The 69,115-nt window shown below is 56.4% G+C and overlaps 1 protein-coding gene across 4 annotated transcripts; it reads right to left on the bottom strand.

Moving 5' to 3' along the window:
* Window positions 1-8,980: 8,980 nt before the first annotated feature.
* FOXP4 (forkhead box P4) lies at window positions 8,981-58,723 on the bottom strand. Of its 4 annotated transcripts, none has more exons than XM_034990712.1 (17): window positions 58,641-58,723; window positions 40,320-40,545; window positions 29,312-29,407; window positions 23,215-23,337; window positions 22,503-22,589; window positions 20,813-20,960; window positions 20,467-20,680; window positions 20,078-20,182; window positions 19,244-19,331; window positions 18,135-18,218; window positions 17,839-18,043; window positions 17,678-17,754; window positions 16,603-16,704; window positions 13,050-13,171; window positions 12,092-12,158; window positions 11,438-11,607; window positions 8,981-10,984 (listed from the first exon to the last, which is right to left on the bottom strand). In XM_034990712.1, exons 2-17 carry the CDS (start codon window positions 40,527-40,529, stop codon window positions 10,837-10,839), a joined length of 2,046 nt encoding a protein of 681 aa, XP_034846603.1. In that variant the 5' UTR covers window positions 40,530-40,545; window positions 58,641-58,723; the 3' UTR covers window positions 8,981-10,836. The 4 variants fall into 4 exon arrangements, with proteins under 4 accessions (XP_034846603.1, XP_034846606.1, XP_034846605.1 ...); XM_034990715.1 differs by having other exon boundaries at window positions 17,839-18,010; XM_034990714.1 differs by having other exon boundaries at window positions 20,467-20,677.
* Between the last annotated feature and the right edge of the window lie 10,392 nt (window positions 58,724-69,115).

Raw genomic sequence — 69,115 nt, 5'->3', positions numbered from 1 at the left:
CACCTTTTAAAAAAAGAAAAAAAGTCCCTCTACTATAGTTTAGCAGGGCTTTGGGTGGGCTCGAAGAGAAATGCTTGAGCTCCATCTGCAACCTTTAATTACAAGTCGCTCCCACTGGATTTTTGGTTGTTACCTCAAATTCAACCCAACCCCCACCAATCCCTCACCTTCCACCCGGATAAACTCCTCGTTCATCTCTCCTGACTTCCGCCCGTGCTTCTGCGACTCTCTCCTACCCAAGGGGGAAGCCCCAGGGACCCCTTTGCACTTTTGTCTCCTGCCACCTGTCTGCGGAGCATCTCACCTTCTTCCTACTTCCAGCCTGGCGGCCTTCCCCTTTCCTTCCCTCCCTCTTCCCGGCCACCACCCTGATCTGCCTTCTCACACCCAGGCCTGAATAAAACAAGCAAAACCAAACAAAAGAATCTGCCATGGTCTTGCCACTCCCTGCTCAAACTTATTTTGTCTAGAGTAAAGAGTCCAAATTTCTGAGTTGGGCAGGTAAGTTTCCACAATCGGACTCCAATCTGGCCTCTCCGGGCCTAATTCTCCCGCCACTTGCTGGCGTGGTCACTCGGAACACTCTGACCCCCTCCTTGGACTCTCCTCGCTCTGGCCTGTGTGGCTCTCAAGCCGCAGCTGAAATGGCAGCCTCCGTGTGACGCGCAGCTCCCTGCTACCCCAGGGAAGTCGTGTATGCCCTTCCTGGGTTCCCAAACTCCAAAAGAGTGTTGTATCTGCTCTCGGATCTGCCTCTCTTTGGGTTTTTTGCGGGGAGGGACTGTGTCTTGGTCATCTTGTGCTTCCAGGGCCTAGCTTGGTGCCTTGTGTGTAATAAGTTCTCAATAAACGTCCAGTGTCTGTATGATTGACTGTAGAGAGGCTTCATTATCTGTCTATGCTGCTGGCTCGTTAATCACAATTTTATAAGAAGAGCTTTTTATTTTTATTTTTTTTAAGATTTTATTTATTTATTAGAGAGAGAGAGATGGGGAGAGAGAGAGCACAAGCAGGGGGAGCGGCAGAGGGAGAAGCAGGCTTCCCCTGGAGCAGGGAGCCCGACGCGGGGCTCGATCCCAGGACCCCGGGATCATGACCTGAGCCGAAGGCAGACGCTTAACCGACTGAGCCACCCAGGTGCTGCAAGAAGGTCTTTTTAAATAATTGAACCCCTTGGAAGTGTCATAGGAAGGATCTTCCCTATATCAAGGATTGTTGCGGGCAAAAGGAGAAGAATATGCTCTTTTGCATGTTGCCTTATCTTGATTTCTTCTTTTACTTCTTTATGTCTTGGTGTTCTTTCAGCCCCCTGAGGGCAGGGACTGTGCCTGGCTCTTGCTTTCAGTACCGAGCACTGCGCATCGAAGGGCTCAGTAAAGATTTGTCGCTGGACCGTGTGGGCTCTGGTACGGGAGGATAAATGGGCCAGTTTGGGGTGACTCTGGTACGGAGGCAAAATCAGGAAGGCCAGCTGGGCCTGGGTCAGGCTTGGGGGGTGGTGGGGGGTGACAGCGAGGACCAGAGCAGGGGCAGGGAGAGGGCCTCTGGGAACAGCCCGTCACAGCCAAGTGTTCTTTGGGAAGCAGGAAGCAAGCGGAAGATGAGGAAGTAGATGGTGAGAGAAGAGAAAGGGGGTGAGTGGCAGTTGGGGGGGTGGCAAGTGCAATGGGGGGGAGGGCTGAAGTAGGTGGGAAGGCCTCACTCCAGGGGCTGCTCAGCCCCAGCGTGTCCCCCCCCCCCCCCCGCCCACTGCCCTCCTCCGGCTCCCTTGAGGATTTGCAGCTTGCAGGGTGTGTGTGAGAGCCACCCTTGTCCTCAGTGTGCCCAGTCTTCCCTTCTCCCCCTGAGTGGCACCGGGGCCGGGGCCGGGCACAGGCCTGTGCTCTAGGATGGGAAAGGATGGGATCCCCACATGGGAGTTCCACGACTGACTCCCCTCATCCTGATTGTCCTGAGCAGCTGGGCCAGAATCCTGGGGGAGCTAAGGAGTAATGAGGAAGAAGGAGAGTGAGGATCGCCTTGTCTGATGGAGGAGGGAGGGTGCGCTCTCACACCCATACTCACTGGGGTATACAGTTTGAGCTTCTTCTGCCCTCTCCCCTGCTTAAAAAGACTCAACAATAGGGCACCTGGGTAGCTCAGTTGGTTAAGCGACTGCCTTCGGCTCAGGTCATGATCCTGGAGTCCCCGGATCGGATCGAGTCCCGCATCGGGCTCCCTGCTCGGCAGGGAGTCTGCTTCTCCCTCTGACCCTCCTCCCTCTCATGTGCTCTCTCTCATTCTCTCTCTCTCAAATAAATAAATAAAATCTTTAAAAAAAAAAAGACTCAACAATACACAAAATCATTAGAAAATCAATAAGAAAATCTTCTCTTGGGGTGTCTGGGAGGCTCAGCCGGTTAAGTGTCTGCCTTCGGCTCCGGTCATGATCCCAGGGTCCTGGGATCGAGCCCCGCATCGGGCTCCCTGCTCTGCGGAGAGCCTGCTTCTCCCTCTGCCTGCCACTCCCCCTGCTTGTGCTCCCTGTCTGTCTGTCAATAAATAGATAAAATCTTTAAAAAAAGAAAAAAAGAAAATATTTTCTTGGCATTCCACGCTGTGTCCCCCTCCCCTCCGTCTCTGGGGGTCCGCTCTCTCCCCTTGCTACTAAACTCATTGGAAGAGAGACCACACCTCTGCCTCCATCCCCACTCCACACACTGGCTCCTGAGCTCATCCCTGTCCTTGGAAACTGCTGTCTTAGGTACCAGAGGCCTCCCGTTGCCAAGTCCCGTGGTGGTGGTGGTGGGGTGGGAGTTTCCTGGCCCTGAAGTCCACGGACCCCGCAGCCCCGTCACTGCCTCGGGACTGCCCTCCCTCCTGGCTCTTTCTCCTCCTTGCCTGCTGACCACGTCCGCCTCCCTTCACAGCTGTGCGTCTTGCCCTAGCTCCAGATGTGAGCCCCGATGTGCCCCATCAAGGAAGCTCTCTCTTTCTCTCCAGCCCCTCTGCACAGGGGCAGCACGATGTCCTGCCCGCCCCAGCAAGCCCCGTTGAACATTTGACCTCTTCCTTGGCCCCATCTTGAGCCCAGAGGGGTTGCAAGGATGAGTTCTGTGGTACAAGATCCAAACCTTGGGATCATTCTTTTCCGGGTTTGTTTTTAAGTGAAATCTTCCAGCTGAACCAAAGATACAGGGAACACGAGGATGAACTCCTGTGCCCCCACCCCAGCTCAAGAATGAGTTCTTATCAATATACCTGAAGCCCCTTGAGTACGCCTCCCCACTGCATTCCCCACCTGCCCCAGAGAGGGAGTGACCTGGGTTCGTGCTCTCTCAGTCCGACAAATTATTTAAATGTTCGCTACATGTTTGCTATACGTGAAATACGGCATTGTTATGCCTATTTGCAAGCATTATGTAAACGGCAATACTCTGTATCTTTCTTCCACGTACTTTTTCTTCCCTCAAATGTATCCTGCGGATACAAGCGGCTCTTACGTATTCCCTTTCTGTGCAGCATAATGTTCCAATGTGAAAACGTGCCACACTGGGGCGCCTGGGTGGCTCAGTTGGTTAAGCGACTGCCATCGGCTCACGTCGTGATCCTGGAGTCCCAGGATCGAGTCCCGCATCAGGCTCCCTGCTCAGCGGGGAGTCTGCTTCTCCCTCTGACCCTCCTCCCTCTCATGCTCTCTTTCATTCTCTCTCTCTCAAGTAAATAAATAAAATCTTAAAAAAAAAAAATTTAGAAAACGTGCCACAGACCTTTAGAATACGCTCAGTGGAGGCCATTCGGGACCTCTCTTCTCTCACACAGGCACCCTGTCCCATCTTGTACTCTGTGGTTGTTCAATGAGTCTCCTGACATCATTCTCCAAAGCACCCTCCCTATCTGGGACTTGGTCACCTGCCACCCAACAATGCAGGCGGCCACCTGGCCGGCCCCCACCACCCTACCATTTCACCCAGCCTGTTCTCTTCACATCTACTTTCCCTCCAAACCTAACATCCATCTGTCACTGCCTTGCTCTCACCTCTTCCTGGGCTCACTGCCCCATGCCCCTGGCTTGGACCCCACGTACTTGGCCTGTGGGCCCCCCAGCAGCCTGGCTCCCACCTCCCCAGTGTCATCTTCCTGTCCCTCAGCCCCTCATGGTCCCCCCCACCCCTGAACATCCTAACCGGTCCCACCCCTGCCTCCACTCCCTTCCTGCCCCACTTGGCAAGCTCTCCTTCTATCTGATCTTTCCTTCCAGGCTCCTCGTCGGCCTCATCGTCTCCACGAGGCCTGCTCTGAACACTGCCGAGGGCCAAGCATGTGGTGTTGGAAACACTTGGAAGCCAAGCCCGCTATGTTTATCTGAACACAAGACTGTCCCCCTCTGGGCGCCTGGGTGGCTCAGTCGGTTAAGTGTCTGCCTTCGGCTCAGGTCATGATCCCAGGGTTCTGGGATCGAGCCCCGCATTGGGCTCCCTGTTCCGCGGAGAGCGTGCTTCTCCCTCTGCCTGCCCCTCCCCCTGCTTGTGCTCTCGCGCTCTCTCTGACAAATAAATAAAATCTTAAAAAAAAAAAAAGGCTGTCCCCCTCTGATGGGAACTCCTCAGGGACAAGGGCCGTGCCAGGAAGCCTCTCGGGCAGCCTCAGGAGCACGGCGCTTGTGGGGTCCTAGCGGGCGCCAGCCTGGGTTACATGCTTCCCATCTGCTGTTGCTCTGATTCTCCCCTTCATCCCCTGCCTGGTCAGGGCTCCTCATCGCTGCGTTAGAGATAAGGAAACGCACCGCAGTCCCCTCCCTGAGGCCTCCCCAGTACCAGAGGATGTGAATGCGCTTTGGCAATGACGGTGGCAGGCGGGCGGAGCTGCCAGCAGCCCGCGGGACTCCCTGCCCCTGCCGCTCCCGCCCAGATTCAGCCCTCCGTCCCCTGCCGCAGGAACCTTCTCCCAGCTCCGCTGAGGCCCCTCTACAGGCCTGAAATGTCTCTCCTCTCCCCCAGCATTTCCCCTCCCTAGCTCCAGCCCCTCCTCCAGGGAGTCCTCCCGGAGCGCTCTGGGCCCCCACCCCATGTGGTCATTGGTCTTGTACACCCAAGACTACATTTTATTAACAGCTATTATGTGCTGTGGGCCTAACACGCGCCACTTTTTTTATATATCATTATTCCTCTCAGCAAGCCAGAGATGATCATCCCACCCCAGTCTACAGATGAGGAGACGGAAGCCCAGAGAGGTCAAGACGTTTCCCGAAGCCCCAGAGCTAGCACGTAGCAGAGGGAGGACTTGGGCCCTCGTTGGGCTGACTCCCGCAGGGCCCGAGTTTTCTTCCTCGTAGCCCTGGGCACTCGGCCCATCTCCATCAGTTTCTCAGCCAGAAAACCAGCTCTCTGAGAGCAGAGACACGTCCTGTAGTTCTCTGGTGTCCGCCCGCCCCTACGCACCCCTGTGCTTGGCCCGTTCCTAAGCCCAGGCAGTGGCCTGATGTAGACGATCTGAGCTCTGGGTTCGAGAGCAGGAGGGGCACTGACCCCTAGCGGGGGGAGAAGCCTCCTACCTAGTCTGGGCCAGAAGCTCCAGGGTGCCCATCCCCCCTCTGCACCCGCCCCCCACCCCCATTAATTTGGCCCATCACCCCCTGCACCCTGGCCCCGGCCCCTCCTGGCTAGGACAGAGCGCCTTTCAGCCCAGGCTGCCACCATGACCTCCTTCTCGGGAGGGGCTGTTTTTCTAAACTTCAGATCCTGAGGTGGAGGCCGACTGCAGGTGCGGAGAGGTCCTGGGCTTGTGTGATGGGATGGCTCTTTGACCACCGCGTGCTGTGTCCCTGCCCTGGGTGTCCACAGCTAATTGCGGGCTGCCAAGCTGGAAGAGACCTCGGGGTGTAAACAGAGCCCGAGTAGCGAGCAGCACGTGTGCGCGCCCGTGTGCGTGTGAGCACAGGCTCAGGTGTGAGCTGGTGTGTGGTCCCTGTGAATTCCCCACCTCAGACAAGGGCCTCTTTGTCTCCGCCGCTCTGACGCTCTGCTCCGTCAGAAGGCCCCCGCTTGCTTATTTTTATAGGGTGTTCCAGCCTTCTCTCTTCAGTTCCCTCTGTCCCACAGTGACGATTCCAAACCCCGACTTACCTCATCCTGCCGAGAGGAGGATGGCCGCTGGGGAGCTCCGAAGCCAGGGCCTTGCCCCTGGCTCTGAGGCACTTTTACCTCAGTTTCCCCATTGGGAGTCTTCAGGAAGGGATGGGGGGAAAAGCCAAGGTAGATAGTGTCGCTACAACGCTAAGACTAAGCCACTGAGCCTCCCTCTTCCGTTTCCCCACCCTAAGCCACAGGTTCCTCATTTAACGCTTTATCTGTTAATCTCTTCAGTTCCTGTGCCTCATCTTCCTCATCTGTAAAGTGGGGATAATGATGGCATCTGACTCAGAGTTGTGAGGATGACATGAAAGATAAAGTGCCTAGAACTGTGTCCACACAAGAAGAGCTCATTAGCTCATTAAATGTTAGCAATGATTACCATCGAACATGTTTATTGAGCCCATCTGCCCGCTGTACTTGTCTTCAGAGACCACTTCCTTCCAGATCACTCTTCAGCATTTCCCCTGCCTTCTCGAGACCATTTCCGTTCAGGAGGCTTCCTAGGTCACCGTGTTGGAGAGGTCCGGGAAGCCCCCAGGCAGCAGAGGGAACCCGTTTGTGCACTGGGTCCTGGGTTGAAGGGTTGTAGTTCTCACAGGAGGTTGAGTCCCTCCTCCCCTCACCCTCCTCCCCACACCCTACCTCCCCTCCGACCGGCACTTAAGCTCAAAGGAGGAGCCCAAGGTCCGCTTTGTCTGTAGCGCCCTCTGCTGGCCGTTGGCAAAAGACCTTGGGCAGGGGAGACCAGTTAATGGTAGAGGGAGAGAAGAACTTTCCAAATGTGAGGAGAAGGGGGACTTCTGTCCCGGGCAGAGCCCAGAGTGCTACCCTCTCAACCCCAAAATATCCGACTTGGAGGAGCCCTCCTTTTTTGCCAGCCTGAGAACAGGTTCAGCGGAGAGCCTCCCTCTCCCTGTCAGGGCGGAAAGGCTAAGACCAGGAAAAGCTGCAGCCCGCACTAGCCACCTGCCCCCATCCCCGGGGACAGCAGTAAGAGAGAGAGACGAGACAGTAGGCAGAACTTCTGGACAGCAAAACATGACGAGGGGGCTTAGGGGGTTGGTTCTTATTTAGAGGAAGGTCATGGGACAGGGTCCCCCATGGAACCTGTGAGATCAGTGAGAAAAATGAGTTATGGAGTTGTAAGCCTGGTGCACTCGGAAGGTGGTGGCCCACAGCAGTTTCCTGTTGCTTATATTACAAGACTCCTCTCCTCCTCAGTCAAAGCCCGAGATAGATCCTCACTCCATGTCCGAGTGCACTGACCAGACATTTGCTCTGCCTCTGGGGAAGGAATTAAAAACAAAGACCAAAACCAAAACTCTCGTTGAAGCAGGAGAAACTGAAGTTAGACTGCTGAAAGGACTGTCATGAGAGTGAGGCTGGGTGTCGTCTCTGGTGCAGGAGGGACGTGCGTGAGGCTAGGCTGTAGACCAGAGATCTTCTTCTCCCGGGGCAGAGTAAGGGAACTGGAGCTTGGCAGCAACACCTCTGGATTTGGGGCTTTGGAGCAGGCAGGTGGGTCCCCCAGGGGAAGTGGTGGCAGTGAAATCATAGGTAATTGTTTTATTACATTGCAGGGGATGCCACTGTCCACACAGATGATGTGCAGCTAGCTCTGTAAGGGCCAGCAGCCTCCACACAGGGCAGGGACGGCCAGCCTGTGGGTGGACGCGTGGGGGGTACTCAGGCTCCAGGCTGAGCTCCCCAGGCCTGACCTGGCCGGGCCCTCTGAGATGCTCTGAGGAGAAACCGGGAATTCACCCCAGGCCCGTGCAAGTGTCTGGAGGATTAGGGGGGGAGGGGGTGGGGGAGGTGGCGTGGACAGGGGTGAGGCAGAGAAATGGGAGAGACACAGAAGATAACAGATCCTGATGGAAAGCAGTAGGAAAGGACAAGACAGTTCTGAGACGGAAGTCAGCAAAGACTCCCACTTTCAGGTCCTGCCCCGTTTCCTACCTCACTTACCCCCTCCCCAAGTTTGGTTTTTGGAAAGTTCCAGCAGTTTGGTGATTTGGGGGAAGGGTGACTGATTCCAACTGGGTTGCCTTCTCCACACCCACCCCTCTACCTCCTTGCTTCCCCCCAAGGACACACGTTCTTTCTGGGGGCCCCTGCCCCAAGATAGAGGTCTGGGGGCCGTGCCCTTGAGGAGGAAGTGTTTGGAAGGTGCTCGAGGTGCTGGAAGAAGGGAACTGGCAGGTGACGCTGGTGGCTGATGGCCTCTGGACACTGAGGTGGGCGGGGCTCCCCTGTTGGGGCGGGGCCCGGAATTGCCTGGGGATGCAAGGCTGAGGGAGGTGGCAGGACCCACCTTTGGTTTAACAGCTTAGGCTTCCTCCCTTCCTTCTCGCCCCTAACTGTCCAGGGTGCCCCTACCCGCGCCTTAGGGTAACCACTTTCTGACCCTGAGCCCAGCAGTACAACACCGACCCCACACTGGGCGGCAGGCGCGCACCCACTGACAGCCCCATCCCCACACGCAGGCGCATACACACGCCCCCATCCACGCAGCCCCCGCTGAAGACAGCGCGATGGGCCCAGAAGGGCACCTGGGCCTGCAGGCAGACACACGTCTTCAGGGGTGGTGGCCCCGCAGAAGGAACCCTCTCCAGCCCTGAAGGAAATCTCCCTGCTGAACACACCCTTGCAGGAAGGGGTGGGGACTGGCAAGAAGGAATTGTGACTTCGGGGAGAAGGCAGAATGACCCAGAGACCTGGTTTGAGAGAAAATACCAGAGAACGTGGGTGACACTGGAAGAGGTGGGGGGGGGGGGTCTGCTCCTGGCCCACTCACGCACTCCCAGAAAGCGCCCCCACGGAGCCCCCACTGTCTGCAGGGGCCTGCTGCCTTCAGCTCCCCAGAGCAATCTTGCCACTTTCGTGTCCTTCCCCCCTCACCTTGGTGACACACGCAGGGCCCGGTGAATAGAGGACGTTTAATATTTCTGTGCTGGTCAAACAGAACACAGGTGGGGAGTACATAGGGGAGGGGGCGGAGGGCCCCCTGCCTCTCAGGAGGGGTGGCTTGTGAAGGGGTGTGTGTGTGGGGGGGAATTCTTGGGTAATAGTCCAAGGAGTCTTCTCAGCAAAGGGGCCTGGCCTGGGGTATCATGAGCATCCAACACACCCAGTCCTTGGCCTAAGTTGGGGTCCCCCATAGGGGGTCTGTGGACTTTTTTTTTTTTCCAGCTCCTTTGCTGGAATCCACACTCCCAGCATGATGGGGGACTTGGTCCTAGCGAGGGGTCTGGAGAACCCCCAGGAAGCAGCCCAGGGTTGGGACTAGGGCTCGAGGCCCACTGCCCAAGAGGAGAACCCCTTGGGGTGCTGAGGGCAGTGCGCCTCCTTCCGTCTGCCCTTTTTCCTTCCTCCAGGCTGGCCAAGAGCAGAGTGGGGGTGAACAGGGCCCCCCGCCTCTACTGAGTCCCAGGGTCCTCAGGGTGGGTGGAGGAAGGGTGGAGAGAGGGTCTGGGCCACCAACAGACACTGTAAACTTTGGTTTGAAACAATAACTTAAGTGGAGGGAGGGCTTCCAGCCTGGGGCCAGGGTCAGGGAGCAAGGAGGAGCAGGGGGTGCAGGAGGCGACAAAGGAAAAAGCCAACAAAAAGTTTTGGTTTTTGCTTCCGGCATAAGAAAGGTCTTTGGTCATCGGTTTAACTGGGGTGGGGGGGTGGTGGTGGAGAGGGGTCAGGGAGGGGTGCTGAGGGAGGACTACAATGGGGGACCTGTAGGCTGGGGGTGACCTGTCGGGGTCACGGCAACCACCTGCCCCTCAAACCTGGTTTCAGCCTGGCCTTTCCTGTGACAGAGGCAGGATGCTTCCTGGTGGCCCTGGCCGCGCCTCTGACCCCAGCTCCAGCTTCAAGGGCAGCGTGGCTCCCTCCAGCGGCACCCCCCTCCGTTAGTCCACCTGGCACGGACCTCTGTGAGGAGGCCGGCGCTGGGCCTCTTGCTCTGCTCCCGGTTGTGGGGGGCAGCTGAGGAGCACCCAGTGAAGCGGGTAGAGGCCCGGTTCAGCCTGGGTTCTGTCTCAGGTTGAGGGCAGGGGCTGGAGCCGGGCAGCCTGGCTCCCACCGAACCCCCAACAGGGCCACAACTTGTCCCGCCCCAGCTGTGGCCTTTGAGTGGACGCAGCTGAGGGGGCTGGTTTCTTCTGGGGATGGTCTGAAACTTCAGCTCCGCTGCCCTAGGCCGGGGCAGGGGCGGGAGTTGGGGGCAGCGGGGAGATTTCTTCACAGTACGGAAAAGAAGGTGGAAGGGAGCACAAATTAGGAAAGTGGGGGCCTCTGGCCAGAACACACTGCCAGAGCCAGGTGCGAGGGGCCCTGGGTTTGAGAGGGGTGGCTTAGCCCCGCCTGCGGGTCTCCATGGCGCTGAGGGGCCCTGTAGGGGAGAGCTGGTGGGGGAGGAGGGCCCTGCTGCTGCTGGTGGTTGGGGGGTTGGCGGTATTCAGATGTAGGGGAGGGTCTGAGGAAGGGTCTGGGCCCTCCGTGTCCTCTGCCGGTCCCAGACCAGGGGTTCTGTGTCCCCTCGGGGGCGGGGCCGTCCCCGCCCCCGAGCGTCTGTCAGTCAGGTCACATTGGGAGTTGCTGGCCCAGCCCCCCCATCTGAGTCCTGGAAGTGCCTTGAGGTTTGGGCGGGGCTGAGGAGTGGGGGTAGGTGGGGCCTGGGTTCCGGAGGGAGGGGTCTCACCCCTGCCCAGCCTGCCCCTAGAGGCCCTTAGGACAGTTCCTCTCCCGGCAGCTCCTCCTCCAGGTCCCTGTCTTCTGGAGGCCCCGCGGTGCTGGGGTTGGGGGGGCCCAGGGGAGGGCCCGGCCGCCTGTCTTCCTCCGCCTCGGCCGGCTCCTCTTTCACCTGCACCTGGTGGCTGTGACAGGAGCGATCGTGTGGGCACCCCAGGGGCCTTCCCTGGCCCCCCCAAACATCCAGAATTTGGGGGCGCAGTGGGGGCTATTCCCATCTCGCCTCCCCAGGACCGCATCATCCCTGACCCCCTGGGGCCTGACGTCTTGGGTCTGCTCTCCCCAGGAGCTCTCCTCTGACGAAGGGGGAGGTTGGGAAGGGGAGAGGTTGACTCTGGTAGGGGAGGAGACAACAGTGGGAGAGGAGGAAGGAGAAGAGGAAAAGGAAGGAAAGCTGCGGCAAAGAGGGGAATAAAAAGGGGGAAGAGGGAGGAGAATAAGAAGGGAGAGGGGAGAGAGAGAGGTCACTTGTCCTGGGAAGACAGGTGTGTGTGTCTGTTGGGGGGGTGGTAAGAGGGGGATCCCACCTGCAGGGGCATGGGGGGGGCACTGGGGGGGGTTCCATGCCGCGTGCTCACCTGTACTGGGGCGGGGAGAGGCGAGGGGGGCTGCTGCTGCCATTGCTGGGGAGTGGCTCCACGGGGGCACCCACTTCGTCGTGGCTGAGGGGCAGGAGGCTGCCGGCGGAGCCAGGGTTCAGCACGCCAGGGCTGCTGAGGAGGGGGAAGCTGCTCTCGGCCAGCGCAGCCTGGAGGGTTGGCCCCGTGAGCTGACGTCCAGGGCATCCCTGCCCCGCCCCCAGCCAGCCCTTGGGGGGGGGGGGTCTCTGTGCAGACGGCCTTGCCAACAGCACAGCCCTCCAAGGCCAGATCATGACCCTGACCTGCTGCCACCTCCCAGCCTTCCTGGGAGCCTGGACCTGACCTATCCCTTCCCAGGAGGCAGAGGACCCCCAGACTGACAAGAGGGAACGGGACCCCATTGGTTATGCCAGCCTCCCTCCTTGCTCTCTGCCCCGCCTGAACCCAGCCTTGGAAGTCAGAGGTGGGGGCCGAGCCCGGAGCTGGGCTGGGGCAGAGGGCTGGGGTATGGGCCACCCAGAGTGGTCTTCACCCTCCTGCCCCTCCTCTGACAGATGGGCCCTTGGCAGGGGAAAGTGGGGGAAGGTCAGTGTGTGGGGGCAGGGACGCAAGGGGCCAAGACGAAGAGGGCTCCGGTCAGGGTGCACGCACCTGGTAGCTGGCATTAAGTGCTCCATAACTGAGGCCCGAGATCATGTTCTTCACCAGGGTGGGGCTCCTGGAAGACAGAGAAGGCACTGTCTGGTTCCGTCATTCACTTACTCCTCCTTTGCGCCCTGACCCTTACTAGGCCCTGCTCTGTGCCAGGGACTGCTCCATTCCCGATCCTAGGAGGCCAGGGCAGGGTGAACACTGTCTGCTGAGTCTTACTCAACCCTCACACTGACAGGGCACGGCCCCTTCACAGCTCCCGTGCTGAGGCTCTCCGGGGCTCTGCAGCAGGGGGAACAGGGATCCCTCCCCACACCTGTCTTCACATCATGCCACCCCAGCGGGTTTTCTCTGCTGTTTCCAGGGTTCGGCAGGTCCAAGCTAGAGCCCTGATAGTCCCGCATCTGTAACACCCACACTATCTTGCCATCCTGAATTCTGGGACATCTAACAGCCATGGGCTCAGCTGGTCCCCATGTGCGCTCCACACCAAAGGCTTTTCTGCATGGGAAGGTGTTCAGGAGTTGGGTCGGGTAAAGCAATGGCTCAAGGCTGTCCCTCTTCCGTAAGGATTAATCCCCCATCTTCTATTTACAGAGCATCTATGAGAGGTTAAGGAACTGGCCCAAGGTCACACAGCCAGGGAGCAGCAAAGGTGCACTGGAACCCACGTCTTCTAGCTGCCGTCTGCCCATGTCCCAGCTCCGACCACGGCTACTTTGGGTCTCCGTCTCTCTCTGGTCCCAGGCCCTCAGGCTCCTTCCCTCAGTCAGAAATAGGGACAGAAGAAGACATAAATGTCCTCTGTCTGATCACCTATCACTTCCAGATTCTGGGCTCCCCTGGGTTCCTCCATCCCTCTTCTCCCCACCTCACCCCAAAGTGGGAAGGACTGGGTACACAGGGGTGTCCTGGAGACAAATGGTGGGTGCCTCTGCTCAGGGCGGGGCCCACATACCCTGTCATCTTTGGTGGCCTCCGCTTCTGATACTCGCGTTCGTCCACAGTCCACACGGCGCCCTTGACGTTCTCCACGCGCACGAAGCACTTGTGCAGGCTGAGGTTGTGCCGCACGGCGTTCTGGGGGGTGCAGTGACAGGGCGAATGCTCAGAGGCAGCCTGCTCGGCCCCTTCCCCGCTCTGGCAAGCTCACACAGCAAAGTCCCTGTCCCACAGTCAGTCCCACTGCGTCGCACCTCCCCAGGCCCAAGGCCACGCAGGCTGCCACAGGGAGGAGTCCCCCTGCCTATCTCCTGCCCTGGACCCAGGGACCACCAGGGTCTTCGTTGCCGACAACCCGTTTTATGATCCGCTCCCCTTCTCCCTGCCGTGTTTTGGAAAACTGTCTACCAACTGAACACTATCCAGGTAGGAATCATTTGTTTTCCCGGCAGCACTGATCAGACACAGGTAGCTGTCACTTGGGGCCCCTGGTTGCCATGAGCCCACACTTGGGCCCTGGCCCATCAGCGAGCCTGGGACCTGTTATCTCAGGTGCATTCGCCTTTACAAGTTTTGGAAGTAAATCAGGAACCCTCGCTGCAACATTCTTCAGCCTCTAGGAGTGTGGGAGCCATGGCTTCGAGAAGAGACAGCTTAAGAGCATGAGGTATAGAGCAGGCCTCTCATATATACTTGTTGAAATAAACTGGGAGAAAGAAGAGCACGGGTTTAGTAGCTGTGAGGCAGGAAGAGGAGAGAAAAGAGGGAAAGTCACCTTGTCGCTCCCACCTCCTCCTGGCAGGGTGACTTCAGGAATTGAGGCCATCTGAATTGTAGGACAGTTGGGTAAGGAGGGAGGGCTTGGCTCCATCCCCCCCGGGGGGCCTCGATGAGGGCCCGAGTCCACCCACTCCCTCCATGTCCCTCAGTCCTGTCTCTGTACTCTCCTCTCTCAGCTTCACGCCCCTCCCCATCAGCTGTCCCTGTCCCTGTTACCTGTCCTCCCTCAGCCTCCCCCGCCTCGTCCCCATCCTTGTCTCCTCTTTACATTTCTAAACGGGGAAGAAAGCCGGCAGGGCGGGCAGCCCGTGCCCCTGGAGATCCCCTCCTCCTCTCTCCCTTCCAACTCTTGCCACTTGCAACTGGCCCGATTTCATTACCAATTTTAATTTGCCTCTAATTAAATCCTGTGTATTTTTCCGACTCGCTTGCTAATCCACGAGGGAGGCGGGCGGCTGGAGTGGAATCTCTTGGAGCGATAATTACAAAGGGCCTAATCACGCCGGGGCTCCTGCCTTGGAATAAATTTGCCCGCATTACGGGGCTCCGATCCTCCGCTTTGCAAATGAGAATGACCCCAATTTCCGAGGATGGCCTCACCGGGGCTTTTTTCCCTCATTTCGAAGCCTGATTCGTGATGAGAGACTAATTCGTTACGCTGAAACATTAACGGCAATTTAAGGGGTCTGGCGGGGGCTGCGTAAACAAAAGGACGGGCCCACAACATGGGCCCTGGGAGGGGATGGACACAGAGGGAGGGCTGGTGAGGACCATCAGCTTGGCAGATGGCAGCTCTGTCCCCGGATGAACGGCAGCTGGCCTGGCCCATGCTGGCTCCTGAGCCCTTCTGCCCTGGTCCGAAGTGGACAGCATCTCAGGCTGTGGGCCAGAGAGGGTGAAAGAGGGAGGATGGAAAGAGGAGGAGGAGTTGAGGAGAAGAGGGACCTCAAGGGGTAGATAAATGGGTGGATGGTGGAAGGCGAACAGTTGGGTGTAGATAGGGTATATTTCCCAAGAAACATGAAGGAAGCTTGGCTGCAAAAATCCTGACGGTCGAAGTGGACCTCAAGCTGAGACAGATTCTGCTGTGCCACAGGGAGGAAGTCGCAGAAACAGCAGGAGAATGCTGCTCACTAGGGTGGTCACCTGCTCATTCAGCTAGTGTCGCACCGGGACCCACACGAGGTGAGGGGACGTGGAGGTGAAGACCCGGGGGTGAGAGATACACCACTGGGATGACCCTGGCCGGGCGACCACCGAAGGTGGCATGGAAGGCCAAAGGGGCTCAGCTAAACGGGAGGGGCTTTCAGGACGGTCCTTGAGGGGTTTAAGGAAGTCACCCAAACCAGCTCCTCCTGATCTCGAGAAAGGAGGGAACAGGAAAGGAGGGTAGGTGGGTGAGGGACACTCTGCCCCCGAGGAGGAAGCTGTCTTGGAAACAAGGCTCTCTAATCTCACCCCTACAGGTAGAGAATTAACCTGCGTTATGAACATAAACATTAGATAACAGCTTTAATGATCCTTTATGTTTGTAGAGGACTGTCTCACTTTCTAAAACCTGGTACCCAAACTGGCCCGGAAGGTTGGAGACTGGACCCAGCGCCCCAGCAAGGCCCTGCTGGCTCAGGGAGAGGGCAGGACCAGGCTGGCAGGAAATGACATCACTCACAGCCAATCAGAGTAGCTGCCCCAGCCTCGAAGCCTCTCTCCCCAGGGCGGGGATAGGGAAGGTCGTGGAGCAGTCTCTCCTGCTGCGGTTAGCACGTTTCAGTGCAGAGGAGACTGGGCCCTGTGTAGACCCCACCCAGCCCGGCACTGGTGGGGAGGGGGCCTCAGTGACACTTGTTGAAAGCTGGCCAGGAGGTGGGGGAGCTTGTTTTGCTGCAGTCTCTGAGCTGCCCAGCAGGGGGACTCATGAGCCAGGGATCCAATTAAGGTTCTGAGCTAAGGACTCCTTCCCCCGTGTCTAACCTTCCCCGCAGGGCGCCAACACTCCCTTCTCCTTCCCTCCACCCCCTCCCAATTTAGATATCCCTTTCCACTCTGCTGCACAGACACTAAGATTCTCACCCATCAGACAGACAGACAGACAGACAGACAGACACACACACACATACACACACACACACACCCCTCCCCTTCCATCTTGGCTATGGGAAAACAAATGGCTGAGTGCCCCAGTCCACATCTCTGTGTCCCATTTTTTTAGGGTCCCTCCCTTCCTTGCCTCTGGTCCCCTGAGAAAAGTCTATGGCTGAAGGTGTTGAAACGACTAATTGGATGGAGACAATTATCTTCCTGCCGCCATGGCAGAGCTGGGGAGAGGGTGGCAGGCCTGTGGTTATGTCCCAGTGCTCAGTCCACGTGTCCGCGCCTGCACACTGCCCACCCCACCCCCCGGCTACAGAGCATGCACCTTTACCCAGACCCTTAGGGTCTCTTGAGAATGTAACCCAGGCCTCCCTAACAGGCTCAGGCATTACGGACTTCTGGAGGCCCTACTTCATGGGGCCTATAGGGGAGCACTCCAGGGAAGGGGAGCATTTCTTGCCAGAAAGAAGGCAGCACAAGGCTGGAAAGAAGGGGCTATTAAGGGGCAGTTAGAGAACATTCCATAGCCCATGATGAGAGTGGAGGGGCCCATGGTGCGGCCCAGGCCCTACTGGGGCCATTTCTGCAGAACTGCCCCTCTGAGGGGACTAAATGTGACGCAGCCTTGGTCTCAAGGAGATGTGGAGATGTCTGAGGGTGACTGGGGCCCTTGGCAAGGAGGAAGGAGCATGCCTCACCTTCCAGGTGGCAGTGTTTCTCCGGAAATAGGCGAACATCCTGGTGAACCAGTTATAGATCTCATTCAGGGTCAGCTGCCTGTCAGGGGTTTCCAGAATGGCCTGTGGGCCAGAAAGAATCAGAGGGACCCTCAGTCTGGGCCTTGAAGGGTCACAGGCCTGTGCTCTCTCCCTTCTGCCTGGCCCCCGACTCTCAGCCCTGAGAACAGAGGATGCCCACTACAGAGGCTTGTGGACAGGAGGACTGGTGGGTGTCGTCGATTCCCTGCATGGGGCAGGCTGCTTATGGCCCAGCCAGAGGCTGAAGGAAACACGAGCCTCAAGGGCTATGTATTTGTGCAAGGAGCACATGAACTCCTTCTGGAGGGGAACTGGCGTCAAGGGCCCCCGCCCTGGAAGGAAAATGAAGCAGTATTCTTGGGAGAGAGATATCCATGGGGTGGGGGCTGTTTGCAATTTATCCTGATTTTGGCAAAGGGTGCCCTAAGCATGAGGTGGGGTATGTGTGCATATATAGGGATATGTATGAGGATGTGTGTGCCTACCTGGGAGGTCAGAGCAAGAGGACATCTGTGCAAATGCCTGTTCATATGAATATTAGTGAGCATTAAGGACGTGAGGGAGGGAACAGAGGAGAGTTTGTGTGTGTGTGTGTGTGTGTGTGTGTGTGTGAGAGAGAGAGAGAGAGAGAGAGAGAGAGGGTTGGCGGGGAGGGAGGAAAGGAGGGGCAGGCGGGTAGGTGGCAGCCAACTGAGAGTGACCGTAAGTCTATCAGAAAATAGTCTCCCAGGAGCATTCGTACATGGGAATGAGAGAATGAATGACACAGTGGGTCAGCAAAACCAGCGTGTGTGCCCTCAGAGGGACGCCCGCACAAGCAGCGCACGGACTCAGACGGAGCCTGGGCCAGAGGCCGTCCAGCCGGGAAGGAAAGCCCTTGTGCCCATGGGAGAGGACAGGTGTGGGAGGGGAAGTCTCTCTTCCGGCCCCAGGACCCTCATGGAGGCTGGGACACTGAGGTGGGGGTGCAGCCTGGGTGCCCTTCCCACCCCCTCTGTCTACCTTCCATGCCCACCTGGCGGATGAGGGAGGCGTAGGTGAAGGGGGGCCTGACGTCGGCGTTTTTGTAGAACTCATGATTCTGGGCCAGCTCTGTGGGAGAGAGGCAGAGGATGAGGTGGCCGGACCGGGGGGTCCAGCTTGGGGGGAGGGGATGACCCTCCTGGCAGTCCTTACCTGAGGAGATGGGGGAGCAGAACTTGTCACTGCTCCTCCGGCGGGCGGGGCCCCCGCTGTGCAGGGAGGCAGAGCTGAGGCCAGGGGGCCGTAGGGGGGTGACAGGGGCAGCGGCCGAGGTGGGGGGGTGCACGAGACCATCTGGGAATGAGTCTGCTGCAGAGACGGTCACCTTGGAGAATGAGGAGCCGGGTACCGGGTTCAGCTGTGAGCAACGGGGAGGGTGCTGAGACCAGCGCCAAGGGTGGGAGTCCCAGGGGTTCTGGGAGGGCCGCAGGGAGGGGAGAGTCACTCACTGGCTGGCTGAAGGGCTTGGGCTCGGAGGGCCGCATGTGCAGGTGGGCCATCATGGCCTGCAGCCTCTCACTCTCCTTGGCGAGCTGTGGAGAGGCGGGATGTGGGCAGGGGCTAAGCCCCCGAGGGGTCCAGTCCTCTTCCTCCTCCACATCCCACCTCTCCCCCACCAGACACCCAAGAAAACCCCTCTTCCCACCACCCCTCTCCTCCACACATCAGCATCTGGCTTCCTCTGTCCCCTGCTCCTAGAAGGCCTCAGCTCTGCTCTGCCCCCTCCTACCCTTAAGGCCAGGGCCTGGGGTTGCCGGCTCCGTGAAGCCCTCCCCACTTCTCCTCCAGACCGTGCGTCCCAGGCTCGAGCTCAGCTTGCTGAGCTACAGGTCAGGGGCCCCCTTGCTAACAACACATGCTTTTTCTCCCCATCGAAGGCAGAGGCTGTGGCTGAACAACACCCAAGTTCAGTGGCACTTGTGTGTGAGAGGGTCCTCGTGCAATGAATGGAAACACAGGAATGGATGAATGATTCATTCACCCCCATTCATAAATTCAATAGGTCTTTCACAACTACCCTCTCATGGCAGGGCGCTCTGCTAGGTGCCAGAGGGAAATGCCGGACTATCCTGAGTACTACGTGCTACAGGGTGTAGACTCGGGAGCCAGACAGCCGAGGTTCTGATCCTGGCTCTGCCGCCCACTAGGGTGAGTGAGCAGAAGCAAGTCACTTCGCCTCTCTGGGCCTCAGTTTTCCGTATCTGTAAAGTGGGGATGAGAATAGTACCTGCCATATACCGTTGTTTAGGACTCCTGGAATTCTATAGGTAAAGTATTTAAGTCAGCACCAAGTAAGTGCTCCGTACGTTAGCTGTTGGTATTTTTATGGTTTTTATATGGATGCTGCTCTTCTGGACCTCCCAGCAGATACACCCCAGCCTTGGTTTGCTCCTGAGAATCTAACTGCAATCACCTCACAACCTTGGGACTTAGGAGCAAGAAAGCATAAGATGGCCCATCCTCAAGACCCTCTCAACCCCTCCTGGAAAGTCAGTGCTGAGGGTGGGGCAGGGCCTGGCGTTCCCCACATCCCTCCCGAGCACCCTCAGAGCCGCACCTGGATCTCCAGCTGCTGTACCACCTGCATCTGTACCCGGCACTGGGCTGTGCTCCGGTCATCCAGGGCGTGCTCTGTGTTGAGGTGTCTTCGGGGCAGGAGGGGGCAGAGAAGAGAGTTGGCCCTACTTTGTCTGCAGCCACCACCCTCCCATCCCGCCCACAGCCTGGAAAGCAGACAGACCAAGAGATACAAAGGGAAAGAGGTGGGGGGAAAAAACAAAACAAAACAAAAAAACCGGGGCAATGGGGCAACGAAGGAAGCTGCCTTCTCATCAGCCTCCTTTGATGTCTTTGCTAAAATCCCAGCTACAGAGAGATCTAATTGCAAATGAACTAATTAAGTAAACCTCTGACGAAGCGTGAAAACAATTTGTTTGACCCTGATGCTGCAAGGGTCTGGGAGACAGCGGAGTTAATCAGTCAGTGACAGAGCCTGGCACGGCTGTGGCAGCTGGCCGCCTCCCGCCCTGCCTGTCCACCAGCCTACGGCCTGTCACTCGGCCATCAGTCTCCCGGGCTGAGTCTGGGGGAAGCCGGGGAGGGCAGCGGGGGTGTCCTCTCCTGCTCCTCACACCCCTACCCTGAGGGGCTCTAACAGCCTGGGGACGGAGTTTATGAAGCCTGCAGGTCCCTGCAAATATAGATGGGGGGGGATCGGGGAGCTGGTGGGGCCAGGGAAGGAGCTAGGCTAGGCGCCCCAGGGGTGAGGACAGCAGGACAGCTGGTGGCTGAAGGACCAAACAGAGGCAAGCTAGGTGGCCGGCTGCGGAGGTGAGGGGCCCTGTGGAAAGGCTGCTGGGGAGGGGAAATGGAGAGTGGGGGCAACACTTACTTGATAAACTGGCCCAGGTCTTCACACAGGGTCTCACAGCCTGGCCACTTACACTCTCCGTGTCCGTAGAGGGGGTGGGAGCCTGGCGTCTCCTCGTGGGAGGAGCTAGGAGAGCAAGAGGGAGGCAGTGGTCAGGGACCGTGAAGACCCCAACAGCCCTGGGGCCCGTTCGGCTTGGTTCCCCTGCTGGTGATGTTTCTGTCCCTAATATGGGTTTCCCAGAGGCTGAAAACAATTCTGTGTGCCCTGGGAGAGGGGTAAACTTCCGGGTTCCCGAGCTCCGCCTCCCCCCCCCCCCCCGCCATCCCTCACCACGGGTGCCATCCCTCGGGGTCCCGGGGTGCCCCTGGGCAGGTCTGCAGTGCCCTCTCCCCGCCTAGGCTTCGCACCTGTCTCTCCGAGGTGTGAGCACAGTGGGCTGTCCGTTGGGCAGGGTGTGGTGGGAGAGGGGGGGTGAGACTTTGGGGGGGGCGGCAAACGAGGTAGCGGTGGTGGCTGAGCCGGTGAGGTCCAGCCCCTCCTGCTTGACGCTGTCCTCGGCGGGCTGCCCGGGGGCACCCTCGCCCTTCCACAGCTGGGGCAGGTCCGTCGGGCACACGGCTGCTGCGGGAGAGAGAGGCAGGAGGCTTGCAGGGCCTCAGGAACCCACGGGGCCTCCCAGCTGGCCGCGGGGGGGGGGGGGGGCTGCAGGCCGGGTCTGGGCTGGGGGGGGGGGGGGGTGGGGGGTGCACTCACCTTGCGGGAGGGTCTGGAGGGGCCCTGAGGCTTGGCTGGGCTGCAGGCTGACCAGCCCCTGTCTCTGCAGGTTGAGCAGGTGCTGCTGCTGCAACTGTTGCATTTGCAGGAGCTGCTGCTGGAAGGCCAGCTGCTTGTTCCCCAGTGCCTGGTGGGGGGCCCGAGGGGGCGGGCAGAGAGGGGTGCCATCAGCCTCGGGCACGCCCTCTGGCCCCCACCCTGCAGCCACCCCCTCCCAGGGCCTGTCAGCCCCCGGAGCTGTCGTGGTGGTGTCCCCGGCTGCAGCCTCTCTGCTCCCGGCCCAGCTTCCATAGGGCTGCATGCCTCCTCGCAGTAAACACACGCACGCACGCACGCACGCGTCCGCGCGCACGCACGCCCGCGCCCGCGCGCAAACACACACAGCGGACCCAGACGCTCAGCACGACGCCCTCCTGCTCCCGCCCCCCTCCTTCCGCTGCCTCAGCTCCCCGCACCGCAGCTGTGCTCGCCTGGAAAGGAGGGGGGCTCTCATCACAATGATCGATGAGCCTGTCAGACTCCGGGGGCCACTCCCGCCTGGCGGGCACCCTTCCCACATGCCTGGGTGCCCCCCTTCTGCGCTGAGGAGGGGGCCTACCCCCTCCAGCTCCTCTCCTCTCCTGCTTCTTAGATACAGGGAATCAAAGAGTCTGACGGGACCTTAAAAGATCAGCATCAGCTGGTCAGCGGGACCCAGGCCCGGGGGAGAGTCACAGCTCTCCTGTTCAGGCGCACACTTGCTCACTTGCTCGCTGTAGGTCTGGAGCTCTGCTCTCTCCCTGTCTCCCCCCTTCCCACACCATTCAGTTCTTCACACAGGCACTGACAAGTCAGCCCGTCAGCAAGTCTTTTCTGAGCCCCAGGAGCCAAGCCTGTCCTGGGTGCTCGGGAGGCAGGGACGTTGCTGGCTGCCTGCCTGCCCTGGGGGTGGGGGGTGGGGGGCTGGCTATTCAATAAAGCCAGCCTAGAGATAATGCAGGGAATGCAACAATGACAAGACCTTGAGGGGGAGGCTGAGGGCGTTGGGAAATGACTGGGCGTCAGCAGGGCAGTCTTCTGGGAAGAGGCAACTCAGGACTTGGCTGTGGTTTGGCCAGCAGAAGGGAGGCACGTGTCTGGGACATGGAGGGGGAGCCCAGGGCCCTGGTATGGAAGCTCAGGAGGCACTGTGGCCCAGGTGAGGCCGGGGATGTAGGCTGGGGAGTTCTCTGGAGGGGAAGGGCAGGATATTACAAGAAGTGGCAGAGGTTGGGGCAGGGTTGGGGGGAGCAGTGCAAATGGTTTGCTGAGGGACTAGCAAACAGCGGGGGCGGGGGAAGGGCGCTGAGGTGCTAAGTCAGGCAAGTGGGCAGGAAAGGGCCAGACAAGGCAGCTGGTCATGAGCAAGGGCCACCAGATGCCCGTTCTCATTAATCCGACAACACGAGGCAAGGAGAGAAGGACAGAGTGGGGATGAGGGCACAGAGAACTGTGTGCTGCGCCCCCCCCCCCCCCCCCCGGTCCCATTCCCCCCCTACCCCATGATTCCCTCCCAGCACTTCCTGATCTGTCTTCTATTCCCACAAGGCAATTCTCTCCTGGCCACTGTGGGACGCCCAGCCTCTGGCCAGGAGAGGACTGGGGCAGCGGTCCTTTGAGGGGGCACATCAGGCCTGTCCAAGCCCCTTACCTCTTTGGGTTGCTGCTTCCCAGCCTGCTGTTGGGTGAGGAGCTGTAAGTGGAGCTGCTCTTGCTGCTTCTTATAGTATTCCTGCAGCTGGGTGGGAGGTGGAGAGGGGCGAGGAGGGGGAGTGGGTTACCGTGTGCCGGTGACTGCGGACCCCAGAACAACCCAAGCCCTGTCGTTATGGGGCTCCTGGAGGCAGAAGTAGGGAAGTCTCACTGGGGTGGTGAAAGAGATACCCTGCGGGGAGATGCCTGCTCTCCTCAGTCTGCTCTGAGGGTCCCCAGTAGGGCCTGGATGGGGAAGGAGTGGAGAAGGGAGAGGGGGCTTCACCCCACAGCTCTGAGCCCTCTCCTGCCTCTCTTTGGGTCTCCTGAATACATCACGATGAGGTGCCAGGAGGTTCCAGTGCTTTGCCCTTCCCTGGGGTTCTGGATACAGAGGTGGGGCCGGCAAGAGGGGGAGCATGGGGGTGCTGCTGTGGAAGAGGCCTGACCCCTGACCTTTCCCCAGCTGCCCTGGAGGAATGCAGATCAGTCCAGCCCGAGCCGTCTCTCAGGTTTCTGCCCCTCAGGTATCTGCCCGTCTCTCAGGTTTCTGCCCGGGCTTTGGCCAGCAGGGATGTTGGCAGTAAACAAGGTGGGAGATGGGAGGCCAGGGCCTCCCCTGTCCCACCCTCCCCTCTCCGACCTTCCAGCTGCCCTGGGGCCAGACTCACCTGCTGCAGCATGAGCGCCTGTTGCTGCTGGAGCAAGGCCTGCAGCTGTGGGGGCGACAGGATCTGCTGCATCTGTTGGGGGGTAAGCATCTGCGGCGACATCATGGCCACCGACACGGGCACCTGTGGGATTGGGCCCCATTAGCCTGCTCCCCGCGCTCCCACCCACAGCATGGCAGTGTGGACCGGAGGGAGACGGCATGGGTTCAAATTCTAGCTCTGCCACCTACGAGCTGTGTGTCTTTGGACAAGTGATTTACCGCCCTGTTCTCCATGTCCTTGTCTCTGAAGGGAAGTAGCGCAGCACCCACTTCTTAGGGCTCTCGTGAGGCTTAATGAATGGATACTGAGAACAGAGCCGGGTACACAGCAGGTGCCCATGAGGGTGGGCTGTTACGGCAGGAGGCACTTTCTCCAGAGCACCAAGAACAGACCCCAGTGACACCAGTCGGTAGAACCCATATCCACGCCTCGCAGGCTTTCTCCCCCAGCGATGGGGACGGGCCACACCTAGCCATCCCCAGCTCTTGCTTGGTCCGTTCCGAGAGCCCTATCTCTGAGGCGGGCCTGGCCGGAGGGCAGTCTGCGGCCCACATGGCATGAGGACCTGGGCTTTGGCTCTGATCCCATACACGTCACATACTGCGGCACAGCTGTCTGGAGGGCACACACAGAGGCCAGAGCTGACCCAGCGAGTGCCCGCCTGGGTGTATATAGGTTTAGTCAAGCCAAAGCGGGCTGGAAAAGAACACCAGGCAGGGAGTCAGGCGGCAGGCTGCTACTCCGAGCTCTGGACCGAATTTGCTGTGAGCCCTCCAGGGAAGTCACTTGCTGTCTCTGGGGTGTCGGTTTCCTCAAAGCCTAAACCAGGCACTGAACTACGAGAGAGATGATGCCTTCTGGCAGGAACATGCAGGATTCTCAGAGTGGAGCAGCTCTCTATCCCCTGCCCTGGCTTAGGCCTCTGGAGGAGGCTCAGAGAACCTAGCTACCAGCAAAAGGTTCCTGGAAAAGCAAGAACATCATTCTTTTTTCTGTCCCACCTCCCCGAAATCCCCGGGCTTTGGGCGCTCATAGCCAGGGAGGCCCCAGTTGCAACACGGTCTTGTCCCGCTGTTTTGGCAGGACAGGTGCCCTGATGGGGCTCGGAGCCTGGCTTGTCTCATCTCCCCTCCCACTGCCAAGCCCTAGAAGTGCCCCCCGCCCCCCCTTCCCACACAGCAGGCACTCACTGAGTGTTTGCTCCGCTGAGCTGAAATACCTTCCCCAGCAGATCAGAGGCCCCTCTGTCAGCCCAGGGGTGGGGAGGGAGGGGTTCAGGCAGCCTAGTCAGGGAGGAGTATCCTGCAGGGACTTGTCCTGGGCAGGATGTGACAGGTTATATCCTCAGGGGACTTGTGGCCCCTGTCACCTCTCCCTAGCCTCATGGGTTCTTGGGCAGGGGAGGAGGAGCTGGTGCCCTTCCAGATCCCTGCCAGGGGCAGGACTCAGCCTCAAGCCACCAGTTAGGGAATCCCCTGGCAGAAGAGCAGCTGGGGAAGTGTAGCGGACCCAGGGACATCGGGGGAAGTCCCAGTGCCCCCAATTCTTCTTACGCCCCACCCCGATAACTCGTGGCTGAGCCCCAGCCCTGGGCTTTTCTCCTTTATCCCAGCCAGCTCTGTGCCAACAGCCCTGGGAGGGGCATGCCCTAGCTCTTTAGCAGTGAACGCTCTGTGTGAATGAAGGCTCCCAGGGGCCCCTAATGAGGAACCTTAAGTGGCAGGGTTGGGATTCAAGCCTGGGTCTGTGAACTCCATGGCTCCTGGTGGTTTCCCTGTCTACACTGCCTTCCCTACCTCAGAGCAGATCTTGAGGAAGGTTAGGAAGCGTGGGTGGAAACTGAATTATCCAGGGAGCGGAGGGGTCGAGGAGGCTGGAGATCCAAAGGCCAAGCTCCCTTTTTACAACTGTATCTGGAAGAGACTCAGGAAAGCCAGGCCGTAGGGGTCTTCTGGTCCTCACTCTCGGAGGGGCCTGGGTGAGGGGGCAGACAGTGGCACAGACCCACACCCCTTGCGGAGCCAGCCTGTTTCCCTTGCTGGGTGCCCCTGAGACTGGGAGGCAAGGCTCAGCCGTCCTTTCTGTCCTCCTCCTCCTGTGGGGGTGCCCATCATGGTGGCACAGAGCTCAGAGTCCTGGATTTCTGAGTCAGGTGACCTAGGTTCGACAGGGACTATTCTTTGAAATCAGCCTGCCTCACCTTTTCCACCCAGACCACTAATTGCTAATTACATGCCTTTAGGCACTTGGCTAAATTTCAGAGCAAATGGGGGTGGGTCTAATCGTGGTTATTGTTTTACAGATGAGAAAACTGAGACCTAGAGAACTTAAATAACCTGGTCTGTCCCCAAAGGGACAGTGGGAATAGGGGTAAATGAAAGTGATTTGTAGACCATTAAATTCTATGCAAGTGTAGAGAAAACTTCTTTGTAAAACATTCTGGGTTTTCCTCTTTTCTTTTCTCCTCCTTTCCCTCTCCTGTCTCCATGACTTCTCCAACCCAAGAAGGCACCGCATGGCCAGCCGGGGTCCCTGAGGACCAGCGCCCAGGGCCTGTCCTTCTCATCCTGGGAGGACTGAACTAGAGATGGACACGGCCCAGGCAGGGAGACAGACCAGACACCCGGGGATCTTTCCAGCCATAGGGCTGTGAGTCACAGTGAGTGGCATGCAAAAAAGGATGTGGCATTTCCTTCCTTGGGGCTTTCCTACTTGGATACGGGGGAATGGAAGAGATGACCTTGGAAGGCCTCCCTGGCCCCCGCCATTCCTGCCAATTGGCCGAACAGCTGGCCGGAGAGGCGGCTGCAGAGATACAGACGGATTACCTTGTGTGTACTTGTCCACCAGGGCCCAGGGGGTCAAGAAAGGTCAGGGAGGTGGCTGCCGCATGCTGGGCTCCTGAGCTGGCTGACCCCATCCCCCCATGCCCCTTAGGGTTCTGAGAACTGAGTTGGAGCTCCCCCGGTGTCCCCGCTGACCCCTCTAGGATGTGCCAGGATAGACACTGTCAGCTTGTCAGCTCAGCAAGGCCTGTGAGTCACTGTCTGGAGAGTGGCCAAGGCAGCTAAATGCTTACTAAAGGCAGTGTGAGCCATGGGCTGAATGCCCACAGCTGCCTCCAGGCCCTCCCTCAGGGACCCTGCCCAGGCCCCTGGGTCCTCCACCCACCATGAGTACAGTGTTCTGGGCTGGGTGGCAGCTTACAGAGAGGAAGCTTGTCCGGGGGCTGAGGGTGGGGAGGCTGAGCACCGCACGGATGCAATTTGGTGCCAGAATCAAGGACCCAGACTCAAACTCTGAAGTGGGCTTTAGGGTCCTGGCTCAAGTGGGGAGACAGGCTAGAGCTTGGTTTAGGTTAAACTCCCTTGTAGAAGACCAGAAGGAAGTCCTCAGACTAGTTCTGGGCTGGGGCTGCAGCAAGAAAGAAGTGAGGGGGCACCAAGACGAACTTCCAGAAATTCTGGAAGGGTCAGCCTCAGGGGCGCTGAGAAGATGCTATGGAAGCTGGGCAGAGCTAAGGGCCCTGGCCCTAGCCACCGTCCCTTCCGCCCCCTAAAACTCCCAGCTACCTTTGCTGCCTTCGGTAACTGACCTCTCCCTGCCTGGGGCACAGGCCTGGGCACAAACTAGGCCATCTCCCGGCTGGAGCTGGAGACTAACATGGTTCTAGAAACTTCTGAAGCTGGCTCCAGGAGAGGGGTGGTGAACACAGTTGGGAGGCGAGGCAGTCAATCCTGCCTTGCATTGGGGAGCAGAGCAGTGTCATGTGGGGGCCACCAGAATTAAGTGGCCATCTATCTTTCTTCATTAACCACTTTATTCACAGAGAAGCAATTTGTAGGCCCTGGGCCCCACTCAGGGACAGAAGCTCCACCTCCTTAGAGACTGTGAACCAAAGATGGGGATAAGAGGCAAGGAAGGTATCCATGGTTGGAAGAGGAAGAGGGTCAACAGTTGGAGCACCAGGCTCCTGGGGAAGTTCAGACACGGCCCCATGAACCCCATCTCCCTGAACCCGGAGCATCATCCGGCCGGGGCTCTGCACCTGGGGACTACTGGTGTCACTGCTGTGCACAGTGTAGGCATTCAAGTCTAAATTCTGGAGCTAGTTGTTTGGGGTCAAATCCTGGCTCTGTCCCTTATTAGCTGTGTGTCTCTGGACAAGTGACCTAACCTATCTGGGCCAAGGTCTCCTCATCTGCAAGATGAGGGTAATAATAGCATCGCTAGACCCCACAAGATTGTGAGGATAAAGGGAGACAAATGACACTTGTAAAGCACTTAACGTCTGCCCCATGGTAAGCACTCTGTAAATGCTGTTAGTTTCATTAGTACTGAGCAAGTATTTGATGAATGGATGAATCAGTCAATGATTCGAGGAGGAAGCAAGGAGAGAGGAGGCCTGAGAAAAGGATCATTTGCTCTGTCTCTCTAACCAAAACCTCTGCCTCTTACTCTAAGCCATCCAGGGCTGATCTCATTTTGGGTGAGGGACTCTCCTGAGGAAGATTCCATAGCCTCCCTCCCCTTCTCAATTATTTCAGATTTCCTACCCCTCATAGCCAGCTGTAAAGTCCTTCTTGATGCCTGACCTGAGTCCCTCCTACTACCATCAAGCTCCTGCCCTCCTGCCTTGGGTCAGCAGGCCCTCTCTTGCTGGGGGAACAGGAATGCTGCTCCCTGCTCTTAGAAGGGGGTGTGAGGCCGGGCCCAGGGTGAGGATGACTCAGAGCAGTAGCCTAAGGGCCATTTCAGACCCAGGGGAGATGGGGGCGTGGGGGGATCCCTAATTCCAAGAGGCCCAGTCCTGACACCACATGGGCACGAGAACCTTCTACACCTTTCCAGCATGAGAACTTTCTCTTCTTCCAATTATTAACCTTCTGGACTGGGTTCTCACCTCTCCACCCAGACCACTACCCATTTTGGTCCAACTCCTCCTCCTTGAGGGCTGTCTCAATAGGTTCAAGACTTCTAAAAGAGGTCCACTGCTCGGGCCCCACATCCGTCAGTCACCTTGAACTTCTTCAAACCATTTTCCAAACATTAAGCTTGTTTGACACAAGACTCAGATACTCCTCAGAGTCTGGAATCTGCCACTCCCCCGCCCCACCCCAGGACAAAGCCTAGTCCTGGGTCCTTCTCGGAGCACCCAGCACCTCATCCCTGGTGTCCTCTTCACTTCCCTCCTTCCTTCAGCACCCCACCCCCACAAACTCCAGAGCTTCTCGCTCAGGATCGGGCTCACCCTTCCTCCCCTAGATAAACTTCCTTTCAAAGCCCTGCTTAATCCTCTCCCCAATTCCAAGCCTCCCCTGCTGCTGTGGGGAGGGGTGGGGGAGCGAGGAAGGAGGGCTGCATGGCTCAGGGGGAGGGGAGCTGGCTGCCCGGATCGTGACCCACCCGACTCAGACCGCAATTCTCCCAAGTTCTTTGTGACACAAAAGGTAAACAGAAGGCCCGGCTTCCCCACCCCCCCACCTCCCACAGATCTCCCCTCCCCCCAGCCAGCCAGATGGGCCGGCAAGCTGGGGGAAGGGAAAGGGGGAAAGAAGGGCAGATTGTGCAAAGGAAAACAAAAGAGACAGAGAGACACCAAGAGACAGGAAACTGGGGGAGACAGAGAGAGTTGGTGGGTGAGAGGTGGGGAGGGGGCATGTGGTGACCTCAGCATCTAAGAGCGAGCCCAGGAGAGAGGGACAGACCAAGTGACCCACTGGGATGGAGAAACAGAAACCTGAGAAGGGACGGGGACCCAGAGGGCAGAGCCAGGGAAGGGAAGCAAGCGGGAGGTACCCAGAGAGGGCGAGAGCTGAACGCAGACACAAACTCTGAGCCACACACACAAAGAGACTGAGCACAGGAAGGCTTGGGCGATCAGGTGGAGACGAGAAAGTGAAGTTTCTTCACTGCACCCCTGCACTGACTGCATTTGCTTCTGGAAAGCTGCCTACTTTGTGGCACTGGGGACTGGCCAGAGCCATCCTCCAGCGGGCCCGTCCCCGGGGCCAAGACCACGCTCCCCACCCGGCCTCCCCTGCCCCCTCCTCACCTGCACGGCAGAGGCCGACTGCTTGCTGTCATTGTTGCCTGGGGAGCTCAGGCCAGAGGCCTGCTGCAGCAGGAACTGCCTGGCCACCTGGAGAGCCTGCAAGAGAGGGGCCCGGTCAGCTGTCAGCGCAGGGCCTACCTGCTCCAACAATGGCCTGAACAGCCCGGAGGAGGCAGGGGGCCATTAGGGGACAGTGCAGCATCCAGGTTTTAGGGAGAGTCTGGGGGCAGTAAGGCGGAGGAGGCCAGGCTAAGGTGGAAGGTCTCAGGGGTGAGTGAGAGGGTCACAGGGTCCACTTGGACTTGGCAGTACGCCTAAATGTAGGAGTCCCTGAGAGGAGCTGCCAGGGTGTGGGGATAAGAGCCTACAGGGGCCTCACTCTGGGACCTGAGAGGTTTTGTTGGGACTTAATGGGGGCAGCAAATGGAAGGGGCAGTGGCCACAAAAGGATCCCAGGGGAAAGTACAGCAGATGGGACTCCAGGTACTAATACTAGGTACTACTTGCTGAGCATCTACTATGCGTCAAGCCCTTTACACACAAGATCTCATCGACTCCTTCCTGTGAGGCTGTGAGGTAGGGGTTATCAGTTTCATTCTACAGCTGAGGAAACAGTCTCCAGGAAGTAAAGTAACCTGCCCAGGATCACACAGCCAGGAGGTGTCAGAGAGAGGATCTGAGCCCAGGAAGCCTCAGCGGGGTGGCTGGTCTGGAAGCAAAGGGAGTAGCATTCACTTGGAGTCACTGCTCCCAGCTGAGGGGGATAAGGGGGGAGTGTCAGGGTCTGAGCACTGTGTGACTTTCTGAGTCTAGGGATCTGGGTGCAGGGCCTCATGGTACGGGGGAATTCGGTCAAGTCCTCAAGGATGTGTCTGAACCTCCAGTGAGTAACTCCGACCTCACTGTGGTGGTCTGGGCTCAGAGGCCCCAGTGGCTTGGACTGGACTGGGAGTCAGCAGGGTCGTAGCAGTGGGAGGCGTGTGGAGTTTGTAGGGGGAGCAGCTCCAGCCCATCCGTGAGCCTGTAAGGTGAGCAGTGAGAGGTCTGGTGGGAGAGTGGGGGGTCAGGGAGGGAGGCCCAGGAAGTTCTCTGTAAGGACGGCCAAGCCCTCCATTGCCCCACTCTGGGTCAGTGTGGGGTTCAGAGGCAGGGGATGTGGGGACCTGAACTGAATCCACATTCCAGGAGCACAAAACCTGTGTTCCCCCATGTTCCGCCAAGATCTCCTTTGGCACCCCAGGCAGTTGTGTCCAGGCCTCTGGCAGGGTGCTCTGGCATCAGATGGGCCTGGGTTTGAATCCCAGTTGTGCTGCTGACCAGCAGTATGACCTTGGGCACGTTATGCTCTCCCTGTGCTTCAGTCTCTTCTGCAAACCCGGAACACTATCCATCTCTGAAACACCAGGGGGACGAAAGGACCCAAGCTTGGCACCAAGGTGGCATCGAGAAGTGTCCATTCCCTTCCCTTCTTGGGAATGTGGGTTCTCTCCATGGGCTCAGCCAGCCGGTGGCCAACACGGCCTCCTGCCCAGTGTACCTGTGTAATGAAGCGTGCTCATTGCGGCTCCCTCACCTCTGTCCACACACACACACACACACACACACACACACACACACACACACTCGTGTTTGTCCTCACGTGGACTTCTGTTCTCTGACCTCAGCACAAGCACCAACAAGGCAAAACCGTGTGCAGTGCAACACGGATGCACTCATATGGTCACCACCCTGCAAGTACTCACGAGTGCCCACTGCATGTACACATGCCCTTCGAAGCCCATTCTTCACTGTTATTGAATAGCTGAGCCGCCCCCAGCCTTGCATCTAGCTTCCCTTAGCGTGGTCTCCAAATACTCCCTGGTGTATCTGCGGGCATGTGGCCCCCAGAAGACCTGGAGCTCACATGAGCGTGCCCCTCACCAGCCCCCCAGATCCTAGGCCTTCCCCAGCCCCTCTTTCTTGCCCTGAACAAGTGGCCTGGGGTTTCTTCTCCAAGATTCACTTCAGAAAGTAGAAATCTGACCTCTGTGTCAAAAGGCTCTGAGAAGCTATGGCAAGGGGGAGAGGCAGTGAGGGAAGGAAGGGAGGTGGCCATGTGGTCATCAGGAAGGAGCCCCTGCCTCTAGGTGCTTGAGTGACCCCCTCCGGGTCTAATGAGTTGGACATATGCTCCTTGTCCTCCAAAGCTGGAGGTGTGGGGTAAAGAGGTAGGGGGCCAGAGGTCAGGGGGAGAACTGGGGGGAAGAGAAAGGCTTGGAGAAGCTGGCCAGCCCAGGTGACCCAGGGGTGGGGTTTCCAGGGGAAGTTGGGGGGAGGGGCCCGGGGAGCTGGATTCACTCCCCTCAGACTCTCTTACTTTGTGGTCCCCTGGAGCACGAAATTACAAGATTTACAGGAACAAATGACGGGCCTTATAGTCTTAATCTGTGACGGATCCTTTACTCACCCGCCTGCCCTCCTCCCACTCTGGGCCTTACTTCCCCAGCAGGCCAAGTGACAGAGAGCCCAGCCAAGGCCAGACCCTCCTGGGACGGCCCCCACTCACTTCTTCCTTCCAGTTACTGAGCGCCTGCTGTGTGCCAGGGGCTGTGCTGGCTGCTGAGACACACGCACATGCACACACACACACACCCCCACATCCCCACCCTCCCCGGTCTGCCCCAGGGTCCCTCAGAGCCGGAGCGCAGGCGAGCACCAGGCCGCAGAGCCCAGAGAAGGTGGCGGCGCTGGCTGCCCCTGACCGGAGTCCTGAGGGGCGAGGTCCTCTGGTGGACCAGTGGGCCAGGCGGCTGAAGTGTGTTCCCGGCACAGCGACCCGCACTGCACAGAGGAGTGAAATGGCCCAGCAAGTCCAGAAGTTTCAAGTTTCAAGACCTTGAAACTATTCCCAGGCTGGCAGCAGGAGAAGCTGGAGGAGCCCACAGGGGCCTACAGGCACTTCATTCCTTCATTCCTTCATTTGTTCACTTACTCACATGTACGGCCGCCCACCATGCACAGGCCCTGTGCTTAGAGGCGACGGGGAGGTGACAGTGGACAACTCAAGGTCATTTTGTGTCATTTGCTTAAAGCTCAGCCCTGACCCAATTTAGAGTGGTACCACCAAAAAATCATGCTGTGGGTGCCCAGGAGTAAGGGTGAAGGGCAGACCCTGGACCTGGGGTCCAAGCTCCCCTCCCTGGATGGCCTGGACATGACCCTGTCCCAGCATACTCCAGAGCTGCTCCATTCCCCACTCCACACCATTGTCCACACATCCAGACCCATGGCTGGGGACAGCACTCTGGGAGCGAGGGGGTCCCTCTGGCCCAGGCTGCCCTCCTCCAGGGTGGGTCACCCAAGGGATCCGGTAGGTCGGAGACTTCCTGAAGCCCCACCTGAGTCCTGTCCACCACTCCAACACACCAGGCCTCATCTACGCCAGCTGCTGGCCCTGGGGCCTGATTACATCACCAGCCTGCCCACTGCTGAGAGACATGGGTGATGGTGGCCCCCACCCCGACAGAGCTAGCCCCATTTTCTCTGATGATGCCGACCAGGTCACAGCCCCCTTGAAAACACAGATGTTGTCAAATGCATCTGTGAGCCCCCTCCCCAGCCAGCAGCAGACAGCAGACTCATTTGTGCAATGCACTTTGGTCTACGCTGAATAGGGGAGGCAGGCCAGGTGGACAGAGTTCAAGAGCTGGTGTTTGTATAGGGCTACATCTTGTTGAAGCTTCACCACCTTGAGTGAGGCAGGGCCCGTGTCACGGTCTCCATCTTCTAGACAAGGAAACTGAGACCCCAGGTCCCATGGGCAGGAAATGGAGTGGACACCTCTGACTGCCCAACCCCTCTGACCCCCTGCGGGGCCTTCAGGAGCTTGTGCATGGTCCCTCGAAGCCTGTGACTCTGCTCTCCCCTGAGCCTGAGTGCTTTCGGCTGTCTAGGGGTGAAGGGCAGGTAAGGGTGGTGCAGGCAGGCAGACAAGACCAAGACAGGAATCTTCAGAAAGCTGAGCTCAATGTCCTTTCCCTGAGGGCCAGAGACACCCAAATACAGCCTGGGGTGGGAAAAGGCATTTAGTATCCCACACCAAGGAGAAGCCATCAAGGAAACCCTAGGAGGAGGGAGGGAATGGGGGTGGGGTTGGGGGTGGGGGCTCGGGGCAGAATGGCAAACTGGGAGTCATCAGGCCTCTTAAATCCCCTTTCTCTACCCCTTGGACTCAAAACCTCATCTCCAGCTCTGTGGTTTGGGGGATAAGGTCCAGTTTTCCTTCAAAGGAGGCAGTACGAGGCCATTCAGTTCATGGACCCCGGTCAGAGATCTGGATCCAAGTCCTGGCTCCACCATATACTGTGTGACCTTGGGTAAGGTACCTCTCTGAGCCTCAGTTTCTTCCTCTGCGAAGTAGAGGAAGCCCTTGGTTCCTAGGGCTGTTGTGAAGAGTATAGGAGGCTCGTGGAGTACTTAGCACAGTGCCTGGCACTCAGTAGGTCTGGAATGGACACCAACTTTTGTCTTTACTATTAATCTGCCACCTTCCCTGGCAGCTCCCAGTTTTGTCCAGTGCCACCTGGCAGGACACGCTCATCAAACCCTCCCCTCCCCCTCCCCTCCCCCTCCAGCCCAAGAACTGTTTTGCTAATGAAGGCGAACTCTCCTCTCCCCGTCGTCCATTCAGAAGTCATTAGCAGGATCTCCACAATTAGGAACAAATGGCTTATAACGGATGGCATCCAGGGAGGGCGGGATGGAGGGGAATGAAGCCAGAGCTTGGAGGGCAACAGGGGCTGCTATGAAAAGAAAAACAAGTCTTGGAGCAGGAGGGTCTCTCGTCGTTGGCAGGATGAGACCACACCCTCATTTCTGTCTCTGAGAATTCAGGGGGGAGGGACCGGCATCCTCTTGATGGAGGCCAGGTGCAGGGCTGTTTACTGGTCCTTTCTGCAGGCTGAGGATTGCAAGGGCGGGGATGTGGTGCTCAGAGACTTGAGCTTGAAAGGGCTGAACTCTGAGAAGGAGCGGCAGAATCCCAAAGACCTGGTGAGCTGGAAGTGTTGGAGGGCATCTAGTCTTGTGTTTTCTAAATTGCTGGTCATGATCTAATGGTGGGTAATAATAGCAATTTAGTGGGTCAAAAAAATAGGAACACACACAAAAGAAAGCATCAGAGTTATTAGGTAAGCATAAGCACTGTTTCATGAAACCGTGTGTTAGGGCTCCAAGTAAAATGTGTCTCTTCGGGTGGATCTTAAGCTAAATGGTTTGTGAAATGTAGCTTTAGTTCACTTCATAGATGTGGAAATGATACAGAGAGGGACAGTGACCCGCCCAAAGTCACACAGTAGCAGAGGCAGAAGCTGAATCCCCTGGGCCTGACATGGGCTCTGTGCAGGGAAGAGGAGCCATGAGCGGCCGGGCAAGATGGAAGACCTTCTGGCAAATTCTGGTTTAATGTGGACTGTGGGGAGGGGCAGCCAAAATGAAATCCAAACTTCTTTTGTCTGCATCTAGCTAATTTTGGCAACTGAGATAGAAATTGTCTTGATAATTTCAACTGGGCCTGGCTAGATTTAGGGGAAGGGGCACAGGAGGGCAATTGGGGAGGTGGTGGTTAGCCTATCCCAAAGCTGAAAAGAGCCCCAGGAAAGCCCATCACCTGTCCCCGCCCCCCCCTTACCCACAGCCATAGTGTGACTCTCTATTCATTTATCAATAATGCAGCGAGGATTTGTGAAGCCCCACAGGGCACTTGCACCATCCTAGCCTCTGGGGACGCCGAGTGTTTGCTTTAACAGGGATCAAGCTCTAACGGGATGAACGAGACCCGAAAACAAAGACAAGCAGGCTAAGAAGAGATGGTGGTTAGCGTTACACCAAGCGTTACCCGGAGGACGGCTGGCTGCCTACTTAAGTTGTGGGGCCAGGGAAGGCCTCTCTGAGGAGACATTTAGGGTGAGGAAGGAACTCTTTCAGGGGACAGTATTCACGGTGGACAAAAGAGCTGGTGCAAGGGCCCTGAGGTGGGACTAAGCTTGGAGCATTATGAACCACCAAGGCCAGAGTGGCTAAGCTGAGTAGCCTGGGAGGAAGTCCCAGAGGCGAGCAGGAGCCAGATCACACAGGGACAAGGGTTTTCATTCTAGATTTCATTCTCTGCTTAAGAAAGAATTGCTGGAGGATTTTAAGCAGGCAGTGATATAATTAATCTCTGAGGGTAGATGCCTAACCCACAGCTAGTAAACAGCAGGTGCCTAATAAGGACTTGTTGATTTGAATTAAACAGGAAACACTTCTCCGTCCACTGCTTGAAATGCAACTCCTCTGAGGCCTGAGAGTGGAGGGAAGGGGCCCAGGGAGAAGGATCAGAGGTCAGTGGCCCCAACCACTAAAGGTACTGACCTGGGGAGATCCAAGTTCTCGACTAGCTAGGCTGTCCTCCAGCAGAGACATAAAAAATGAAATGACACAGAAAAGGGGGGCAAGGAGGATGGGGGAGAGGAGACCATAGAACCCCCAAAGTGATTCTACACCTTTTTCCCTTGCAAAAAAAAAAAAAAAAAAAAAAAAGCTTTTTGGAAAGGCTGTAAATTTTTTTTACACCAACCTCGTAAAAATGACATCGCCGCATTCTCAAATTAGAACCATTAAAATGAAAACCAGCAACGCACTGATACAGGCAGGCCCACGTGGGTGGGAGACTCAGAGCCTGGGTGCACAGCTGGGTTTCAGGCCCCCTTCCCCTCCAGGTCCCCAGCACCTCCTGGGGAGGGCCTCACCCTACTGAAAGAAAAGGGAGGAGTCCAGAAGGTGTGAGACCAGAGAGGAAGAGTAGAGTCTGGGGGCATGAGTCCCAAGGAGAAACGAGCCCCTGACCTGAGGACCAAAGACCACTGTTGACAGTGTGTGTGAGGTGGGGGTGTGTGTGCTAATTCACTCCAGAAGCCTCCCCTTCCCACCCCATCCCCCTAAGTAGCTTGGGCAGAGGAGGGCCAGACACGGGAGGAAAACAAAAATGTCTTCCATTCTTCTTTTCCTCCATGCCCTGACATCCCCCCCATCTCTTAGAGGGGGTGAGTTAAAAGCCCATTAATGTGCAGAGCCCCCCAACCCCTTTGAATGTCCTCACAGGATGTGAACAGGATGGGATTTGGCCCCGGTTGTCACAGCAACTGCGGTGGGAGTGCCCAGACGCTAGGCAACCCTCCTGTGACCCTCCCTGACCTGTCACCCCCGAAACCTGAGGACAATGGAAGTGCAGGCTCTGGAGGCCCAGGATGCCTTTCAGTGTGGCCGCCAGCAGCCCTGCTAGCCCCCATCCGGCCTGGCCCAGCCCTCTGGCCCCAAGACTGGCTCTCCTGGGCCAGAGCAGCCAAGTCCTGTCCCCCAGGCCTCTCTAGGCCCGCCACCTCCCACACTCGTCCCGGCCCTCACTGCTCCCCATCAGAGCCCAAAGGGTTTCTGCGCAGTCCCTAGGGAACCCCCCCCCCGGGGGGGGTACATTTCATCCAGGTGAAATCAGATTAGGATAAAATGCGAGGCCAACCTTCAAAGAAAAAACCCATCAGAGGGAAAACAGGGGAGGAAGGAGCAATGAGGAAGGAGACTTTGCTCAGTGAAGGAAGGGGATGGGTGGGTGGGTAGCCGGCATGTCTGCTGGGTCCAGGGTATTCTTTAATAGCAGCTGGGGATCATCAACCCCAGCTGGCCTACGGGGAGCCCGGTGTAAATAAGGTTCAGTGCATGTTTGCTGAATGAATGCGCGCTCCAAGGCCTACTGCACCGTGAGCCTTCTTTTCCTGTAAAGGGGTGAGAGACTGGAGACCCGGCGAAAGCCCGAAGGACAGCGTGGAGGCAGTGGGGCTCAGCAATCAGGGGCTTGAGAGGAGGGAGCCAGAAGCAGGGGGTCTTGGCTGCTGAGGGGGCAGCCAGCTGGGGACCCTCTCTCTAGTCAGACGGGGCCTGGCTGCCAAGCCATGTCACCCCCCACCCCCACCCCCAGCCTCTGTTTGAACAAGCTCCCGGCCTGCTGTTGCATGGAAACGGGTGCTTGCTCTTGTTCCAAAGTGATGCAGCCTCCCTCTTCGGCACTGTTTGTTTCAGCCTCAAGTCCTGTCACTGGTCTGACTTCTGACTTGCCCTGTTTATCTCCCTCCTCTCTGTCAACTCATTACTCCCAAAGGCCAAGCCTGCATTTCCAGGGCTTGTTTACCCAGAGTGGAGGGACAGAGACCAGCAGACGGACGGAAAGAGGGAGAGGGGCTTGGAGGCCCAAGGAGGCCCAAGGAGGAGGAATGGGAGCAGTGCACAGCCTGCACACCTGCCCCCAACCTCCCTCCTCTAGAGTGGCGACGTAGGGCCTGCGGGCAGTGTTGCTTTCCACTGCTTTCGTTTGTCTAAGGGCTTTTAGGGCTGGGAATGGAGTGCTCTCCCACACTCACCAGTGAGCGTTTATTTAGCACCTACTACGTTCCAGGCCTCACTCCCTCCATTTCCCACAGGGAACTGTGTGACAAGGGAGGGTAGTGGCCAAAACAAGGCTGTGCTGAGCTCCAGTCCAGGAACCGGGAGACCTGAGGTCACCAAGCCCAGTCAGTGACCCCTCATCTGCAGAATGGGAATAATAACACCCACTTCCCAGGGCTGGCCAGGTGATTAAGTGACCCGTGTATGAGAAAGACCCAAAGCACCAAACTGAGACAAGGTTATTTGTTTGTTTGTCCTCGAAGGACTTTCTGATTGGGGCTGAGGGGAGGAAGGAGGAACCCACCGGGCCAGGCTTTCTTTTCTACAGTTAACCTACCCCGCAAATAGTAAGGAACATTTGTCGTTGAGGGTACTGGAAAATGTTACCCCTGAAGTTTTCCCCCAAAGCCTGGCTCATAGACTGGGGCTGGAAGGACGGGCCACAGACTTTCCTGTTAATTGAAAAACTTATCATTTTAATTTTGCGGGGTTCTTTCATAGTTTGGAGCCAACAGGACCTTTTTTAAATCTCAAATATTTTCCTTGGCTCCAGGCACCAGGCCTAGAGTGAGACCAAATGGGTAAAACAGCCCTCCGCCTGCCTCCAAATCTCCACCCCAGTTTATTTGTGAAACAGATATAGGATTTTCCAGGCCTTTGGGATATTCCCCAAAACAAACAGGAATAACTAGAATGTGGAATATAGACGGCAAAACATGGCTTGTGTGCAATGCAGAGCGAAGAAACCCGATCAGTACAGAAAGTTCTGTCTCTCCCCACCCCACACATCTCCCAGTTATACAGATATCTATGTTCACTCTGCAGTTGAATTGTTTAAAAGACACTTTCCAGTGTCAGTAGTTCTCCCCACCCCGTCCCATCCCCCACCACATTCACAATCTTTCCTAGCCCGGTGTGCACAGAGGTGGGGGAAGGGAAGAGGTGGTTATAAAAAATGGGTGGCCTTGGAGACTTCTGGTGGGGTGTGTCTTGTTATTATTTTCATAAAGGGTAGAATTTGGCCCTTTGACCTTCTGTCCCCGGTAGATGTCACAAACTCTGTGGGTCTCCTCCCCAGAGATCCTGCCTTTTGGGAAGGCTTGGGAGATGCCAGCAAACTCCCAAGGGCTATCTCCCCAGGGAAAGGTGACAGGTCTCCACAGTCCGTAAGAGGAAGTGATTTCTAAAGTCCTCGATTCTGTCAGCATCCACATGGGCCATTCGGTGTGTGAAGAGACTTCACGCTCAAATTGCACCTGATCCTAAAAAGCCCATACTTTAGGAATCGGGGAGACCAAGGCTCAGGGAGGCTCCAGGACTTGGCCAAGGTTGCACTGCTGGTTAAGGGGCTGGCTGAGACTTAACCTGGGTTGGTTCAGTTTCTGTGTTGGTGGTGGCTGACCAACTCCGGGCAGGGCGCTGGGCTTCGGACGGTGCTGCTCGGAGTCTGACCTCCTGCTCTGCAGGGTGTGGTGGGAAAGGGCCCTATAAGGGGCTATGGATCAGGGGAGGAGCCCCAGGGTGAGCCTGGGAGAGAACATGAGGGCAAGATGGGTATACACATCTGTGCACATTTGAGGCAGGGGTGGGGGCGTGCGTGGGGATGCATGCAGGACCTGACTGTTCCGCATTCTCAATACAGCCCCCAAGGGGTAGTGCCACCAGCGAGCGTGGGGAGCAGTCAAATAAGAGGAGGAGAATCCCAAGGCCAGGGCTGGCTGGGCCGGTTCTCCTGAACTTGTCAAGCATGTGATTCTCCCTTTTTCCAGGGGTGGGGCCGTGGGGCCAGAACCTGGGGCCCCTGCTCTGTCATCACCCAACCAGGCTCCCCACCCCGGGGCCTCTCAAACTTCAGCGGCTGGTCTTGAACTCCTGAACTCTGCAGCTTAGGGTGGAATGATGGAGGGGAGAAAAGAGGAGGAGGAGGCAGACAGGGATTCCCAGTCTGACCCCTAAAAATGGAGGCCTGTCATCACCTCCTGCTCTTGGCCTTTTCCTAGCTGCTTTGGACTCTGGTGCCTAGAAGTTTAATTTCTTCACAGCTTGGATTAGGGGCCCAGGCAGAGATGGCGGCAGGGAATATTTTACAATACAAATAAAGTGAAGATACCCCTGTATACACAGCCCCTTCCTCCAAAGAACATGCACCCTAGAGAGTGGTCTCCCTGTCGCAACCCTGTTAATTTAGCCAGTGTGCAGGAGGAGAGCCCAGGCCACCACCCACCTCAGACACACACTCTCAAGCCTACTGCCCGGGGTGTCTCCTTTTGTGGGCATTTCTGAGGCTGTTCCAAGCTCCCCGACCTCTGGGCCTCCTGGGTCCCACTTGTCTCTCCTGGGAGCACGGCTCCCCGCCCCCCTTAGGTGGCCACTGGAATGGGAGGGCGCAGAGGGCGTCCCTGGAGGCTGGACCTTTTCAAGAGGGTTAAAAGTGAGGCTGCTTGGCAGGAAGCCAGTGACCCGCCTTGCCAGGAAGAGAGTGGGACGAGGCCCGGCCGCCCCTCTCCTCCTCCTCTCCTCCTCCGGGATGCTGGGGAGGGGCGCCTGCTCCTACCTGTTGCTGCTGGAAGTGCAGCAGCTCCGCGGGGCTCATCTCGCCGTTGCTGTCTGCTCCGGCCGCCGAGTCCCTGCCCGTGCCGCCGCCACCAGCGCCCGCTGCCCCGGCCCCGCCGCCGCCGCCATCCGCCTGCCCAGAAATGCTGCCCACGCCGTTCTGACCAGAGGGAGCCGACCTGATTGTCTCCGAGGCGGATTCCACCATCATGTCGCTCTAGCGGGACCTGGAGGGGGGAGGAGAGACATGGGGGAGGGGCTGAGGCTCAAGTCTGGACGCAGCCTCCCCGGGGCAGCCACCGAAGCCCCCGCCCCACCAACAAAAAGCCCCTCAACCCCCAAACAACACACCACCACCGCTTAACACCCCCATGCTCCCCCCAATCCCGTCTTAGGGTATCTCTTCCTCCTCAACTTCCTGGAAGCGGCTCCTGGGACCCCTCTTGGGCTGTGGGCCCCCTCCCAATGTCATCCTCTCCCTAGGCTCGGGGGAAGGGGCAGGTCCTCCCCCACATTTCCTGGACTTCCAGGGGACCTTGGCAGGGAAGGGGAGGAGGTGATAGCTTCACCCCTGCCCCTGGGGAGGGTGGGGCGGGAAACCCGTGTTGGCCTCTCCCTCCAGGCTAGGGCCCTGGGGAAGCTAGGGTCCGGCTAGGCTATCAACCTGCTAGGATATCGAAGCGCAGAGGAGCTATTCACTGGGACCAACCATATTGCTGAGCCCCACCCCCACCAGTAATGACCTGTGTGTGTGTTCCCCATAGATAGAGACTTCCCCCAGGGCAGGGCCTCCTTATAGGGTCTCCTTCCCCAGGACCCAGAAAGGCTCTAATCCACATTTGTTCCACAAATGCGGTTGCCCTTTGCTCAGCACCTACTGGGAGCCCCTCAGCTGGGTCTGGAGCTGCCGGTGAAGGCAGCCAATGGTCCCACTTCTCTGCCCTGCCATTCTAAAGCCCTCAGCCCAGCACCTGGCCAAAAGCAGACACTCCATAATATTTACTGTTTCTATAAGTACCATGATGCCTTCTCATAAGGATGGTGCGAGGTAGTCATTATCATCCTGATTTTACAGATGGAAAAACTGAGGGTCCAGAGAGTTCAGGGCAAAGAGTCAAGGCCTGAATCCTGTGCCCTCCCTCCCTCCCCCAGCTGCTTCTCCAGTGGTGGAAACACTTCCAGAAAGAGAGGGTATGTTTGGAACGGTCAAAGGTAGCCAGGAGAAGGCCTGAGCTTCCTTCTACCACTCAAGGAGGTTCCAACATCTGCTATGCAGGGGTGCAGTTGTGGGGTGTGTGTATACAGGGCTGCTCTCTAAGTCTGGAGTGTCCCCAGTCCCCAGCTATCCCCAAAGCCAGAGCCCCTTGAGAGGAACACGGACTGCAGTCAAAAGGGACCTGGTTGGTACCCACCACTGATCTTTGACATGTGTCTTAAACTCCCTAAACCTCAGGGCGCCTGGCTGGTTCAGTCAGAAGAGCATGTGACCTTTGATCTCTGGGTAGTGAGTATGAGCCTCATGTTGGGTACAGAGATTACTTAAATAAATTAACTTAAAAAAAAAACAACCACCTTCCCTAAACTTTAGTTTCCTTGTCTGTAGAAGCAATTAATCTTAGCCTCTTGGAGTCCTGTGAGGAGTAAATAAAACAGCACACGTAAAACCACCTTGCATCACGTAAGCTCCAATCCACCCCTTCTCCACCTGCCCTATTCGTAAGGGTGAAGACTCTGAGGCTCCGAGAGGCCCAAGACTTGGCCCAGATCACACAGAGATCGAGGGACCTACGGAAGCCAGCCAGTGTTCGTTCGTTCTTCCCTTCTTGATCCCCTTTTGGCCTAGGCAGACCCAGGACTGCAGGGTCTCCCAATAGGCAGTTGATGAGCAGATCAGAGAGGTGCTGGGAGAGACTGGATTATTTCCCTAGTTCCTTCCCCAAGGTGGCCGCTCCCAAGAGCATCTCCCTCTTGCCCGGAAATTCTCTCCCTTCACTCTGGAAGAACTCTCTTCCCTCCCTTGGCTGTGCCACTTGCTGTTTTTGTCCCTGCTGGAAGCAGAGTTGGGAGGAGTGTGAGGGCCTGGGGGCTTGTAAAGGGGACAGAGAGGTGTTAAGGGTCCATGGGCAGCCCACCGGTCACGTGTGCTCCTGTGCCCCTCTCCCTCTGTGACCCCAGGTGTCTTTGTCCTAATGGCTTGATCTGTGTGGCCCCCTGGGCAACCCTATGCTGCTAGGGTGTCCCGTGTTTGTGCGTTTCTGTGTGTTTCCAAGGGCTTGTCCCCCAGCTGCCGCTCCCACTCCTGAGTTCTGAGAGGAGGTGGGCCAGGGCGAGGTTGGGGGCGATGGTTCGGAAGAGATTGAGCACTTGGGCCCAGGCCTTAATGGCCGTGTCAGCCCGAGGGCCAGTGGCTGCCAAATGATGGATGGGGTGGGCGCCATCCTCCACCCGTCAGAGCACAGGGCCCCAACCCCCTCCTCTGAGCCACCCAACCCGATCCCCGCCAGCAGCCTACAGAGCACCTTCCCCCACTCAGGCTGGGGCCCCAGCTACACATAAGGGGGATGGGGAGACAGCAGGGGCCCACTCCGCTCCCTCTCCCCCAACCCTGGCCCTGCTGGGGGTGGAGAGCAGCTGCCTGTCTTGATTCCAAGTCTAGCTTCTCTGAGATCTGAGAACTCCTGGGCCCCAGGGGGACAAAGACCAGAGCCTCAGGGGTATGTGTGTGTGCACCGGAGAAAGGAAAGAGAACCCAGCAGTTACTTCCCTGAGGTAAGGGACGGTGCCCCCCTTCCAACACTCACACACACACCATAAAGTTGTAGATCAGACAGCAAGTTTGGAAAAAGGGAGAAGAAAGGAAGGAGGCTGCAAACAGAGGTGTCCCTTTCTTTTCTGTCTTTTTATGGGGGGGGGTACAGAGAGACACCCAGTGAACAACATAATTGCTGCAATGTGGTGTGTAATAATAGCTATTCAAGGGCCGATCATTCATATTAAACAGGGTGAAGCAAGCCTCTCATTTGCATGCTTGAGATTATATGCATTTGAAAAGTCATTTCCGCAGGGTGTATGAATGGCATTAATTCCCATGTGGCATGCTCTGCCCTCTCCTGGGGCTTTCACCTCCTTCCTCGCTCCCACCCGCCCCCCAACACGCATCCAAACCTGCACGTGGTCCCAGGCATCTCCACACCCTCACCTTCTCTGCCCTGGGACACCTGCCCTCTGAGGATGAGCATACCAGCAGCCTCACGCCTCCTGCCCATCTCTCCCCTGGGTGTTGCGATAGAAACTGGGGTGTTCTCTGCCCTGTGGGTGCTCAGGCTCTGGGGGCCAGGGCAGCTGGGCCCCGGGGTGGAGTGCTGGAGGCAGGCCTTGCTAGCAGTGCCCTGAGAACCTGGACCCTGGCTAGGAGAAGGCAGAAGCCTGAGCTCAGCCACAACCAGCTGTGAATCCTCTGCCTTCCTCCTTGGGGCCTCAGTTTCCCCATTTCTACATGGAGAGGTGGTCCTGGGGGTCTTTTCTGAGTTGGAAAGCTCCAGGAGTAAAACTCCCTAGTCCCAGCATGTGCACATGAAGCCACAGCATTCTAGTGGCCGGTGGGAGCCACCAAGGGCCCATCTGAGTCACGGCTGTGGTCCCTTGCCCAAAGGGCTCCACCTAATGTGGACCTGAGCTGCCTCCTCTGGGACTGGGGTGGGGGGGCACCCTCCAAGAGACCCCTCCTCCCTTCACTCCTGCCCCCCCCCCACTCCTGCAGAAGAGGAGAGCTCGGGGAAGGAGACCATCTGGTTTCAAGCGCCAGCTGTGTGACCTTGGGCAAGTCACTGCCCCTTGCCCAAGTCACCTGGTTGGTCTTCCTTCATACAGCACATCAGGAGGGGGCAATTAGGTCTTTCTAGGATTCGCTAAAATTGAGGCCCTCATCCCACACCCACCCCAGCCTTCCCTGACCCCTCTTCTACCACGTGTTGGGGACAGGGGCAAGTGACTGGGGCCGAATTGTTTTAGGTGGTCTAGGATTTCTCTCCGGGGCTCTAGTCCCGCCTTTAGGCAGGTCCCCAGTCTCCCATCTCTCAGGGAACCCCTGGCCGGGAGCCAGGGCACCTCAGAGCCTTGGGCTAGGCCCCGAAGCTCCCGCAGACGCCTTCAGAAGAAAGGAAGGAAGCTGGGTCAAAGCCGCAGCCTCCTCTTCCGCTCTGGGGGAGGCTGCGGGCCGCTGGGGGCACCCACTTCCCCTGAGGCTCCTGGCCCTTCGAAGAACCCTGGCGGGCATGCCACAGGGGACGCCTCCTTGTAACTTTCCTGGTCTGCTTGGTCCCCTCCCAGGCCGGAAGTGACGGGTTCTACCCACCTTGGGGCTAAAAGGAGAACCCAAGGGCTAGGGTGTTTTGGGTGAGAGGAAGAGGGGCCGGGAGCCTCACACGCGGAGAAACCTGTGTGCCTTTTCCGCGGGCACATATGGTGCAGGGAGTATTAATTACCGTAGCTTTTTAATTAACAATCGCTTAATCTGAGCCGTAACATTTGCCACGACACCCTGCGCCTCGCCGTGAACCCGCGCCGCCCGCCCTGCCAACTCATCAATTAATTTTTATTGACGTTTTCTTCCCCAAACAGGCACAATACCAGGGTTTTCCAATTAACACCTCCGCGATCTCTAATTAGTGCAATTAACAGACTGATGGATGCCCGGAGTTTACCCGCGAGGGAGGGGGGAAGGGGCGGGGGAGCCCCCAGCGCACACGTGCACGTGCCGCAGCTGGACAGTGCTGCACCCCCAGCTCTAACCAGAGCAAGGCCGTGGGGGCGTGGCCACAGGTAACCCGTACCCGCGGCAATGGTGGTGGTTTGGGTTGAAACAAGTAGTCACAGGTTCCAGCCCTCCACAAACCCACAATCTAGTCGGGGAGAGAGCTGAGAGCCTGAGCCTGGAAGTCGGGAAACCTGGCACGTGGCCCCCGGTCTATCACCACCTTGCTGGGGGACTTGGGCCAACCAAGTTCATTACCCCCTTTTCTCCTCTGTATAATGGGGGAAACTAGACTAGATGTAGCCATCTATTTACAGTGTATACCCCTGTCGACTTCCAAGAAAGATCAGGAAGCCGACTACAATAAAAGACAGATGAAGCTTCTTAAAATATATCACGGGGTAGTAGGAAGGAAGAACGGAATGGGCCAAAACCTTAAGCCAGACGATCTCAAACTTGAATGCATCAGAATGCCCTTGGAGGGCTTGTCAGAACACAGACTCCTGGGCCCCAGGCCCAGAGTTTCTAATTCAATAGGTCTGGAGTGCCCCCTGAGAATCCTTATTTCTAAAAAGTTCCCAAGTGATGTTGGTGCTGCTCGTCCAAGACCACAGGGTCTCCCTAGTGATGGCCACTGACTTTACGAACTGCCTGGTGGGCAAAATGAGACAATCCATCTCCAAGGCCATTTATTCATTCAACATGGATTTAGTGCCTGATTAAGACAAACCCTGACAGGGAGGTGGGGGGCGGTGCCTGACTGGCTTGGTTGGTAGAGCATGCAACTTGTGATCTCGGGGTGGTGAGTTCAAGCCCCACGATGGGCATAGAGCTTACTTTAAAAAAAAAAAAAGAGAGAGAGAGGAAAAAAAGAAAAAAGGAAAAAAAAAAAAAAAAAGACAAACTCTGAGAATCTATCTTGCAGGACACTGGAATCTGGTCCCTGCCCTCTGCAGGTTTCCAAATCTTGAACAAACAGTGCAGCAGTGCCCTAGATGCTTTGAGGGTAATGTAATAATGGGGATCCTATTCGCCCCTACCCCTTTTTACTGGGTAAATCTGGCATTTGTCTTTTTGAAAATTTAGCCACTAGTAGAGTTTTGGCCATGAACGAAGTCATTCTTCTCTCTCCTCCAGTGGATGGCCAAGAGCATACAGCACTAGCAATGACCCTTCATCCATTCACTGGTTCCCCAGATACTTAAGCATCTACAGTGTGCCAGGCTCTGTGTATGCAGACCTGAGCAGAACAGGGCACAGGCCCTGCTCTGCTGGAGCTCATGGTTCCCATGAGGGGAGGCAGATGATCAATAAGGACACAAATATATAGATAAGCTCACATAAAGTAGGTTCCATCAAATGTGAGTACAGGGAAGAAACAGGGGACTCTAACTTAAACAGGGGCGGCGGGGGGGGGGGAGTGCAGGGAAGGCCTTCTTTTCTTGGAAATGGCATTTATGCTCAGAAATGAAAGGTGAGTAGGAGTTGGCCAGGTGAAGTATACACTGAATGCAGGGGAAACAGCATAGGCAAGGGCCCTTACGAGAGGTTGCCAGTTTCAGACTTTTCCAGAGCTAGAAGTCTTTGAAATGGACACATTGCTAGATTCCATAAAAAGACTTGGGTACCACATAGAGCATGAAGACGCCTTATATTTCCTATATTCTTTCCCTTTCTAGCTGTCCTGCTATCAGATCTTACTTGTGTCAGGGACATAAAGCAGAGGGCTTTTCAAAGCAATAAGCACTGACATTACAAGTAACCGAAGAATGCTTCCCAATCCATCATGCAAAGGCCTGGGGATCCCCTTCCCTCATTCAGCTCAGGCCCCAAAGGCCTACGGGCTCAGGCTGCCAGAAGAGGTGAGGGTTCGGGCAGTAGCCACTTCTGGCCTTGGCCCTCCTTAGCGAGCCACTCATTTGCCATCCTACCTGCTGACCAATTTCTGGTCTCTTATTATCTTTGTATGGAGAGCCCTGAGCAGTGAGGTCACCAGTCTGAGCCTAAGTGTCCTTATTTGTCATTTGGGGCTAATACCAATAAATCTTCCTTTCAGGGTTGCTGTGATAGCAAATAAAATCCACTACATGAAGAAGCCACTCAGAGAAGGCTATAATTATGGGGGCCCAGAAAGTCCTGTTACAACTCAACTCTGAGTGGGCTAGGGTTCAGGATCCTATCCCCTTATCACAGCCCTGGGTTCAGCATTTGAGGAAAGTGAGGCAGGGCCCATGGGTTAGAATGTCTCTGTAGCTCCAAAATGGGTCCCCAAACCAGAGCAGGGTGATGTGAGCCACATCACTACCTGGCTTTCTGATTAGGCCAACAGTGTCTTTCCCCAAGAAGATGGGGCTCTCTTGAGTTCCAGAAAAAGCTTAATCCCTCTCCAAGCCCACGTCGTCCCGTACTTTGGGACTCTCCTTTGTGGGGGTCAGAGGCGGGGACCCTAGGCTTCCCTCTGTACTCCAATTTCTGCCCGAGATTCTCCCTAAATGACACACTGGCAGCCATAGGCCCCAATGTTAGGGGCCATTCAAGACCTCTCAGCACAAAACTTCAGGGCCCGAGGAACTTAGTTCAAATGGCAGGGTGAGGACCTGCCTCTCTAAAAGGTGGCAGCAGGGGCGTCTGGGTGGCTCAGTGGGTGAAGCATCTCCCTTCGGCTCAGGTCATGATCTCAGGGTTCGGAGATCAAGCCCCGCATAGCATGGGGGGGGGGTCCCTGCTCAGCGGGGAGCCTGCTTCTCCCTCTGCCCCTCCCCCTGCTCCTGCTCTCTCGCTGCACGTGCACACACGTGCTCTCTCAAATAAAGCAAATCTTTAAAAATAAATAAAGGTGGCAACGAGCCTCTGACTTGGAAGGTGAACCACCATCCTGTGCTGCTTCAGGTTCTCTCCCGAGTTTCAAATAACTTTATTTTTTAATCTTAAAAGTAACAGACACCTCGGTAGAAAATTTTGAAGAGGAAAAAAAAAAAGTGTAAAGAAAAAAGCTGTACCCGTAATTGTGCCACCCAGAGAGCTAGGCTTTTGGGATCCACCCCTTCTAGTCAGTTCATTTTCACTCTCTTTGGCATATAAACATTTAAAAAGTGAAACTGGGGTCATAATCTGTACATGGTTTGAATTTTCCTATTTTTCCACTCACCACTTACTATCATAACCATTTCCACATGACATCAAATATTTTAAGCAACAGTTTTTAGGGGTCACATAGTTGCTCGAATGGGCTGCATGTTCCAGAATTTATTTAGCCAATCCCCTAGAGTTGGACATCCAGACTATTACCTATTTTTTTTTTTCTAGGATGCTGCAATAAACACCCTTATGCGAACAGAATACTCGACCTTTCTAACTATTTGCTTACGATACATGTTTAGGTGGAACTGTGTATTTTTAAGGCTGTTAATACATTTATTCCCTAATTGACATCCATGAAATTTGTACCAATTTTATCCTCCCTTTGGCAATGCACCCATATCCTGGAGGACTCACAAGCCCCTTCACCTTTTTAGCATTTTCCCTCCATTCTCCTCAGGTCTGTTTCCAGAAGATTCTCAGATCCTGCATAAGGCATTCAAAAAGCAACACTTGGGTGAGTTTACAGGGCACACAGCCGGCTGGTGGCCCTCTGCCTGCAACTAATACTGAACACAGTAGGTACTGGGATCTGGGCAGATGGAGGGAACAAAACACAGCCCTTGCTTTTGGGGGGCTTACACATTAGAAGAGAAAGAGAGACACCCACGCAAACACAGCGTTAAGAAAAATACCCAATACCTAGGCTGCACCCGGCATCAAATTGGACTCTGGGGAGTAGGACCCAGGCATGGATAATTTTAAAAATCTTGCCCATTCTAAACTTCAAATGCAGGGGACGCCTGGGTGGCTCAGTCGGTTAAGTGTCTGCCTTCATCTCAGGTCACGATCCCAGGGTCCTGGGCTCCAGCCCTGCATCAGGCTCCCTGCTCAGTAGGGAGTGTGCTTCTCCTTCTGCCTCTGCCTTTCCTCCCACTTGAGTGTTCTCTCAAAAAAAAAATCTTAAACATCAATTGCAGCCAGGATTGAGAACCTCCGCTCTATACGGACACACAGCTTTACAAATGTTACATTAAATTGACACTGGGGCGCTGGCTATGGGTGCCTAGAGGGAATGGGGATACTCTGGGAAGGCTCTTCCGGTGGGAGGTGACTTCTAAGCTGAGTCAGGAGTCCCAAGGAAGGGAAGCCTGGGCACACAAATTTGTGACTATATTTTATTTTAATAACAGCCATCCCACTCACAGTCCTTGAAAACCCTTTCCCATGCCCTGTCCCCTCCCCTCTTCTGCACACAACCTGGAATTCCTTTGACAGATGAAGAAGGAACCACACTTTGAAGATGCCTACTGACTTGACAAGGTCACCTGGCTGCTAGGAGGCTGAGCCCAACTGAAACCCTACAGCTCTTCTGACTCCCAAATCAGTGCTCTTCTCCTGAACCCCACCTCAGAGGTGGCAAGGCCTGGAGGGCGGTCACTTTGGAATCTCCCTGGAATCTGAACCTTTCCTCACCACTACCCACCCCCCCTCACCCAGTGTACTTTCTACCGGCCCTGGCCCTGAAATGCTCCCACCAGGCTCTAGCAAGGTGGCCTCCCTCAACACTCCTTCCTAGAACCATACCAAGAGGAAGAATTAACAATAAAAAAAAAAGAAAGAAAGAAAGAAAAAAGAAAGAGAACCAAAGATCCCACTCCATCTCATTAAGAAAGTAAACATAAGAGCCATCTAAGTGTCTAATTAAGCTTCTAATTAGTCCCTGCTTGTTACTAATGCAAATTAGATTACTCCGCTTAACTACAGCATGTCCACAACACCCTTGTTAATTGCGGCCTTTTGAAATTAAATTACTCCCTAATTAGCATATCAAAGCCATTGATTTGGAGCTGGGAAAGATGAGGGCAAGAGAAGCCGAATGCCAAGTTTGGTTAATCAGAGATGGCTAATTAAATAGTGACGTCTTACGTGGGGGGGCCCCCCGCTGGTTAAGGGGTGGGGGCGACTCATCCAGGGCCTGAGTGGCCATCTGGAGCCTGGTTCTGGTAGTGCCCTTGGCACCAGGGGGCTCCCGTGAGCAAAGGAGGGGCTCCAGCCAGCCTGGGACAGACCACTGGGTCTGGCCCTTCCTGGGGCCCCTGACTGCTTCACACCCAACCTGCCCCTGACCGGCCCTGGGCCGTCTCTCTTTTTCCCCTGATGATGTTCAGGTGTGGCATTTACAGGGATCTCGGGTACCAACTCAAGGGGCATCCAGAACACATCCACATCCAAATACGCAAGATTCAGCATCCTTCCCCATCTTTCTCTGTTCCAAAATAAGTTCCAGAAAGGTGACTTATGCCCAGTTCTTCTCTTGTCGCCACCTGAGGTTTCATTCTTGGGAGAAAGTCTCTCCCCTCCCCCACAAAAAATACATAAGTTTGGGGGATAGGTAAGAGGGTGATGATGACTTTCATAGAGGGGCTCACCTGGGCAGGGATGGGCTGCTTTCAGGTTAGAACGGGCTCCTGGAGACACAAGACCCGAAAGTCCCCTCCATGGTCAAAAAACAGGAAAATTATCCCCCACTATCAGTTTCGAACAGTTGTGTGGGAATTCGACTGGGGTCAGGGTGTCCTTAAAGGTCTTCTCTGAGCTCTAGGAAAGACCTCGCAGATTCTCTCAGACCACCCCGCTTTCCCCAGCTCTTCCTTGGAGAATACTGAGGACAGGTGAAATCTCCAAGACAGAATTACTACCCAAAATGCCCTCAGGGGCTAGGCTGGTCGCCTAGGAGGCCAGGTGAGAAGTGCGGGGCATTCAATCCCAGTCTGTCCTTACCACACGCGGAAATTCAGGCTGATTGTTGACAGGGTTTGGGGTTTTCAAAAGAAGCCAAAGTGGGGATATTTGTGTGAAATGTACCCTTGTAATAAGCTTTGTGTGGGTCAACAAAACTCTGAAGGGGTGAAGTTGGTCAACTTGTGACCTCAGCCGTTATGGCCAGCATTCCAGAGAAGCAGGTTCCAGTTAGCTGTGTGACCCCGGGCAAGTTACATTACCTCTCCAGGCCTGGGTCCCTCACCCATCAATTGAGAATAATACAGATCATCGCCTGGAGAATCTCCCAGGGCTTTTGTGAGGATCAGGACAAGGGAAGGGAAGGTATGTGAAATGGCAAGGCACAGCCCCTCAGTCAGGGTCTGGTGACCACTTAGTTGTACCCTGTACTGGCCACAACCCCCTCCCAGACTGGGATGTCTTCTAGAACCTTCCTCCTCCCTCTCTCATTTACCTTCTTGTTCCTGCGGATGCCTGACTTAGCTCTTGGGCAGCTAGGAGGTACCACACATCTGTGCCCTCTCTCCCTTCATTGAGCAGATCAGCCCCAGCAGGGCAACAGCTCCTAACTGCCTCTTCTAAAAAAGATGAAACTTTCACAAGGACAAAATCCGGATGGCTGACAGGCCCTAGCCCGGCCCTCCAGTGTCCCCTCCTCCAACTAGGGTGTGTGTCTAGTGGGGGAGGCTCCTTGCAGTCTCTCCCTAGCCCTCCCTCCCCCAGGCCTCCTCTCCAAGTTTCTCACCAGCAGCCCCTGGAGTACACAGGGTCAGGGTCAGGGCCAAATTCCCCAAGGGTGAGGTTCTGTTGATTTTCGGAGGGATGGAACAGGGCCCAGGGGAGAGGAACCCCTGCCCCGCCCCCCTCCTCAGCTCAGGGTGAATCCCAGGCAGCACCCCGTCCATGGATGGGTACCCATCTGAGCCAAACCAGGCAAAAGGGTTCACAGCGGTGGTTTTATTTTAGAAAATAAGTGGAATTAAAGGCAAGGCAGAAACAGAAATGGGGAGGGGGTGAGGTTGTCCCGATATGAGGGGGAGGGCAGAACAGTGACACACAAGGGCCAAGCCGCCGCCCGCCTCGCTGAGCTCTCTCTCCCAACGAGATTCAATTAATTGATAACAAGAGGCATCAAATTAATTTCTGGAGGATGTGAGATTCTGATGAAGGGAAATCTCGTCGATGGAGATCGGGCAGGAGGGGGCGGGCAGCACCCCCTTTTAATCAGGCTCCGCCGCCTAATTGAGAAGGAGGAACCTTGCCCGGACCGCCGGCCGCCTGCCCCGCACTCCACAGCGCCCCTTTCGGGAAGGAGCGACGGAGGCAGGAGGCTCCGGCCGCGGTGAACAAAGGGGGAGCACGCTGAGACCTTCCGCTTCTCTTCTCGCCTGATGCCCAACCCGCAGCTTCGGCCAGGGCAGGCCCGGGAGAAGTGACTGTGGGTGTTCCCAAGTCAGCTGTGCAGCTAGGAAAACCGAGGCCCAGAGAGAAGTGGGCCATGCCTGAGGTCTTACAGGGGGTTAGGAAGTGGGTAGCAGCATGCGTAGGGGTGACTCTCGTCAGTGAATCCTGACCTTGTTTACCACCCAGACCTGCTAAGTCATCCCCAAGTGAGAGGAGTGCAGCACGCGGGGAGTAGGCGGCCCTCCCGCTGGCTAAAAGACCAGCAGTCCCCTCTTCCAATATTCCCTAGACCCCCAGGCACTGGGCAGAGTGGGTCCCAAGCCCCAGGCTCCTTCTTGGTGCTCTGGTCCCAGGGCTGCGTCCCAGAGCTCAGAGATGAAGGGGCTTCCTGCAACTTGCACGGATGCGCTCGCGGAGGCTCGGGGAAATGCTGGCGAGGCGAGCAACCCCGGGCAAGTGCGCTGAGCTGGGAGGGAAGACCAGTAGCCCTGGCTCTCCGGGGGAAATCCCAGAGGTTTCCTAAAGGAGGGGTTCTCCCAGGTGGACCAACTCTGCATCCTTAACAAGACCCGACCTTCGCAAGCGCCTCCTGCCCCGATCCAGTGATGCGGAAGCCTTGAGAAGATAGGGAGCTTCTCCACGCTCAGGGCTTTGCTCCCTAAACGCTTACAGCTGCAGCCACTCCCCGGGTCTCCCGCAAATCCCGCCATTCAATCTCTCCCCAAAATTCTCCCCAGCTGCGCACGCCCTTCCTCGCAGGGTGTGGATGCACATCTGGCCAGGGAACCCCTGAAGGAAAGGAGGAAGTACACCCCAACCTTTTGGGGACCAATTTCTTTCAGCCTGGGTCTCCCGGAAGTGTGGGCTCCAGAGCTGCAGAACCCCATCCGAGGGAGCTCATCCGGCTGAGGAACCCAGAATGGGAGCCCATTCGCCCACCCAGCCCCCAGTTTCCCTTCACACAGCACAGACCTCCTGAGGGCTCTCCCAGGCCAGCAGAGGCATCCTGTCGCCCACCCCCCTCCCCCGGGGAGCTTCAGGACCAGAGCCCTGCTTCCAGTCCCCAGTCCCTATCTGAAAGATCAGTCCTGCGGCGCTTGCTCCATTTCTGATTTTCCAAGTGGCAATCGAGTCACCTCTTATTAAACCTCTTCCCCTCAACCCTTGTGTTTGCCACTGCACAGTATGCATGCCACAGTGTTTGTGGAATGGAGAGCAGTCCTCCTCCTGGTCTCCATTCCGTGAGTCACCCTGCCCTTAAGTCGCCATCCTCTGTCCCTCCTTTGCTGCCGGTGGGAATTCTAGGTAACTTCCACCTGCTGACCCTGACTACCTCGAACAAACGCCAAAGGGTCGCCAGTCCACACACTCCACTCTTACTGTGTGAGGAAAACCCACCATCTTGTTCCCCTGCCCTATATGCATGGTAGCCCAGGTCAGGTTCCATCGGAATCAGCTTGGAGTGGCAGAGAAAATGCCCTTTACCTCTGTCCAGTACCACCAGTGAGCCCAATGGCCTTCAGGTCCCAGCTCTGGAGGCTCCAGTTGGGCAGAGGATTGGGACCTGTGAGGTCAGCAGAGCTACTGGGATTCCAGGCACAGGCTGCATGGCTCTGGCCAGGGTGGGGAGAAGGTGCAGGGCTGCACTGGAGTGAGGGACAGCCTGGCAAAGACCTGGAAAGGAGGAGGCCTGGGACGGGGATCAAGGGAAGGGAGGACATCCGTCAGGCCCAGGCCTGGATGGACCCCTCAAGGCACAGGACACTTTGACTCGTGCGCTTTCTGTGCTGGGAGCTCTGGATTTCTAGCTCAGGCAGGTGTGCCCTGAGTCCAGGCTCCATAAGCCCCATCCCCCCATGCCATCTCAAGAGACCACTGCATGGGCCGCCACAAGGCTTGGTAAAGGGTTCCTGCTGTGATCCTAGCATGGTGGGACTGGGTGAAGAAGGGGTGCATTCCCATGGAGAATCCAGGAAGGCAATGCTGAAAAAGCCAGGAACTTTAGGCCAAAGGCAGGTATTTTTTTTTTCTTCTTTGAGATGATCCATCCACAGGTAGGTCCCGAATTGATCTAAGACTGGTGGCCAAAATTGTCTTCCATAAGACTGTGTAGGCTAGGGTTCCAAACCCCAGAGGTCTCCCTTCTGGAGGTGGTGCCAGCCATTTTCCTCCTCTACACTCTGGGGAATTATCCCTCGCATTTTTATTTGTCTTCATGAGCACCTTAAAAGGGTGGTGTGTGTGGGGGGGGGTGGGTAACATATGACTGCATTGTTCCAGGGTTAAGTGCAGGTGGGAAATGCCAGATTCTGAACGTAGACCCTCCCTTAAAGGGAAGGCAGGAGGAAAAAAACACAGCCTTCTCACCTCAGGGCAGAGGGGCAGCCCAGGCCTGAGTCTGTAAAGGAGCGAGGGGGGAGTTGACAAGCCCTCCCATCCCCTCCTTTCTCCCTTCCCCACAGCAGAGACTCAAGCCCTACTGGTTGCACTGGGAGTTAGGAGCCCCACATTTTAGCCCCGGCTCTACCACTGACTAGCTGTGTAACCTCAGACAAGTTGCTTCCTCTCTCTGGGCTTCATTTCCCCAGCTCGTGAAATGGAGGTTAAAACATAAGCATTTCCAGTATTCAGTCCAACGTGTGTCTTGGCCGTGCTGGGAATCTAGTAATAAAAACCACCCCTTGGTCAGCACTGCCAAGTGCCAGGCACCATGCTAGGTACTTTACATTCAACTCCCAAACAGACTCTCTAAGGTGGGTATTATTGACCCACTTTACACAGAGGAAAACTGAGGTTCCAAGAGCTTCATTAAGTTCCCCAGAGTCCCGTAACAGCTGGCGGGTTCCAAAGCCTTTTCCACCCTGACCCATGTTCTGCCCTGGGCAGGCCCCAGTTCCTTGCCCCGGGCTCCAGAGTTCTGGAACCAAGTCCAAGGAAACCATTTCAGCCAGTAGAATCCTGTCAAAAGTAGTACCTGCCTGGCCTTGGTTCTGGAGAAGCTGGGAGAGTTGTAAGAGCATGATGGGACACTGTGTGGAGCTCCTTGGGTAGAAGAAATTCTTATTTAGCACAATTTGGGCTACTAGGAAAGTAAAGTCATTGTGCTGGGGATAGACGTGGAGGGGCTTGCATTTCGGCTGGAAAGACAGGCAAACCACCAAGGCAGTGGCACAGGGAAGGGTTAGGATGTCGGGAAAGAGGGTGCAGCCAGGCCAGGTATAGTGGAGCTGGGGGGGGGGTTCTTTTTGAGATGACCCTTCCTTCCCTTTGCAGCACACATTTCTCCTCTGAAACAGACACCCTGCTCCCACTCTCCTCTCCCTGATGTGACACCTTGTCTGTCTCTCCTACCCGGGCAATAGGAGGATCAGAGAACAGTCCCCAGCCTTCTTGCTTGGGCTCTCTAGTACCCAGCCTGGGACCTGCCCAGACAGAGTAGGGGCTCAGCAAACACTTGGGGAATTACTGGATTGAAGGAAGCCCCCCCCCTTGTCCCCCTGCCTTCTCCCCCCTAAGGAAGAGGTGTGTTTGGAGTAGGGGCCCAGCAGGATATGAACATTCCTGGCAAAAAGGGACCTACCTGCCAGCAGTCAGAAAGGAAGTTTCTAGCCAAAGGCAGAGGAAAGGGGGTGAGGGTATCAGTGTCTAGGTGTGAGAAGGGTACCTACACAGAAAGGGACAGGGGCAGGTCCTTTTGCAAGTTGGGTCCAACCTGCCCTACCCCTGGCATTTCCCAGCATTGGTGTCAGGCCTTTCTCTCCCCAGGGCTCAGGGGTTCCCCAACTCCATAACTCCTGGGAAACCTGCCCAGGACTGGGAGAAGGATAGAAAACTCCACCCAGACACTCAACGTAGCTTAGTGCCAAGAGAAAAGGTTCCCATGGTCTTCCCCAACTCAGTGCTAAGGCTGGGACCAGAGTAAGGTGGTGGGCCGAGGGTCTGGGAGAAGAGATTCCCATCTTGCTGGGGTCCTGGGTATGTTTGGGGGACCCCCACAGCACCACCTCCTTCCCATGCTACCTTGCCCAGCTGACAAGAGTCGGAGCAATACCAGATAGGGAGTCCCCCCCACGCCCCCAGGCACATCCCTGCTTTTGAGAGGCTCAGATCTAAAGCAGCCAGAAAAAGCAAGCCGTCCAGGTGCCTACAACAGTCCTGAGGCCCTCTCTCCAGCCTGCCAGGTGACAAAGAATCCCAGAACCCAGGCAAGACAAAGTTTCTCAAGTTTAAAACAAAACAAAACAAGCCTGCAGACTTCCCGTTCCCCGAAGCAATTTTCTGCAGGTTTGTGTGGGGACTGCCTAGGGCAGGGGCTGTCTGAAGCGAGGGTCTCTCTTTCGGGCAGCTGAGACACGGCCATCCCTGCCCTTCCGGCCCCTGTGACCACCCGCTGGCTCACCAGGAGAGTCAGGGGCTTGAAATGCCCAGAGCCGGAAGCGTTCAGTCCCGGTTCTCTGCTGAAAGTGAGAGTCTGGGTTCAAATTCTCGGTGTTCCAGTCTGGGTTACCCACTGCGCTCTCCGGTGGGGTTAGGTTAGACCCTCCCTCGGCTACAGACAGTACAGACGGTCCCGCTGCTCCTTATTTCTGCGTGGGAGATGGCGGCACCCTGGCCAGTCTCCGGCTCCAACCCCTGCTGCCCTTCAAGCTTCACTCCCGGGGCCCTCAATCCCAGACCCAACACAGTTCGCCCTGGGACAATCCAGGCGGTGCTTGAAAACGGGGCATGAAGATGCCGAAGTTCAAGTAAAAACCCGCATTGGCCAAAATGTTCCTGGGCTTTCTCAGGAACCGCAGGGATGACAGCTTCAGACTCGGGTTTGCTCTTTCATTCCCCCAACGGAACCCCTGCTCCAGGCTCTGCGGCCAATCTGCAGGGAGACCCGGTGCTGGGGTGCGAGACACACGGCCATCTCCAGACGCCTTCAAGCCCAGGCGCCGAGGGAGCGAGGCAATCCGTCCGGCGGGGGTTGGCAAGAGGAGCCGGAGTGCAAAGGGATGAGCCTGGCGCTCTATAGGCTCAGGGTCTCCGCGTTCCCATATCATCTTCCCCCAACCTAGAGGGTCCGGGAGGGATGCGGCCGTGTTCACGAGGTCGCCCCAGTTGTAGGAAGGCATCCACAGCCGTTAGGGCCTCTGTCTCAGAATCCGCGTCCCGCGAAATCACACGGTCCTTTGCCGGGGAGGCCGGGACCCCGGGTCGCTCAGGGCGCCCCGCATTCTAGCGCCACAGGCTTTGCCCGGGCTCAGCCCCAAGTTAGTTTGGCGTTGACGCGGAGCGCGAGGCCGGAGCGCCGCCGGGGTGACTGCCGGTCAGAGAGGCGTCCGTGGGGGGGGCTGTCCAGAGGAGACACTGGGGTCGGCAATCTGAGGGAGGGTCCTGCTTGGTCACTTGGGAACCCTCTTCCCTGGGGGCCTCGGAACCCTGCTGCCGCCCTCCCCCTCCCCCCAACAGGGTGAGGCGGGTGGGGGTGGGGGTGGCTCGTCCTAAACGGGGTGAATAAAGGTATCCGCCGGGTCCGTCCCCCGCCCTCCAGCACAGGCGCACAAAATCACAGGGGCCGTTTCCAGACGCTCTCAAGTCCCCAAGAAGTTTTCCACTCTATCTCCGAGCTGGCCGAGCCACGGGGGAACGGGGCTGACTGGCCCCGGAACCTCCAAGGTGCGACCTCAGCAAAACAAGTCCCCTTCTCACCCGAGGCGACGCGGCGGGTGCGACCGCGATCCCCCCCACCCCCCCATCTGCCTCCGGCGCGTCTCGGGGAATCCTGGACAGACTGGGGTTGGGTTGGGGGAGCTCGCGCCACCACTTCCCTCCCCAGCTCAGGAAAGTCCGGGCCGGGAATTACTCTTTGTTTGACTCGGGCGGGGGGCGGGGGGGTCGCGCCCCCTTACACCCCACTCCCAGCGGCCAGGCCGGGAGGGGGCGGGGCCCAGATTCTGGGGGAAGGGCGGGCCTCAGTAGCCTTTCCAGCCCCCCCCAACCGCCGACCTCCGGCTGCCCCCACCTCCCGCCTCCCCGCCGCAGCCCCCACCTGTTCCAAAGGCGGCTCTGGGCCGCGGGGGCCCAGGCCGGGGGCGGGGTGTGGTGGCGGCGCGGGGTCAGGGCGCCGCAGCCGGCCCCGGCTGGAACAAAGTGCGCCGGCCTGGGCCCGGCTCCTCCCGGCGCCCGGCGCGTCTCCGGCGGGCAGTTTGCAAACACAAAGTGAGCCAGTGAGCGGGCGAGAGAGTGCGCGAGCTAGGGAGTTGGTCTGGTCGCCGGCCCAGCCCCCACCCGCGTCCCCGGGCTCGGCCCGCCACCTACCTGTCCGGCCCGGCCGCTCCGTGCGGGCTCCGGCCCGTCAGCCCGCGCGGGGCATGGGGCTCGCTCGGGTCGCAGCCCCGGCCCGCCGCCGCCCGCTGGGGCTGCCCCTCCGCGCCGCCCGGCGCCGCGCAGCTCCCGGGCGTCCTCCCTCCGCGCCGCGCCGCGCCGGCCGCCGCGCGCCCTAGCCCCGCCGGGGCATCGCACTTCGTGGGCAGCTCGGCTCGCTCCGGCGGTGCTCCTCCTTCTCGGTCCTCCCGCGACGCTTGTTCGCTCGCTCCGGCTCCGGGGCTCCGGGACCCCGGCGTCCCCGCCCCCGGCCCAGCCCTGGTTCCGGCCCGGGCTCCTCCCCGCCGCGCCGCCGCCGCCTGCGCCGCGCCCTCCTCGCGGGCTGGGGGCTCCGTCCCGGCCGCCGGTCGCGCTGTCCGGTCCGCAGGGGCGGCCGGCTCCGGACTCCGAGGGGCTGCGACTGAGCCCGGGCTGCGAGTGGCTGCGAGCGGGCGGCGCGCGGGCGGGGCGGGAGGGGGCGGGGGACGCGGGGTGGAGGGGGAAGGAGGGAGCGCGCGGAGAGCCGGGGAGGAGGGAGCGAGCGAGCGAGCGAGCGGTGGAGGGAGGGGAGACCAACTTCTAGCGCTACCATAATTCGCCTAAAGCAGGTGCAGCTGCTTTCACCCGGCCAGGCCGCCGCGGCGAGCGAGAGAAGACCACGTGGACCGAACTTTAGGGGAAGGAAAGTGGGGACTTGGGGAGAAGACACGGGGCTGCGGACCTGAGAAAGGCGGGAGGTGGAGAGACCCCAGGGATTCTCCCTGCCCCCGCGAATCCTGTGGCGCGCTTTGCAAACCCCAGCTTTTCCCTGGAGTCTGGAGGTACGGCCGAGCCCTGCTCCCACACGGTTCATTGGTTCCCGGCGGGCTGCGCTCGGCGCGGGGAGTGGCCGGGGGCCCTGATCCCGGAGCCGGTGTGCGGCCCGAGTCCTTCCTTGCCTCCCTCCTGCTCCGCACTGCGTGGGGAACTGGGGGTGAGCTTTCTGAACCGGGGTGGGGGAGGTGGGGAGGCGCCTTCTGGGCATTGTGAACGTTCACCCCGGGCGCGCGCTGACTCCCTTACCGGAAGGGGAATTTCCCAGAAAGTGCTCTGCGAACCGGTGAAGAAGGGGCCCAGAGCCGGATACACGCGGGCAAAGCGAAGTGCAAAGTCGAGGCAATTATCCGGACAAATTGGATTGCAAACAAAACTGTGTCTTTGCCTGGGAGCTGGGAGGGATAATGGTGGTGGCGGTGACAGTGGCGTGGGTTGGGGCGGGGGTGGGGGGGTCCGGATGGGGGAGTCCGGATGGGGAAAGGCCCGAGTTCCAAGGCGGAGGGGTATGCTGGTGGCAGACGCCCGACTCAGACACCCGTGGAAACCTGAATAAAACCTCCACTCACAAAACGTCTCCTGTTTGTCTCTGTGTGTTGCGGGTGGGGAGAGCTGAAGGACACCCCAGATATCTTCCAGGAACGCCCATGACTAAGGGAGGGCCCTGCTGTGGGAGGAGGGCAGGAAGGCAGTGGCTCTTGAAGGCTTTCCTGGTCCAGATCACCTGAGGCAGGTGGAGACAGGGCAGACACACTGATGCCCCTGTGCAGTGTGAGCTGGGGGTGCTTAGGGTGAGTCAGTCCTGTCGCCTGGCGAGAAAGGAGGCTCCCTTTGGGGTTGCTTTTCATCAATTATCCCATCCCTTTTCTGCAGGTATAGTCAGAAGTGGTTATAAGGTTAGTGATACCCCGTCCATGTCCAGACCCTATATTTTTGCCCTACTGGGTAGGTGTGACAGGGACCCTTCAGTATCTAGGTGGGAAATTGTAGGGAGGAGGATTCTAAGTGTCATTTATGTGACTCTCCACAGTGTCCTTCCCAGTGCAGTAATAGCAGTCGCAATAAGGAATAACAATAGCTAATGTTCAAGTCCAAGGGTAGGCCAGGCAGAGGCCTTATTATTATTATCTTTAAAGATTTTATTTATTCATTTGACAGAGAGAGAGAGAGCATAAGCTTGGGGAGCAGCAGGCGAGGGAGAGGGAGAAGCAGGGTCCCCACTGGGCAGGGAGCCCGATGCAGCACTCTATCCAGGGCTCCATCCCAGGATCCTGGGGATCATGACCTGAGCCGAAGGCAGAGGCTTAACGACTGAGTTACCCAGATGCCCCAAGGCAGAGGCCTTATTTCATCTTCACAATAACCCGATGAGCTGGATAGTACCATTATCTCTATTTTACAGAAGAGAAAGCTGAGGCACGGAAAGATTAAGCCACTTGCCCGGGCTTACAGAGCTGGTAAGTGCTGAAGCAGGATTCTGACCAGAGCCACTTCAGTGAGGACGGGGAAGAACCACTTGGAGGCTTCTAAAGCAGCACTGGCTTGTGGCTTACCTGAGGAGGAGTGCAGTCTGGGAGAAAGGAGGCCTTTGGTAATGTGATCCAGTTTAGCTTCCATGGAGAATCAGTTCTGGTGGGAGTCGAGGTGTGTGGACAGGTCTGGGCCTGGCCTGGAGTTGGCCAGTCCTTGTCTAAGCCCAGCTGGGCCGTGGCCATGCCCCTCAGGCCTCCTGCGCATCCTTTCTGCAGAGGCTCAGGGTGGACTTTCAGTACAAAAGAAGGGATTTTGGCAGAGGAGAGGTGGAACGGGCTTGTCCACCTCTTTTCTGGCTGACTCTCAGCCCCACCAAGTCCTTTCCCCATCACCTTCCTGCAGCAGCCCTCCGCACCTCCCACGGGGGCTCCCTTGCCCAAAAGGGGTTCCCTGGGAAATGCTTTGGCTTTCATTTCAGGTTACTGGTCATCTCCAGGCCAGCTCAGTTTCCAGTGCCCTGTGAGTCACAGTGGGGAGCACAAGGGAGGCAAGAGACCCTGTCTTATCCTCGCCTAAAGGGCATTTTGGTGAGGAAAACAAGGCCTCATCAAAGAAAGGTACCAAACAATCACCCCAAAATCAACACAGCCAGTCCAAAGCTCTTCCTTCTGGTACAAGAGCTCTGTGAGAAGGCTTAAGAGGAGCCCTTGGCTCCCGAGGTGGAGTGACCTGGAATAGGCAGGAGGGTCCCCTTCTATCCTTATTCCTTCAAAGGGGCCAGGGGCATTGACTATGGCAAGAATGAGGGCCCATGGCTTAGCCCTGCTGGGGAGGCTGTAGTCAAAAGCACAGGGGCTGGCATGAGGTGACCTTGGGTTGAACTTCAGCCTCTGTCATTTACCAGCAGTGTGACCTGGGCAAGTTACATGATGTCTGAGCCTTAGTTTCCTTATCCACAACACTAGGAGAATGGGTCCTTAGGTGGCTGGCAGGAAAAACCGTGGGCAAATCATTTAGCTTTCCAGAAATGCTCCAATTCTCTTTTGTAAGCCCTGGTTTCCTCACCTGAAAATGAGGACTACTGACCTCACAAAAAACACAAACCATACACACAACTGCAGTTGATACTTATTAAACGCTTGCTGTGTGCCGGCCACTCGACTCTCACGTACTTTTGTGCTTTATCGCCCCAGACGTGGTGGCTCTTCTCGTTTTCTAAGTGGGGAACTTGAGGCTCAGAGAGGTCAGCCAACTTGCCCCAGGTCACACAGCTGGGAGCAAGGTGTGCTCACAGGTCTTCCTGCTCCGAGCAGAAGCCCCTCCCCAGGGTCAGCTGCCTCTCTGTGGTAGGGGTGAAGTGGGCTAGGGGGTGAGCTTATTCCTCATTCCAGGCCTGGCACTCGGGGGTGGGGGTGGGGGTGTATCCAAAAACATTAGTCTCCTTAATCCCACAGTCCCAACACATCTAGGTTCAGATGGTTTATGTTTCCATTCATCTGACAGTTTGAGTCTTACTTTTTTTCCCCCTCAAAACCTTTTTTTTAGCCTTATTAAGGATTAAAACGTTCCAGCATAACACAGCAGCTCCACTCCTAAAACATATATGTGTTCACAAAAAGACATACACTAGAATGTTCTCCGCAGCACCATGCACAATAGCCATCAGCCGTGCAATAAGCGAACAAATCATGGTATTCTCATATATGGCTAGTACTTGGCAATGAGAACGAACCAACCATTGCCATGCACAGCAACATGGAGAAATCTCACACACAGAGTGCTGAGCATAAACACATCACACAAGAGAAAGCACCCAGTAAGATTCCATTTCTCTGAAATTCAAAAACTGGTTCCAGCATTGGAACTCAGGAGAGAAGGGGCATGACTGGGAGAGTGTATGAGGGGGCTCCTGGGGGGTCTGGGAATGTTCTGAGTTTTTGAATTCAGGAGTTGGTTGCAAGGGTGTGTTCCCTTTGTGAAAATTAATTGAGCTGCTGTATACTTCTAACTGGTGTGCCTTTCCTCATGCTTAAAACTAAAAAGCATTGGGGCGCCTGAGTGGCTCAGATGGTTAAGCGTCTGCCTTCGGCTCGGGTCCTGATCCTGGGGTCCTGGGATCGAGCCCCACATTGGGCTCCTGGCTCGGCGGGGAGCCTGCTTCTCCCTCTCCCTCTGTCTCACCCCCTGCTCATGCTCTCTCTCTGTGTCTGTGTCTCAAATGAATAAATACAATCTTAAAAAAAAAAAAACAAAAAAAAACTAAAAAGCATCAACATTGTTGCTGATATAGTTGAGGACCTCTCAGTATCCCTTTCACTTTCTTCAACCTTCCCTGGCCAGAGGTAGCCAGTTTCTTGCAGCTCTTGGTAGCCCTCCCAAGAAAGGTTTATATTATTAATCGTTCAGTGTTGCTTGGGTAACTTGAAATTTTAAATAGAAGGTATCTTTCTGCTCTTTGCTTTTACTTTTTGTTCTTGGTGTTTATTTCATGCTGGGGAGATTAATTTAAGTTTGCTACATGTATCTCTAGGTCAATCATTGAAAAGGCTGGTGGAGAGCATTCCACTGTATCAGCGTGCCCCAGTTTCTTTGCCCAGTCTCCCGGTGATGGACAGCTGGGTTGTTTCCGACCTTTGGCCATTGTGGTCGCACTGCAGTGGGCTTCCTTCTGTGTGCACCTCCCCTCCCCATCCCACCCCAGGCCTTCTGTTTCTCTCTCCTCCTTTGCCCTCTGCTCAATCAAGTTGTCCCCCTGTCCCCCTGTGGTTCCTCCACTCTGGAATCTCCTCCCCTCCCCATTTCCCAGCTGCTCCTCCCCACCCTGCTTCCCAGTCTTTCTGACTCAGAAAGACCAGGGGTCGGTGCTGGCTGGAGGTGGGGGAGGGATGGAAGGGGGCAGCCTTTTCCTTGGCCACAAAGGCCCCTGTTCCCCAAGATAAATGATGATTTAAACAAAGAAATATTTCATTAAGGGTTGATATCTTAATGAACTGTGCCAGGAATCCTCAAGACACTCTCTAGATGCCCCCCTTTTCAGGGAGGCTGCTAGCCCTGGGGGGAAGCTTATCAGGTTACCATATTGCCCCGAGTAGAGGACCATGCACTGTGGGAGCTATTCTAGGGGGCTGTGGGGTGGAAGACACTCAGGACTGGGGGTGGGGCCCAGTTGCTCTGCTTGGTGCCAGGCTGGCTGGGTGCCTGGGCCCTGGGAGATATCTGCAGGGTCCCCTGCAGTCATTTTTAGGGACTCAGAGACTCAGGCCTGGTCCATGGGGTGGCAGGCATGGTACTCTAGGCTAATTGGTGGAAAATCAGTCATTAAGGATCAGGAAATGAACAATAACTTGACAAGCAACGGACAATTTTACATCAATTAGAACACAGTGTCTTTGGGTCAAGTGAGAGCTCTCTGTGGAGGGATTTCGATGAAGGGAGATAGCAGGACACACACCCAAGGATGGGGGCGGGGGGAGAGCGCACCCAGTGCTCTTCCCCCTCCTCTGTGCAGGGCACCCAGCCTTCCGTGGAAGAGGAGTTGTGCCTGGGGACGAGGAAAAGCCAAGGAGCAGGCACAGAGGAAAGAACCCCTTCTCCCTTCATCCTTCGGGAGCTGCCCCATGATTTCCTTCCTTGTGAAGATGCTGGGATTTTAATCCCAATTCTGGTACTTTCTAGCCTGAATTCCGAAGCAAGGGGCTCAGGGCTGCAGGACCGAGCAAGAAAGGAGGGTCTGGTGGAGAGGTGGGGAGGAAGAGAAGTCCCACGGGTTTCTCCTCAGTGTCAGCACAGGGTAGACTGGAGCTAGGTGGTTGTTCCTTGATGACCTACAGGCCCGCTGACACCCCCTTCCCTCTCCTCTCTGGCACTCCTGTGGATGTTACAAGGTGTTGTTGGCTAACTTTTATTTAATAAGCACCTTTGAACACATTCTATTGTGTTAACTGTTTAATCATTTATGCCTCATCCCTCCAACGACATAATACGCTGAGGTCAGCGGCCGACAATTGTAGTTGTTTTGGAATTTCCTGTTGCGCCCCTCTCAGTGTATTTGGCATAGTAGCTGCACAGTAAATGCTTGTTGATTTGATTTTTATTATGCTTTGATACTTTAGAGCAGAGTTTAAAAAAAAAAAAAGCCTGACACACCTCAGAGCAAGTTGGTGCCCTGAAGGTATCAGCTGGGGGTTGTAGAACCTGGGCAGGAACAGCAGAGCTTGGGGGCAAGGGAGGTGGGGGCGGGACTTGGATAGAAAATGGAACTAGGTGGCTCTCTCTCTCTCTCTCTCCCTGGGGGCCATCCCCTCCTCCCAGAGGGCTGTGCTCCCATTCTCCTCACTCCTCCCAGCTCCCTTCTTCTTGGTCCCTGGGAATGGATGCCTTCCGAACTCTGTGCTGAGCAAGGGAAGCATTCCTTCCCTGGGGAACTTTGAAGGCCTAGGGTTTGGGGTCTCAGTTGCTGGCACTGGAGGGTGAGATGAGATGTGGAGGAGCAAAGTCAAAGCCAAGGTAGCCTCACACTGGAAATAGCTAACACCTGGGAGGCATCTTATACCAGGCACTGCTCACATGTATCTCTGATCCCCACAGTGGTCCTAATGCGGTTTCTTTTCTTTCTTTCTTTCTTTCTTTCTTTCTTTCTTTCTTTCTTTCTTTCTTTCTTTCTTTCTTTCTTTCTTTCTTTCTTTCTTCTTTCTTTCTTTCTTTCTTTCTTTCTTTCTTTCTTTCTTTCTTCTTTCTTTCTTTCTCTCTTTGTTTCTTTGTTTCTTCCTTCCTTCCTTCTTTCCTTCCTTCCTTTCTTTCTTTCTTCCTTCCTTCCTCCTTCCCTCTTTTTCTCTCTTCGTTTCTCTCCCCTTCCTTCCTTCCTTCCTCCCTCCCTCCCTCCCTCCCTCCCTCCCTCCCTCCCTCCCTTCCTTCCTTCCTTCCTTCCTTCCTTCCTTCCTTCCTTCCTTCCTTCCTTCCTTTCCTAGGAGAAGGCACCATCCCAAAAGGCAGAGGCAATGGATGTAGTATGGACATAAGGGGAGATGATAAGAGAGAGTTTTTATATGTTCATTATTGTCTGTGGTGTCTGGCTGGGCCCATGGAGTGGGCGTCCCACATTTTCCTGTGGCTTTCGTACTGTTCCAAATCACATTCCATGCCAGGCCTGGGCTCCAGGGCCCACTTCCTTCCTGGTCCTTTTGCACCCCCTCTGCTTTCTGGCCTTCTCTTCTCCAGTCCCTTCTTCTCTTGATCCCTGGCCCTCCCATCCCCAAGACCTCCCTTATGGTTGTTAGGCAACAGGAAGTCTCTGAAGCCAGGCATCAGAAGGCTGGAGTGAGGCTGGATCTCAATTAGCGATGAATCAACTGCGCATCAAGCACTGTGTTAAGCATTCTTCATGTGTGACCTCATTTTGCCTCCTAACAGCTCCCTGAGATGATGCAACAGATGCTGTTGGTGCCCTGTTCCTATGCCCCCTCCCCCTGACCACTTCCACTCCCAAGGCTTCCAATCGCCAGCACCTACTTGTCTGTCCTTGCCTGAGAGGGCTCCCTCTGGGTGTCAAAGCCCACTTTACCACTGTGTGGGAGGCCAGAAGTGTGGGGGCACTCACAGTTTTCGGGGAGAGCTCTCCACCCATAAAGTGTGGGATTGGTGTATAAATACCGCCACTCCCTCATCCCTCTGGTGGTGTGTGTTGTGTGTGCATGCCTGGGGAGAGCCCACCCTAGGAGCTGGTGTGATAGCATAGACTTTGTTGCCTTCCTTCCCTTCCGTGTCTTAATTCTTCACTTCTCTACTGGTGTTTCCTTTACCTCCTAAATCAACCATGTGTACTAGAATAGTTGTTTCAGGGCCTACTTCTGGGGGAACCCAGCCGAAGTCAGGTGGGTACTGTTATTTTTTTTTTAATTTGCATTTCCGTCATTGGGAGTAGTAGTATACAGCTTTCATAGGTACAAGGGCCAATTCCACCCCCCATTTAAAAAAAAATGAAGTCTAGTTGACACACAACATGACATTAGTTTCAGGCGTACAACACAGTGATTCCGCAAGTCTGTACATTATGCTGCGCTCACAAGTGTAGCGACCATCTGGCACCATAGGATACTCTTACAATACCCTTGACTCTATTCCCTATGCTGTGTCTTTCATCCCTGTGACTTATTCCTTCCATACCTGGAAGCCTGTGTTCCCTTCACCCCATTTGTTCCAGGCTCCTCCTCCCATCCTCAACTATCGGTTTGTTCTCTGTATATATGGGTCTGTTTCTCTTTCTTTGTTTGCTCATTTGTTTTTTTGATTCCACATATAAGTGAAATCATATGGGATTTGTCTTTCTCGGTCTGACTTAAGTGGGTACTGTTATTGTCCTCACTTTACAAGTGGCAAGCCCACAGCTCAATGAAACTCATACACAGTTCCACAGTTACAAAAGCAAAGTACCTGTGTTCACACCCTGGCTTGGTACCCATCAAGTGTCCACTTCATTGCTCTACCATATGGCTTCTTGAGGGCCCTTGCCCCCTGCCCCCAGAAGTCTGGTTCAAGGCCATTCTCCTTGGTTTCTTGCCTTGAGAGATAAGGGGTGAAGAGCAGGTTGTAAGTGGGGAGTGTTTCCAGGCCACCCAGCCCTCCCTACCTCCCTGTGGGTCACTGCCGTCCATCAGAGCCAGTCCCTGGGTCGCAGATGGAAAGAGAAGCGATGAACACCTACAGGGCTGGATGACTGGAAAGAAGTGAAAGCCAACTGGAGTGCTAGAAAAGGAGAGGGCTGAGCCAGGGGTTCCAGGAGAGGTGTTCAGGCTGAGGGAGTCTTTCTAAGCCTCTGCAGTATTCAAGGGGCCGTGAGCAATGTCCCTGTCCACAGGGTCCCCTATAAACACAGGAGAAGCTGAGATGAGGAGCTAGGAAAGAATCCCTCCACCCCCGCCCCTGGAAAGGATATTTTGATAGTGAAGTTTGCTCAGTCTCAGAATGGGAATACCCCTGCTGAGAACCTCAGGATCAGGGCACAAATTAGCCTGCCTCTTTATGAGTGTGGAGGTGGGCACTGTGCCTGGGGCGGGGATGACCTGAATTCCCCCCTGCCCGCCTCCGTCCCAAGACAAAAGTTACCTGGAGGGAGCATCTTGAAATGTTCTATGTGTTTGGTTTTTGTGACAAGGGTAGATTCTCCCAGAAGCAGACTCTGAGACCAAGATCCAAGCACAAGTGGTCTGTTTGGGAAATGGTCCCAGGAAACACCTGTTGAGGAATGGGACAGAAGGAAGACTGGAAACACATGGGAACACTCCCTCCATTGGCTGGAACCTTGGGAAGACATATGAGATAGGCCTCAGGGCATCCATACCACGGGGCAGGGAAGCTGGGGTACTTAGCTACTCACACCCCCACCCTTTGCAATCGGTTCAGGGCTGCTTCCAGGCGCATTGACTCTCCAGCACTTCCAGCATGCCCGAGCTGGAGCCGAGGGTGTTCCATGGCCAGGAAGACCCTCTAGCAAAGAGCAGGTATTGGCAGGGAGCAGCCTTGTCCATCTAGAGGTATGTCCCAGAGATAACGGGCAGGGTGCCTGCACATGGCACACTCTGCCCTCTGTTCTCCTCCTTGACTTTTCCTTTCCATGTGCCTTTGCGAGCTCGTGTCGTTTCCCACCACCCCCCTCTTAAATGCTTGGTGTGGTTTTCAAGGCTTCAGGAGTCACCCCCTTGATTCTCCCTATCCCTTCCTTTTCACGTTGAATCAGTCACCAAGTCCTCTGGATGTGACTTCCAGAATATTCTTAGAGTCATTCCCTCCTCCCCATTCCCCACTCCTGGTGGTCTGGACCCTCATCATCTTTTCCCTGGGGTATCCCAGTAGGCTCCTCATTGCCTCCCCACCTCCAACCCCATCTCCTTCCTGCACCTCCCTGCAGCAATGGTCAAAAGTTCTATCTTAAGGGCCAACCTGAACTTGTCATGCCTTGCGTAAGACCCATCTCCACAGGGCAAAAATCAAGCACGTTGGCCTGGTACACAAGTTTTCCTTTCTTGAACTTCCGATTCTATCCCTGGCCACTCCCAGCTCTGCCACTTGGGACTTGTGGCCTGTGCTGTGCTCCTTCCTCTTGTGTCCTGCTCTCCGCTTGGAATACCTTTTCTTCTTTCTGCTTTCAT

This window comes from Mirounga leonina, unplaced genomic scaffold (genome assembly GCF_011800145.1).
Source record: "Mirounga leonina isolate KUSES-001 unplaced genomic scaffold, KU_Mleo_1.0 Mir_53, whole genome shotgun sequence".
NCBI classification, from domain to species: domain Eukaryota; kingdom Metazoa; phylum Chordata; class Mammalia; order Carnivora; family Phocidae; genus Mirounga; species Mirounga leonina.
The sequence above is the reverse complement of the archived record's forward strand: the minus strand, read 5'-3'. Positions and strand labels throughout refer to the sequence as shown.

Coding starts and splice junctions, on each gene's coding strand:
- FOXP4 (XM_034990712.1), bottom strand. CDS start 40,529: ATGATGGTGGAATCCGCCTCGGAGACAATCAGGTCGGCTCCCTCTGGT. Junction 23,338..29,311: donor AGTCGGCCTCTGCCGTGCAG/GTGAGGAGGGGG, acceptor CCAATCCCACAG/GTGCCCGTGTCGGTGGCCAT. Junction 17,755..17,838: donor CTGCTCCCCCATCTCCTCAG/GTAAGGACTGCC, acceptor TCTCTCCCACAG/AGCTGGCCCAGAATCATGAG.